The sequence below is a fragment of the Carya illinoinensis genome, chromosome 3 (genome assembly GCF_018687715.1).
Source record: "Carya illinoinensis cultivar Pawnee chromosome 3, C.illinoinensisPawnee_v1, whole genome shotgun sequence".
In the NCBI taxonomy this organism is placed as follows: domain Eukaryota; kingdom Viridiplantae; phylum Streptophyta; class Magnoliopsida; order Fagales; family Juglandaceae; genus Carya; species Carya illinoinensis.
In genome coordinates this window covers 55,143,988-55,216,076 of record NC_056754.1, presented here as the reverse complement: position 1 = coordinate 55,216,076, position 72,089 = coordinate 55,143,988, and the positions used below count along the sequence as shown (strand labels likewise).

At 35.6% G+C, this 72,089-nt stretch overlaps 5 protein-coding genes across 5 annotated transcripts in view; 2 read left to right on the top strand and 3 right to left on the bottom strand.

Moving 5' to 3' along the window:
* Positions 1-1,563, bottom strand: part of LOC122305443 (growth hormone-regulated TBC protein 1-like) — a 4,953-nt gene extending 3,390 nt beyond the window's left edge. The window contains exon 1 of the mRNA XM_043117993.1: positions 431-1,563. Coding sequence (XP_042973927.1) covers positions 431-913 — 483 coding nt within the window. The 5' untranslated portion in view covers positions 914-1,563. The remainder of the gene's footprint in view (positions 1-430) is intronic.
* Positions 1,564-37,231: 35,668 nt separating this feature from the next.
* Positions 37,232-38,231, bottom strand: LOC122305442 (glycine-rich protein-like). The gene is made up of 2 exons (XM_043117991.1): positions 37,973-38,231; positions 37,232-37,827 (listed from the first exon to the last, which is right to left on the bottom strand). Exons 1-2 carry the CDS (start codon positions 38,085-38,087, stop codon positions 37,601-37,603), a joined length of 342 nt encoding a protein of 113 aa, XP_042973925.1. The 5' UTR covers positions 38,088-38,231; the 3' UTR covers positions 37,232-37,600.
* An 11,104-nt stretch (positions 38,232-49,335) lies between these two features.
* On the top strand, positions 49,336-56,916 carry LOC122304982 (dihydropyrimidinase-like). Its single transcript, XM_043117244.1, has 8 exons — positions 49,336-49,474; positions 54,368-54,429; positions 54,626-54,697; positions 55,400-55,468; positions 56,086-56,173; positions 56,296-56,336; positions 56,440-56,492; positions 56,664-56,916. Exons 1-8 carry the CDS (start codon positions 49,336-49,338, stop codon positions 56,842-56,844), a joined length of 705 nt encoding a protein of 234 aa, XP_042973178.1. The 3' UTR covers positions 56,845-56,916.
* Positions 56,917-58,713: 1,797 nt separating this feature from the next.
* Positions 58,714-59,409, top strand: LOC122305441. Its single transcript, XM_043117990.1, has one exon. It carries the CDS (start codon positions 58,874-58,876, stop codon positions 59,285-59,287), a length of 414 nt encoding a protein of 137 aa, XP_042973924.1. The 5' UTR covers positions 58,714-58,873; the 3' UTR covers positions 59,288-59,409.
* Positions 59,410-62,299: 2,890 nt separating this feature from the next.
* On the bottom strand, positions 62,300-65,359 carry LOC122305439. Its single transcript, XM_043117988.1, has 2 exons — positions 63,172-65,359; positions 62,300-63,105 (listed from the first exon to the last, which is right to left on the bottom strand). The coding sequence occupies exons 1-2, from the start codon at positions 63,932-63,934 to the stop codon at positions 62,999-63,001; spliced, it is 870 nt and encodes a 289-aa protein (XP_042973922.1). The 5' UTR covers positions 63,935-65,359; the 3' UTR covers positions 62,300-62,998.
* Between the last annotated feature and the right edge of the window lie 6,730 nt (positions 65,360-72,089).

The window sequence follows — 72,089 nt, the reverse complement described above, 5'->3', positions numbered from 1 at the left end:
AACTGTCCCCCACACAATTCAACCTTGAAAAATTGATGTGTTTTCTAGAGATGAGGCCACTTAATCTTGCAAATCCAGAATTGAATTTTCGAATCATCAAAATCTGTTATGAATTGACAATGTATGCAACTACCAACATTAGCAGAAGATAATTGAGAATTTTGCAATACATTCGTTTCAACAACGTGTTGCAAACTAACACTTCCCAACCATTCTCTACGATCGCCAAATCAGCCTCAAACTAAAATTTATAAACTTGCGAATAAGCAAATAGTACTAGATCAACGCAAATTACTTATCTTAAAAAAGAACCTATAACAATATATGCATTGAATCTACAACGTCAATAATCAATTAGAGAATCCAATCAACCATTTCTTCCACTTGTCATAATCACCAATTGCAAAGCACAAAAACTTAATGCACTCACATGATCAATCTGCCTCGTGGCAGGAGTGACCTTCCCCTCGACCGCCTTGGTCAAGTCGTTGTAATAGCTCTCCGGCACCGTGGATTTCTTCTTCGCCGCCCCGGAAAGTGAAAACCACACTTTGGGCCTGAGAACCGGCGGAATTCCCTTCCTAATGAGCCTCTTTAAAGTTACGGCGTTTGCCAAAGCTGATAACTTAAGCGAAGCCTTGAGGGATTGGCTCTCGGAGATAGAAGGCTGCAAGTACCAATTGGCTCCTTTGCTGGCCTCCAATGCCCACCAAACCCTGCCCTGGTGTCTCACCTTCTCCCTCACCTCATTCAACACATTGACATCGTCCACATTCCCTTCCACTGTGAAACCATAAAGATCTTGAAACTTTACAGTGAGATGCGCCCTCCTGGCATGGATGCTGGGCCTCAAGATTGGTATTTGGGATCGAAGTTCTAAGGCCAGGTCTCTCTTACTTTGAGTTCCATACATTTCTAGGGGTTAATGGTGATAGATCCAGAAAAAAACACACACAGAGACAGAGAGAGGTTCAATAGGACCTTGTCAAATGAGGAAACCCCACGAGATTGAAACCATGGAATGATCTAATTTGGGAGCCTGAGAGGTTGAAAATGCAAATTTTGGGTTGTCTTCATATGGGTGTTTCAGATTTTGGTGTGAGAAGAGTCAGGTTCAAGAAATTGTCACCAAAACCTTTACATTGGTCATAGATCATCCATGAAAGTCCCTTTTGTGCCGCTGAAAAAAATCTATTTTAATCTGTTTTTCAAATCGGCTTTAGAATATGCAAAAACAACAATATAGACCCAGAGAAGGGAAGTGAATAAAATGGCGAGAAAACAAGAACGAAAACAATACCCAATAACTAATCCTACAAAACCACACAGAAAAGTTATGGGTTTTGTCTCAGGAACGCACAAAACAGAAAATACTAAAAAGAGAAATGGGATTATTTGCAGCACATTATAAAAAGAGAGAGGGTTACAAGCTTCAAGGAACCCGAAACTGAAGGAAGATGTAATTAAGATTTGAAATATTAGAGATAATTAGCAGAAAATAGGTAGGTCTGAGCCTGAGGTTGGCTTTTATTGGGGTCTAGAAGAAATGGTGTAGAGGATCGTTAGATATGTTTTGAACTTTTGGGATCGTTACAATTTTTTTTTCTTTTTTAAATTTCTTTTTTTCTTTATTTTATTTTTGGAATGTTACGGAGGACCAGGAGAGAATTCCAGTGCAGACAGATAATCATAATTTTAGAGAGAGACAGAGAGAGAGAGAGTTGGGCATTCAAAATCACAAAACTATCCTTTTTATATGGAGTTGTATATTTTCGTGGCAATTAAATAGTATTTCGTAAGCTCGTGTATCAAATATACTCTTTAATTTAAGATTGTAATCAAATCGAGTCGAGTTAGTTTTTAATTTATCGAGTTCAGCTTGATTCAAAATATTCGAGTTTGAATTCAAGATTTTTTTTAATTATTTGTTCAAATTTGACTCGATAAGCTAAACTCTCAATTCGAGTTTGAAATCATCCCACAAACGAGTTCGAGTCTAGCTGAACTCAAGCTTGAATTTTTTTTTAATAAGATTTAATAATTAAGTAATAAATAAATAAATAACTAATATTAAATTTATACAATTAACAAGTAGAACATCTATTAAATTAAAAAATTTATAAATAATTAATATCTAACTAGTTGATATTTATCCAAAATAATAATATATTATATGCCTACATATATTATTAATACATACACTTAATATAATAGCATATATCTATTTCATATATGGTTCTCACATACTAGTATATGAAATTATTAAATTTTATCGACTAATTATTATACAAATTATAAAATATACCTATGAAGTATATTCACTATATAGACATAAGTAATTAGAATATATATTATATATTTAATTATAAAAGTGGTATGGTTATATTATTAACTAATACATATATAGGTGTATTTATATATTTATCAATATATGAATGAGTTTTAATTGAGTCGAACTAATGAGTCGACTCGAGCATAAACGAGTGAGTCTAATTGAGTGGGTATCTGCTTTAACGAACGAATTTTTTTTTCATAAGTCGAGTTCGATAACCAGTAAATTTGCTATATAAAGAAAGATTTTAATCAAATTGTTCATGTATTTGCTAATGATGCTTTATTTTGTTTGTCGAAGTGTGTAAATTTGGTCATGTTCTAGAGTGTATTAGAGGGTTTGTATTGTCTGATTTGGTATTAGGGTACCCCTAATAGGTGTGAAATTCACATTGCTATATCTCAATTTTCTTTAAAAACAACATTAAAAGAGACTAATCTTGTTAAAAGAAAAAACATCACTATTAGGAGAGAGATGAATAACAACTCAGAAAGTTAACGTATTATACGTCTTTATTGTGCTAGTTTGAACAGGACTTAAGGCTCGGATGCTAAATAATTAATGCTCTTGTTGCTATTATATTTGGCATACGGAAAGTCTTCTCGTCAGCCCCTATTTTGTTGAAGTCGGAGCACACCTTACGTGTCATAAGGTGATTTTACATTTTTATCCCTTCTGCTCGTTCCACGTTTCGGTGTTCCCTCATTTCACTTCATTTCAAAATTTGAGAAAGCTGTCTTCGTCTCCCCCCATGCCGAGGCCCTTCCCCCTCCCTCTTCCCCTCGAGACCCTTCCCTGTCTTTGTCTCCCCCCATGCCGAGACCCTTTCCTGTCTTCGTCTCCCCTCACACCGAGACCCTTCCCCCTCCCTCTCCCCCCACCCCGAGACCCTTCCCTATCTTCGTCTCCCCCCACCCCGAGACCCTTCCCCCTCCCTCTCCCCCCACCCCGAGACCCTTCCCTGTCTTCGTCTCCCCCCATGTCGAGACCTTTCCTTGTCTTCGTCTCCCCCCACGCCGAGACCCTTCACCCTCCCTCTCCCCCCGACCTTTCCCCTCCCTCTCCCCCCACCCCGAGACCCTTCCCCCTCCCTCTTCCCCCCGAAGACCCATCTCCCCCCCATAACCACGTCGCGTCCCCTCCCTCTTCCCCCCCTCCCCGAGTCGCTTCCCCCCATCTCATCGCTTCCCCTCCCTGCGTAGCAGAGTACCAACCCCAACCCGCGTCACCCAGGCCTAAACCCAACCCGAGCCGACCCCCACCCCCGTGTTGCCCAACCGTAAACCCACCCCCGCATTGCCCTGTCACGGAAGTGTTTTTAAATTCCAGAACTTTAGCATCCGTCGGCCCTCACTCTGCACATCCTCTGGTTGTGGTGATTGGAAAGTTTATAATCTGGTGGGAGATCCGCGGCCACGGGAGAAGGTATTGATTTAAATTAATTCAGCCTTCATGAAATTTTAATGTTGTTATGTGGATATGTGGATTTTTTATGTTATGGAGTTAGCTGGTGTGTGCTAGTTCAATTAGAGAAACATTTGATGAAAGCTTCCATCAGGTAGTCATACTCGTAAATGTCAATGCATACTTAAGTTATGGTGTCATGTAGGCTAAGCTGAATACTGAAAATTCAAAGTAAAAAAAATCATGAAAAAAAAATTATTTGCTATGGCTCCGAGTTTATGAAAGTCATGCATGTAAAATGACCTCTAATAAGTCCAAGGTAATTTAGTTGAAACTTGTATAAATTTCTAGTTAGAATTTTCCATAGTTGACTCACTGTTGGATTGCAACAGTTGAAATTTGTTCATGGTATGGGTAGGGGTATGGTGATAAGTTCATAACTTGTGCTTGATTATATCAAATGATTATAATCATTGAGGCGTCATTAGGGATTACAATGTATTCAGCTACTGTCCAAGGAAAAGAGGCAAGTTTGTCATTGGTTTGTCATTGTTCTAACATTTTCGTTGAAAATGATTATTTATTAGTTGGAAAGAAAGAATGCTATGGCTCATCATAGGCTCTCGGCTAGTTTAAATCTTTGAAGAATATTATGTTTGTTTTAATTTACATGCAATCCGTCTAACATGTGCACAAGTGATAATGACAGGCATTGATGTGTGAGTGGCTTTTACTATGTATTTAAATTCGGGGTTCTATTTTTAGTAAGAGATCAGTAGGCTCTATTCATATGTATTCAATGCTGTAAAATGACATATCTATCGTTGAATTTGTTGGGACATTATTCAGAATCACGCATGGCATCATCCCAATCATCATGTTTATCTAATGATGAAGTCATGGAATCACCAACTTGTTGGTGTGGCTTGAAAACATCACTTAAGACATCCCACACTAAGTCTAATCCTGGAAGGAGATTTTATGTCTGCCCAAAGTATGATATGGTAAAGCAATTATGTAATTTTTCATATTGCCATTATCGAATTCTGCTTGCGGGTTGTCTTTTTTTCTGTTAATTGGGAGTTTGGACTGCGTGTAGGGAGATGTGAGGTGCGAATTCTTCGTCTGGACGGATATATTTTATTTGCTAGATCAAAATATTCGTAACAGAGAAAATAAAGTTTGGAAGATGTGGGATGACATGCTGCTTCGAGAGTGCGAAGTTCGTTTAAGGAGAGAGAGAGAGAGAGAGAGAGAGAGAGAGAGAGAGAGAGAGAGAGAGAGAGAAATCTTGAAAAAAAAAAGAGGAAATTATTGTGTTTGTATTGGGTTCTCACAATTATAATACTATTCTGTTGGTTTGGATAATGCCTTGTATGTATTGAAAGGCACGTTGTATGGAGCACATAATTTTGATCAAGTTTTAATGTACTCGTACGTCCCTATGTTTTGGTTATGATGTACAAAAGGGGAATATGTAAGTTGTGAAATATTACAAATGTGCTTCAATGAAGTATTTTAGTGAAGTTCCAAGTGTGACAATTTATGTAATTTTCTAGCTTTCATTCATGCATTTAGGTGAGTATCAATCCGAGTATAAAACTAGAACTGAACATCCTCATACGCTTGGAGATGTTCAAGTGCAGGTTTAGTATATAAATCATGACAATCTTTTGATGCAATTTTGAAACTAAAATTTTATTATTTTTAATTATTACAAATAACCTTAAATATCCGTTTAAGGTATGCCATATAACAGATTTGAAAGCAACGACCATTATCTATTTTTTGGAGTATCTTTACTCGCATAACCAAGCTGAGGAATTTTCATTAAATGTTAGAATGCATCATGCAATTTATAGCTAGTTTGATCCAGTATATATATAGAAGGTTACACGACCCAGTGGCCTCCCATTCGTCTCTTAGTAGAAAAACAAATAAAATATCACAGATTGAAAGATCTGATCTTTCAATCATACATCAAGGAGGTAGTCGGAGAAATGCTTCAACCTTGGGTTGTGCACATACACTTTGACTACTTTTATTTGGGTCCACCTCTTCATCTGAAAGAAGACAGAAATTCAATCAGAATTTAGTTGCCCTTAACAAAGTCAAAGACTTTTATTTATGTTGCTCAGTAACATAAATACCATATCGGATCACTAACTCAATTAAACACCCAATATTTGAATCTGTCACGTCGTATTTTATAACCAACCATTACCTTGGCCGTAAGCTTCCGTCTAACACGGGCCTTTTTGTTGAGAAAAAATTGAAGCTGGTTAGCTGCTTCAAGAACCAACAACCTGGCTTGCTCCATCTCTATCCGACACTGAACGACAAAGCCAATTTGAGACAAAATTCCTATATATACATAATGGCCAGGATGAAAACCTAATAGCATCTGGTAATAGAAAAGGTGTACCACTAGAAGTTCAACGTAAAATCTATTTCTACATTTTGGATCATTAATCCATTGGAATAAATGGTCCTCTAAATTGAGAAAGCTTTGAACTATCACTTCCATTTTGTGATGTATAACAACATAAAATATCTCCATTAAATTATGGCAGGGACTTGAATCATTATACCTTAGCAATCCATCTTCTACTGAGAACCCTTTGAGCCATCATCTGCATGCCACGCTCAGCAGCACCAATCATGCAATGCCAAAGTGCAGCCAAGTCAGGCCGAGCAATGACTAATAAATACCACTAACAACCTTGCCATACCCTGTAACATATATATACTTTGGAAGTTCAAAAAATACAACATTGACTGGTATCAACCTTGGCCTCGAAACTCCCATCTCTTACAATCCGTAAATCACAAAGACACCCAGAAAAAAATCATCCAACATGACTATATCACCGATACTAACATCAGAATGAGCAAAATCTGAACTTCAAATGCACTTAATGCTACCTGTGGACAGAATCAATACAACTCAATTAAACATCCAATTTCTTGCCTAAATTCATGCAGTTAACGACACTTTAAATACCCTTTTTCACTCTTACATGAGTATCAATAAATTATGGAATGAGAATGGAAAGAAACCAAACCTTTAAATACCAAAAACTAGTTGCAGCAGGACGACTACCTCCCCAAATGGAACGAAAGCACCACACCTCTTCTGGAGGATCAAAAAATAAGTCATTGCCCGGTCTTGGTCAGTTATAATAGCTTTTGGCGCTCGACCATTCATGCAATCCAACCACGTGCGGAACAACCAAATAAAAGAATGTGTGTCCTCGCTTGACAACAACCCTGCCCCTAGTAGTATAGATTGCCTATGATGGTTAACACCAACAAACGGAGCGAAAGGCATTCCGTACCGGTTTGTTAGGTATGTTGTATCAAAGGTTACAACGTCTCCAAAATACTCATACGCCGATCAACTTCGTGCATCAGCCCAAAATACATTCCGCAACCTCCCATCATCATCCACATCCATGGCAGAAACAAACCCATCATTCTGGTTTCTCATTCTTTGGAAGTACGCGTAAAGGGCATCACCACCTCCTTTACCCAATCTTAAATGCCTCGCCTTATCAATAAAATTCTAACAATCTCTCTCTTGAAAATCTAAATTCTCAAAACCCCCAGCATCAACGGCAAGAGAGAAATAATTCTTGTTCATTCGAATACCTGCTCTATCATTCAGGTCGAGAATCCTTTGACTGTATTCATCAAGACGTTTGTGAGATCGCAAGAGTCTTGATTTCTTGGGGCTGATAGTAATGTGGTTGTGCACATTTTCAACTGTGGTGATAACCCATTTTCCATTCTTGTTCAATGAGGAATTTATCTTTGCTTTGCAATCCGTCTTAGTTGTTGCACGTGGCTTCGAGGGATTAATGTTCTTAGGTTGGTATTTTCCCCCACGAGCATATCCAATAGTAACATAAACAGGCCTCCCATCATCATCTTTTTTAGTCCTTTGTGTCCTTACACCAAATCCCTCATGCTTGGCATATTGTTTATAGTAGGCCGTAAGCTCATTCTCACTAGGAAATTCCATACCAGATCTTGGTGCATCAACCCGGGCATTGCCATCTGGGCTAACAATGTTACCCTCTAAATCTTCATCTATATCAAATAGCATTTCTAAACATGGAAACATAGGGATGGATTAGTATCAATTCAATATTAGCGTCATTAAAGGGAAAGCAAAAATCTGTGTAATACCATCAACCGAGTCAGAAAATGTACTTCCAACATTTTCTTGAAATTCTGGAAATGCAGAAAATTCTTGACTAAAGTAATCCGGATTACTCGGAGGCGGAGGGTTGGACATATTTACATCTAGATTTTACTGCAAAAAGGCAAATATTTAGAATAATGAGCACGTCAAACACATTTTTTTTAAAACAATAAAATGCATCAAGTTGCATACTCACATGGTAATCATTTGGATCTCCTAATGTATTTTGAGGCGTCATTAAAGACTGCGAAGTTGAAGTCGAAGGCCTGGGTGCCATTTCATCTTCTTCCCCCATCACAATAATTTATGAATGGTTTTTCGAGACTTTAAAGGAGAAGTACATGATGGCAAAAGAAGAAAAACGAACATTTAACAAATCATAATTAATAACCATTAATAAAAAATATCTAAAAGTTTAAAATAAAAACTTCCTCCCACAAAATCGGTGCGTTTCAAAGTATTATAAAAATTATTTAAATATAAACGATTGCCACGTAGGAATTTTGCACACCGCTATAATGCTTGGTCCCTATCAAAACTCATTTACCCCATGCAGCTCATGATCCGACTCGGTACTCAAATTTGAAATTGCCTTAATTTTCTTAAGTTCCTACTAAAAGTTGAAACTGGAAGTACAATCTTTTTCTCAATTATGTAATAAAAACTCACCACTAAATGGGAATACTTACTCCTTGAAAAAGAAGTATTCAAACATAAAACCCACTACAGAAAACACTAAATACCCCTTTTCATTCAAAGAGAAGATTTCTACAACTGTAAAAGCCATCTCTCACGCGAACTAGATAACAGATCGATCATCAACAATAAAACCATATAAGGCAAAACAACATTGCCTGAAGGGAACTTCAAAACCGAAAAAATAGATTTTTTTACCCTTCTTCACTCAAATATTAATGCTGACCTACAATAAATTCACCTTCTGCAACAAAACCTTTTTTTTTTCTTTCTTTCTTTCATTTAAGTGCCAGATACAACCCTAAAATGCATTCTAAACATTTCAAATGAAACCGAGTAATATAATACGAACAGAGCCCAAGTAAAATACACTCGGGAGTTACCTCTTGTTGTTTCGCAGCTGGCCAGCGAAACAGAGCAACACGGGGAGGCCGAAGAGTAGCGATGACTCGCCGGTGCTGCGCGACGACTACTACGGCCAACGATGATCGTGGGTGTTCGACGACGACATAGACGACGTTGCGTTTCTGTTGGCCGACCCAGTTTCTGTTCGGATGACGACGATCGGGATGCTTTCAAACTACAGAATATTCCGTAACGGATTCAAACAAACGGCGAGTATTCGCCGGTGGGGGTGGGGAGATGAGGTTCGGCGCGAGTGGGGAGTAGATTTCAAGCAGGCTCGATTTCAACGCGCTGGGGGGGGGGTTCAATTCGAAATGGGAATTGAACATCTCATACGATACCGAAACGCACCGTTTGCATATTAAAAAAAAAAAAAAAACTTTTGCCACGTACGATGTGCAAAATTGCACACCGCTACAGTGGCTGATGCCAATCAAAACTCATTTGGCATATGCAAGTGTAACTTTAACCAGTTAGCACCAGAAGTCGGCACCAACTTCTATGCTTTGTCCCGTCCATTGCTTGCCGCCTGGCCAAGCGGTTCTACTCTGCCGTTTGAGTAGCAACGTTTAATCTTTTTTTTTTTTTTTTTTTTTTTCAATGCAAGATACTTCATAATATAAATATAAGAATAGTAGTTCAAAACATATTACAGAGCCTTAAGGTGGGTCTTTCCCACTATGAAATTGTAATAAACAAGGAGGAATTGTTGAAAGGGGAATGGCTCCATATAAACTATTTGAAGCCGCCCATTGCACAATAGAATGCACACATCAATTAAGATCACGATGTAATTTCCAAACACTCCAACTTTCAAAAGATTGAAGATATGAGATGGTGTCTCTGATAATAGGCTCAATGTTCTAGTCCATGCAATGGTCTGGGTTCTATGGCACTAATAACCACTTGTGAGTCTCCACCTATTGTCACTTTTTTTATCCTTTGAGCTTCAGCTTCTTTGATGCCTGTGTATAAGGCCAAAGCCTCTCCTTGATTTGGGTTTTGGCTTGTGGTGAAGTTTGTAATGACAAAGGCCACTAAGCCTTCAGTTGTTCTGCAAAGGGCAGCAGTAGTGCTTCCATTTTTTCTCACAGCCACATCAAAAGTTAGCAAATAATGATCCTTTGGCAATGCCTTCCCATTTCTCAGATTGTTTAATAATTTGTTGCCCCAAGCATTGCAATGTTCCTTGAAATTCTTTAAAATCCCATTCACAAAGATGTCCAAATTAGGGCTAAAGGAATCATGCACAATCTTGTTTCTAAGGAACCATAAGCAGTCCATGGATAGAAGAGTAAAAAGTTGAAATTTTTGAATTCGCTGGGATGGAATTTTTAAAATTTTTTCTAGATTAAGAATGCATTCTACTCATTTTGCGATCCCAATAGAAGCAAATTTTGATATGTCAAGAGGCCAAGGAGAAAGACGCCAAAGTACTTTTGAGAAAGTACAATTAAGGAAAAGGTGATTTAGGTTTTCTTCTTCTGACTCACAAATAGGACAGTTCACTTGGCTTTCACTCAAAGATAGGCAATTTTTCAACAAGGATCTCATGGGTAAGATATTGTTTAAGACTTTCCAAAGGAGTAGTTTCAATCTGTCTTGAGTGTTTAAATTCCAAACTTTATTCCATAAAGAAGAATCTATCTCAGATTGATGGTGGTTAAAAGATTGGCTGATAGCTTTGTGGGCAGATTTAATAGAAAAATTTTCTGAAGCATTCAAAGTCTAGATCACCTTATCTCTTCTGGAATGGAAGTTTTGTTGAGCCAAGGGTATTTTCTCAATTTCAGAAATTGTGCATGGATGAAAAAGGGCCTAAAGCAAAAGAGTATTCCATCTTCTAGGGTCCTCTAGAGTGAGTTCAGCAACAAGTAGACTAGGGTCTCTTGTGATCTCTTCTAATTGAAGCATGGGAAGAAAGGAGTTTTGAGTTGGAATCCACGGGTCTAACCAGACTCTAGTGTGAAGGCCTTTGTTGATCTGATGACAAATATTTGCCTTGATGATATCTTTTTTGTTCATAATCCCTTTCCATATCCAAGAGTTAGATTATTTTGGGGATGTTTGCAGAAAGGTAGAGTTACGAAGATATTTTTGCTCAAGAATGGCCTTCAAATTGGAAACACTGCCATTAATCATCTACCAACTCAGTTTTCTAAGAAGAGTTTTGTTGAAATTTGAGGTTAATCTAATTCCCAGACCACCCCCAGCTTTCGGTTGACATATTGATTTCCAAGACTTTGGAGTAAAGTTATGGATTTTTTCCTAATTATGCTCCCACCAGAATTTCATAAGGGATTTATCAATGCTTTTTGAGACATTTTTAGGAACAAGCAAGGTTGACATCATGTAAGAGGGCATAGAGCTAGCAACAACCCTAATCAAAGTAGTTCTTCCAGCTTGTGAGAGAAGTTTTGCTTTCCAACCTGCTAGTTTTTTAGTTATTCTTTGTTGGATTGCTCAAAGTGAACCTTTTTTTAGGAGAAGGAAAGAGGGAGCCCTAGATATTTAATCCTTGAGGAGGCGAGTTTGAAGCCTAAAAGATCTTTTATGCTCATTTTTATCTGAGGATGAGTGTTTGGACTGAATTGAATAGAGGACTTTACATTATGAACTTTCTGTCCAGACCAGTTGGAGTAAGTTTGGAGACAATTTTGGAAGATTTGGACATTTTGGATGTTTGCCTTTGCAAATAGAATAAGGTCATCAGCAAAAAGTAAATGGGTGATCATGGGACCAGTTCTACTAATGCTGATGCCTTTTAGAGTTCCTTTATTTTCTTCTCTAGCAATTAGCCTTGAGAGTACCTCAGTTCCCAGAATAAACAGGAAAGGTGATAGAAGATTGTCTTAGACCTCTTGTGGGGTGGAAAAAACCTTTGGGTGTACCATTTATAACTTCAGAGAAAGAAACAGTGGAAATACACTCTTTTATCCAATTGATCCAAGAGGAATGAAACCCTAAGCAGTTAAGGATTTTGATCAAAAAATCCCATTCCATGAAGTCGAAAGCTTTCTCCATATCTATCTTTATGGCAACAAGACCTTGATTTCTTTTTTTTCTTTTGAGATGATGGAAGATCTCTTGGGTTATGATGGTATTTTCTTGAAAAACTCTTCCTGGCACAAAAGTTGTTTGGTGTGGTGAGATGATCTTTGGTAGGATAGATTTCAATCTGTCTACTAAGATTTTTGAGATAATCTTGTAGCAAACATTGGTAAGACTTATGGGCCTAAATTGGTGAACTGTATTTGGATTTTCAGTTTTTGGGATAAGGGCAATATGGGTGTGGTTGAGCTCTTTTAAGAGTTTTCCATGGATAAAAAAGTTCCTCACAGCAGCCATCATGTCATGTTTGACAATATCCCAGAAATGTTTTATAGAATAGTCCAGTGAAACCATTTGGATCAGGGGCTTTGGAGGAGGGAGTTTGCCTTAAAGTATTGCTGATTTCTTATTCATCTGGGATCTCACACAGGAGACAGTTGTCAACATCAGAAATTTTTTTAGGAAAAAGAGTTTCAAAATCAGATGAGAAAGAAGGATTAGTGGAAGTATAAATATTCTTGAAGTGATCTAGAAATCTGTTTTGAATCTCATTTGTGTCTGAGATCCACTGATTAGCATTTATTTTCAAGCTCTCAATATTGTTTCTTCTCTGCCTCATGGTGGTTGACATATGGAAGTATTTAGTGTTTAGATCACTAGTAGTCAACCACTGTAATCTGGATTTTTGGCGCCACAGAATCTCTTCTCTCCTCAACTGTTCATTGAGATTATGCTTTAGTTCCTCCTCCCACAAACTATAATGACTGGTAGGGTTGTCTGATTGAATAGAGGAGAGGTGTTGGGTCAAATTTCTGATTGAATTCTGGATATGCCCAAAAGAATTCCTATTTCAGAATTTTAAGGCTTTTTTAACCTCTTTGAGCTTTTTGGAAAGAATGAAAGCAGGGGTACCATGAAAGACGGTGTTCCAAGCTTTATTGATGATCAGTTGGCAAGTAGGATCTCTAAGATAGAATTCTTCAAACTTGAAACACGATTTGTATCCCCTATGACCCATAGAATCCAACAAAATAGGAGAGTGATCAGAAGCATAGAGTGGTAGGTGGTGAATATTAGCATTAGGGAACAAAACTGTCCATTGATGATTTGCAATGCCCCTATCTAATCTCTCTCTTATGTTTCCCATACCATGTATATTATTAAACCAAGTGAATTTTGGACCAGAATAACCCATGTCTACCATCCCATTTTCATCCATGAATTTTTGAAGCCCATTACCAGAAGAGGTACTAGCATAAGGCTTGCCCCCATATTTTTCAAATTGGCTTAGGATAGCATTGAAATCTCCTAAGGTAAGAATAAGACCATGGAAGTTGTTAACAATCTTGTGCATGTTTTCCCAGAATGTCCATTTCATATTACTTTGAGCAGGTCAGTAAACTAAAATAACTAACCAAGGATTATGAGAAGGACAAGAGTACACCAAAAGAGCAATTATATTTGCATCCATATAAACAGGTTCTACATCAAGTTAAGAATGCCACATACACAAAAGACCCCCCTCTCCATTTGCCTTAAGGGGGAATATTTACATGCTTAGAAAAGTCAAACCTACTAACTACACCATTAGTATTCACATCTGCCAAAAGAGTCTCCGAGAGGAAGACTGCATCAGGATGGTGGGACCTGATGCTTGCCCTTAAGCTTCTGATTGCACGGGGCTGGGCAATGCCCTTGCAATTCCAAGAGATGAATCTCATTTCTTCTTTTGTGGCAGTTTTGGCCCTACCACGATGGCCTCATCATCATTAAAGAAAAGTTGAAAAGGCTGAGGATTAGTTGAAGTACCAGATTTGATCAGCTCTCCTCGTTGGTGTGGTGAAAATCTTTGTTTCTTTAAGCGCCTGATTAGAGCGTCTGCCTTTTTGTTCTTTGCTCTTTGCATCAGATTTGCTATGGGCTGCTCCTCTTCTATTATGCAGTCTGAAGGTTCATTCTCTTTTGATTTTGTTTTCCATTTTTCCAAGTCTTGCTCAATGGAGTTCTCTATCTGATCAGAATCTCCTTGTCCTTCACTCTCTTCTGGGTTTTCCTTTTTTTCTTCTTTGTCAGGATCAGCAAGGGCTTTGATGGTATGATGCAGATTATCCATGGTGTTTTTAGTTGTTTTATTCGGTTTAGAGGATTTTGGGTCAAGGCATTGAGGCCTTATAGCCAAACAAGTTTTACCCGATGGGCTTACTAGCAAAGAAAAAGAAGGTTTTTCATTTGGTTTCTCAGGGCCCAAGATGTTGTCAAATTGAGCAATGATATTTTTGTAAATATTTGAATCCTAAGGGCTTTTTGACTTTGATGTAAAATAGTATCTGTCTCTAAGCTCTCATCAGAAATGGGCATTCTGTCTCTAAGCTCTCATCAGAAATGGGCATTAAAGGCTTTGTTTTTGTTTTCTCAAATGACGGCAGTCCTTTTATGGGATAAGGGTGCTGGTTAACCATTAGATCTGGTTTATGCCTTGGGATGGTCTGGATCTCCTCAAATAAAGATAAAGTGGGGCCAGATGTTTCCTTCATGTTGGAGAAATTCTCCCAAATTATCTGCTGACATTGACTAGCATGAAATTCATTAAATAGCTCTTTTCCTCTTGTCTATATTCCCTGTTGCCCTCCACGTGTCCCACTTGGAAAATTAGGGTAATTCATGCTCATGCAGATTTGGTTTCCATGCAAGATCTGGGTTTTTTCACTGGGGTTACTAAGAAGGCTATCTTCATGCCATTGATATTGTGGTTCCGTGACTTCTAAAAAGATTTTCCCTTTGTTTGGTTTGCAAGAAAAAGGACCTCTATTTTTCTGGAAAATATGGCTTTGAAGAACAGGGTTATTGGACAGATTATTTGGGATGGTCACAATTTCAGAATAGTGTTCTGTATCTTTAGAGGGAATGAGTTTTCTCATGGACATGTGTTCAGCTCTCATCCAAGGACCAAATGGGGATTTTTCATTTGAATCATGAAGGTTAAGACAGACCTGTTGAATATGGCCTAGGCATCCACAACTATAACAAAATTCAGATAATCTTTCATATTTGAAAGATATCCATGTTGCAGGCCTTCTAGGACGAATTAAAGGAAAGCCTTCAGGCAGAGGTTCTTCAACATTAATCTCAACCTGAATACGCATGAACCTTCTAAGGGCTACTCCTAAGCTTGAAGTTTGTTTTATATGAATAAAATTACCCAACACTTGTCCTATTTTTTTTTTTTTTTTTGCATTACAAATGGTCATTAATTCAAGGGAGAGACCATGTATTTGCACCCAAAACACAGACATATTAAGCTTAAGTTCTTCGATACTCAAACCTGAGGGCCAATTGCATATTAACATATGAAAACCCTTGATGCTCCAAGGTCTTTGAGCCAAGACTCGATACTTGTCCTGTTGTGATTTGAAAGTAAACAGGAAGGTGTTGATGTGTAGGTCTTCAATCATCATTCCCCTTGCAAAACTCCATATGGCCTTGATGGTTGCATGTAGCGTGTGTTCATTCAGAGGCTTTGATGAGATTATTTTCCCCACTAGAGCATGTTCTGAAAGAAGCACAACTGTTCTATTTCGGGCTCAAGATTGAGGTTTCCCCAAGCTATGGTTTTGTCATTTGGGTTAGAAGAGCTCGAATCAGGGGGTAAAGCCATTTCTAGGTTTTTTTCTTTTTCGGAGAGAAAGTTAGGCCTTTCTAGAGATTGGGTTACCAGGGAGAATAAACTAGAAATGTACATGGAAGGAAGGGTTTAATTGGATCTCTAATTTTCTTTCAAATCATGAGGGGAGATGGGTTTGATGGTAGCTGAGATCGAACTGAATATTTCCACTAGGGTGGGTTAATCTCAATGGGGAGAGTAATAGGGCTCATCTTGAAGAGAGAAAAGTTCCAGCGAGGGAAAGGAGCTAGTAATATTCACAACTTTCGAAGCTTAACAACGTTTAATCTTATTATTAGTTAGTTTTTAATTCTTTGTTTTTAAATTCTTTTCACATTTTTTTAATATATATAAATATTTTTAAAAAATAAAAAATATAATAATTTACTTAAAATTTACTTTCTTAATCTTTAAGTTAAAAAAAAATTATAAAACGGTCAATATTGGAGGGCATAGTAGCTTTTTTGTTTACAAAGTGCATAAAATGCTCCATCCATGCCTTGAGAATTTAGATATTTTATAAACCTCTACCTTATCATTAATTTTGCATACATTTCATTGAAGGAAAAATTTAGTTGTAAGAATAATTATATATTAATCTGTGTACTAATTTAATATGATTGGTCAAAAAATAAATTTTATTAAAAATAATATTAATTTAAATTTTAAATATGAAGAAATCAATATTTATATATAGATTAATATACAACTTTATTTATATATAACAAAACTCTTAATTGAATTAGTGTTTTACTCATTAAAAGACTTATAAATACATAAAAATAAATTCATAATATATACATGAACGATTTTCTCTGACGATAATATTGGAAGGATATTTTAGTAATTAAGAAATTAATGATGTGTACTGGGCACACAAAATGATTACCTAAATTGTGGTGAGCTGGCTTTAGTTGTGGGCCATCCCAGGAATGCGGGCCCATGAGATGCAGAAATAGGTAGTCACGTGCGAGTTTACAACAAAGAGAACAAGACAAATCGCACTGACTGGGATTTCTTTATTAAATTCTTTAATTATTTTTTTAGATTTTTTGGGGATTTATTAAATCCTTTAATTATTTCTTGGAATTACTAATTGTTTCGATTTATTTGTTTATATTAATATGTTGGGACATTCGGTGTTGGGCCGGCAATTCTCGACTGTAGATTGAATAGAACCAAATTTAGACGGCCTTGATCAGCTTCAATAATTCACGTGTCGTTGTCTACTAGATTGACATTGACATGGACAATCGCATATCTTGATGGTCATCTAAACTCGCAAGATTTCTCAAAATGGCGTGGGGGGTCACACATCCACTTGTCCACCAAATGGAGGTTCTCCCTCGTGTGGCCACCAACTTCTCGTTCAAGGAACACCAATTTTTCAAAAAGGGGATGGTTGTGTACGTGGCATCATAATCATAATCTCATTTTTATTATAATTTTTTTAAATTTTTTTCCTTAATTATTGTTTTTTTAATATAATTGAATATAATCTCACATCAATATTAAATACATAAAGTGTCACATTAATTTATAGACAAATATTTATTAACAAGAATTTTATATCCTTCAAACACAATACGCTAAGGTTAAGATCGTGTCACGCCACACTCATTTTTATTTACTTTAATAATTAAAGTTAGATGAATATATTTAATTAAACGTTAGTATTGATAGTTTTGAAAACAAATTCATTAATTTGACAATTTAGGCATTTGAATTAATACTTTTTCATATATTTAAAATCACAGCGAGCAGAGAAAACAGAGATTGATAAAGTACTGCACCTTCCTCATCATCTCATGGTACCACGTTAGAGTAGTACTGCACCTGCACTCATCAACTTGTTTCCTTTGGTACAAAGACAAAGAACAGTACTCTCATGAGAACAAGTGTGCATGTTAAGCAAAGTTACCTAGATTTCTCAGACAGAACAAGTGTATTTACATCGGTTTTTGTTTGTCTGATAATTTCTAAACGTGGCCGGGTGTATGAGTGCGACAGCTATTTATTTACAACATGGCCATCGGTTTCCAACCAGTAATAAAAGAAACAAGAATTCGGGCTTATGGGCCTCAGGCCCAAAGAAAGAGACAACTCATTACAATTTGGGCTAGCTAACATGTGAAATTGTCCGGCGAGTGCTACTACGAAAATAATTAGTAGTACTACTACTGTATACGTCTCGTAGTCTTGTTGGAAGTTGGGAGGCAGCTAGCCCATCAACTGCCAAATTAACTAGAGCTTGAATCAACGAGTAACCTAGCTGGCTACCTCGTAAATGCAGACACCATCATGTGTTGATCTTGTGCAGCCACATGCCACCGGTGCTACTAATACGAACTCTATGCTTTCTTTTGCAAAAAAAAATATGCATTTCCTTTTCTTTTTGGTCCAATATATAGTTGGATTATGCAATATGGCATTCTTGTCTTCAACGATTCAATTTCGAACTCAACACACATGATATAAATAATACACACACATATATACATAATACATACACATATAAATATAAATTTATATATATTATATTATGCGCAAATATTGGAAATTAAAAGATATGAAAAACATTACTAATAAATAGATATACGTTTTTCCTAGGTAGCTAGGGGAAGAAAATTAAGGAACAACGAGTGACGTCATTGGTTTTGAACTTTCTCTTACAATAATAAATAAAGATTAAAGCATAAATTTCATGATTTTGTCGTTAATCATCTCCATGCAGCACTCTCAAGACATCATGCATGCACATAGAATAGAATATTTATAGGGTAGACTAGATCAGTAATTATTAATAGTTCTTCACCCACTTATAAAATAAATTAAAGTATTTGGACCCACGTTTCCAAAATACGTATTCGTTTTGTTATTAATTAATAATTAAACAATATTAAAATTAATGTACATTTATTGCATTTGAAATAAAAGTAACTTGATGAGCAAGCTGGTAAATTAACTCAAAGTTGGTATTAAACATGTACATTTTTTGGAAGTTGTCACGCATGTGCTTATTAATTATATTATATTATATCTACAAATTAAGCTAAGGTACCTTTTTCGAGTCTTTATTGTCCTACAATTTCACGTACTGCATTAATATTCAACCCTCGCGTACTCATAACCATATAATTTATATTAATATATATCATGTATTTATTCATATAATAATTAGTTTTTTAGCATCCATCTTCAATCTCTCTTATAATATTATTGTGAAAGCATTGAGTGGTAGCCGGCATATACATGCATGTACGAGATTAATACATTATATATGGCGTCACGTGTTGATCATTTTGATCTTCATTACCGTGACTACTTTCATCTTTGAACTTTGATCCTAAAAGTCTAAGACTCGGTTTGGAAATAAAACTGCCATATGAGTTGTACTTCATCTTTCATCTATCTATCCAAGCGGTTGGATACAAAATCATATTTCATCTCTGATTTTTCAACTAAAACTACAATAATAATACAATAATGCTATAGTAATGATACAGTAACATTACCTACCACATTTTTAATATATATAATTATTTATTAGAATTTTTTATTTTATTGTAATATATAATTAGAAAAATATATTTCGAAGTGTATAAAATATATTATAATAAATATGATATAATATAATAATATAAAAAATATATTTTAGGAAAGTCAAAATATTTATGACTTCTTAAATTAATAATAGATATTACTTATTTTTTATATATTCATAATATTTTTCACTTAATAATTAAAAACACTTTTCAACAATTGGTGAAACTTATCATTTTATCAAATCCTAAAAAAGTTAAAATCATATCATCCCGTCTTATTATCTAAATTCATACTTTTTTACAAATTATCTCATTTGAAATGTATAATTAAAGGAAGTCTAAATAAAATAAAATAAAAACTAAAATAAATAAATAATACACATGTTTTTTTATAAAATTAATATATAAAATGAAATGGAAAAAAAAAAAAAGAAAAGGGAAGAAGAAGAAAGACAAAAAATTTAAGGGATAATATTGATTGAAAGTCAACAACGTATGTAGTCTTCCTCGGGCGCAATGCAAGCCGTGTAATTTTGAAAGATCAAGCTTCCCTTCAACACGGATTACAAAACAAATCAATCGTGTATATTCCTGAACCTAATCTAAGCTTATAATATCCATATAAATTACTAAAGGTAGAATATTTTTTAATATTGGAGGTGCGTATACAACACGTACGTACGTAGAATGCAAAGCACGTACGTACACACCCTGAAACCTAAATTATAATTTGAGAGTCAAATGCTAATTATAATCTTCAAGGCAGGCAGGCAGGCACCAAATTTCAATTTTTTTTACCCTTTTTTGTGTCAAAATCAACCAGCTACTCCTATATACAATTTGTCAGCTTGTTTGGCTTAGATACCGATCGATTCCTAGGCCTGTTCACATGCGATTCAACATCAATATCGGATCGAAAATTTCTCAAAACACATATTATATATAAATATATATACATATTCAGCATGGTTGCAATATCTATATACCTCTAAAAAGGTGAAGTGTGTGTGTGTGTATATATATATATATATATTTTTTTTTTTTTATCATTGAAAGAAAGAAAATCGATCATGGCCATGGTTTGTTGGGAAGGAGATGTAGTTTGAATATGGGATTTTTTAAGTTTTATTTAACTTTGGGATACTATGATTATTCCTCTCTCAAATTCACGGGCAACCTCTTACGTACCTAACACATGACACACATGCACACACATATATATATGAATATATATATATAATTGCATGGTAATATATATTATTAGAATATATAAAATATTTAATATTTAATATTTATTTACCTGATCTTAACATTTTTAAGGATGCATATTATATACAAAAATTCTATGCATAGTCATTTTTGTGGATTCTTTTGTGCACTCCAATGATATGATTGGTTGTGTATTAAAAAAAAATTAATCCAGCCAATCATATCAGTGGAGTGCGCAGGGAGTACGCAAAAGTGACTGTATGTCTATTATATATTAACTATAGCGGTGGGTTAGAGGTCCTTATAACAATGATAGTGACGCAGCTGATGATAGAATGTTAATATGTATATATATGTATATATATATCATATATGTTTGAATTTCTCAGTACATGATAAACCACTTTACCTACAAATAATTATTGTAGGACAGATCATCGGGACAAATATTATATATATATATATATATATATATATATATATGATTAAATATGAACACTTCATCGAAGTAAATTTATATGAACGTTCCACCCTCCGGAAAGACTGTACGTTTCACTTGATCATATGTGCAGCTAGCATTAAACATTGTGTAATTAACATGATCGCGTTGTATCTATATCTCTAAATATTCATGTAAAAACTACTGCTTGGAGGCAAAACGTAAGGGAATTCTATAATTTAGGTTTATACCATGATAATTTGGTAGCTAGTGACCCTTCTAAATATATAATATCCTAGCTACCTAGAGCAATGCTAGCTGACGTTGAACATGCTTCTCATACATACACGTACATACATATATGTATATCATATCCTTATGTTATTGTAGTATATACCTGAAGGGAGAATAAAAAGTAAATTAATACTGCCACTATGTATGTTTGTTTGTCCCCTCCCCTTCTCCCTCTCCCTCTTCCCCCGGGTGTTGGGTTGGTTGGGGGGGGGGGGGGGGGGGGGGGGTTCTGCTTGGGCTACAAAAGAACCACGACATGTTTATCTGTAAATGGCCGGTAAGCTTTCTAGCGCCCCTTGTAGTTGTAAGTAGTGTTTAATCATAGCAGTAGTGAAGATCTTAGATAGATCTCAGGTAATTAGAGACTACGTCAACACCTTTTGCACCAAAGATTCATAAAATTAGATATACTAAAAGGGTAAAAAAAGATCAGAGAGAGAGAGAGAGAGAGAGAGTTAAGAAACATGCTATCATAGACCTGGAAAATTCAGTCAAATCTTGTTTCATTTCTATGAATTATAATGTCCACCAAGTTCTGAGAACATTTTACATCTGTTTCTTCTTTTAATAACTATTTTCTCTCTACCCCCCATTTCCATATTCAAAACCAAAAAAGATACATGTAGAATAAAACAACAAGAGAACAAGAACAAAATGCCTGGCTTTCCCATGTACGCCGCCGAATTTTCTCCAATGAATTATCCAGTACTGGATACAAGATCTTATTAAGCAAATCCCAAAAGGGTGTTGACGAGAGAGAACAATAAGTGAGTTCCAGAAAAACCTTTAGGAAACTCCATAGATGAAACTTGGACATGGGTACTAAGGAAGACATGATGTTTCTTCTTCTTCTTCTTCATAACTTGTGCTCGATCCCTTGTTGCTTGAAAAACCGAAGAAGAAGAGACTAGAAGCGATAGAATAGTACTGTGTGTGGGATTCAATTGAAAGGAATAATATAAAGAGGTGAGAGATACCGAAGAAATGGAGAGAGAGAGAGAGAGAGAGAGAGAGAGAGAGAGAGAGTAGGCAGATGAAAAGTTGTTCCCAAGAAGATGACGAGCATTTCCCGTTAAATGTTGTTTTAAAAGAAGGGTTTAATTTCTCAAGGGGTGGGCCACGAGGGCTAGCTTTTTGTTTCACACGTTGTGGTGTTCTCTTTGTCTTCCCCTCCCCAACAACAGTCAATGATTTTAGGGCCCAATAAATTGACCAAAATGACTTTTATGTGCAACTGTGTTTTTGTAATTGTTTGCCTATCTAGCTCAACAAATTAACAATCTACCCTAGCAGCCTTAATTTAGGGAACAATGTAAGGCCAAGTACTACTTTTGAGACATGACAAAATGCTTATATATATAGCTAATTCATTATGAGAAGACCTTTATCAATATAAGTTTCACCATTTATTTATATATAAGATATATAGTGTATATTTATATTAATATATTTATATCAATTAACAGACTTATACATAAATTTCTTTACATTAATATATACTATATACTATATAATTTTTCAAAGGTTAGATCGATGTTGGAGTATGGTGTATATTGAACATGATGATATATATAATATATTGACCCGGTCTAATCTCATATACAATATAATTGAAATAAAAATAAAATCATGAAAATAATTGATATATAATTAATGGGAGAACAGTAAATTGGTGTCGTCAATGATAGCCGGGGGCCTATCATTTAGGTCGTTTATTGATGAGCAACAAGTGTGGTTAACTGTGCCATGTGATTTCACTATTAAGCATTGTACGTGTGCAGACATAATTAGTAAGACCAAACTATATGCTATTGCAGTCAGATCAGATGAAGATCAGACCAGCAGTACTGCTACTGCTTCTCTGATCTTTTCTGCATCATATGACTGATATTATTTTTTCTTTCCCAGAAACGAAAAGTTGGAAATTGAAAACATGGGCCGGGGGGAACAAAGAATGTTGGTATTTTCCGGTGATGATTAAGATTGTTTTGTTTTTCGAACAATTTCTGACCATGTCGTCAAACTCACAAATATGTCATATGTACCATTCATTGAGAAGATATATATTAGATCATTCAAGTGAATAGAGTAGTACTGAAAGAGAAAAAGTGGATGGGAAATTAATTTTGGCCCTTAATATATGCATGCATAATGCAGGCGATCATCAATCTATCATGATGACACATTAATAGTACACTCTGTTCCTATCATGATCACATCAATCTTTTATTTCTTTATTCTAGAATATATATTGTATACGTTCAAATCTCGTCATTTGAAAAAAATACGGCTTTACTTAAAAGATTAATTTTATATTTTTATTTTATGATGGGATGATTTTTTTTGTTTTTTTGTTTTTTACAATTAAAATACTACACGAGACATGCAATATGTAATTATTGATCAATTCATAAAAGTCTATCGAGCTACATTTATATAAATACTCGGGCCTAGGCCGCCTAGATCACTAAATTTGATAGAATAATCAATTATATATCATCTTATTGAAGTTCACGGGGACTAATAATTAATTAATTATCACTCCTTGATGTGCAGCATGGATCTCTAATTAATTTGCATAGATCATGGGACATATATCATATATATATATATATATAAGATATTGTTTATTGAAATTTGACAAATTAAGGATAATAATGATCCGGCCTCCAATTCCCTGAAAGCCACGCCATTTGGGTTCTTGCACCGTTGAAAAACTATACTGGCTGCATGATGCGAGGATAAGTCAAAGCTGAGGTTTTCATGGATTAATTGTTCAAGAAAATTATGAATATACGATTTAACACAATCGCCATGTGTACGTGGTAGCTAGTCTTGAATATTATCTCGACAAAATTTGTGAACAAGAATATATATACGTACGTAACAATATGCATACATACATATTATATTATATATATAGATATAGATCGTCGGAGCACGCAATTCATATAGGACTGAGAGTTAATCTCAAGTCACAAGTACGTATAACTTGCAGGCGAGCTTAACCGAGCATGCATTTGATCATCACCGCCGGATTTCCTACTTGATCACCATAGTATATTGTATTTATTAGGGTCGGTCACGTACTGTCACCTGATTAATTCTCACTATATATGTAATCACATATATAATGATGACATTAACGTTGACTACCCACACAAAGCTGCACAATACATCTGATGTAGGTTCAGCAAACAAATTGCATATATATGGGACGGTCAGCCAGCTGGACAATGAAAAAAAAAAAAACAGCATAGGAAATTGCGATGCAGTGTTGTTCTCCACTCCAGATCAATGTTGTGTACGTACGTGTCTGTCGTCTGTGTTTGCATGTGTGACATATGAATTCTGAAATGATACCAATAAAAATCGATAAATATTTAAAGGTTTTGAGCGGAGAAGTCCCGACAAGACTTGGCCGGAGGGATAAGATGATGTTTTTTTTACTCCGGCATAGGGCGGCGGCCGGCTGGCTGTGTAGGAGAGAGAGTACTTGGGACTTCACTTTGGGACCCACTGCTGTTTTATATATTTACTCGGCCTACATATATATGTGTATATATATATATAGTTAGCTAGCTAGCTACTTGTATAAAATAGTCGCCCCCGGCCCATCTCCTTTCTGCAGTATGCTTTGAATTTATATATATACACATTTATTGGGGTAGATAATTAACTTGAAAACAGAGAGACATATCTAACGTCACAAAAAGGAGAGAGTGGTTAGAGGGAATCTTCATGTCGTCGTCTACAGGCAAGCACACCTACCCAAATGGTACGATACACGAAGTCCAAAATTAACTTCTGGGTCCAAGGGAAAATAGTAAATAAATAAAAGACGTGAAATTCAGGAATGCATCGAAGGCGCCCAACCACAAATAAGACGGCATTTCCGAGCTACTTGTATAAGCTCCTAGCTAGGCCAGGTACTCTTGTTTTTTCCTTTTATGTTTTTTTTTTTCAAATTATATATCTCATTCTTTGTGCGCTTGTGTATGCAGTAGTATTCTGGAAAATTTTAATATTTAAATATCTACAAATCCTAACTTTATGCTCTTCGTACGTACTCTTACCATTGTAAACAGAAATCTCAGAGCTAGCTAGATTTGTCGTACTCCTTACACACACACACATATATATATATATACACACACAGTTCTTCTAGGTACAATCTGCATGCGTAATCCCTGTGAAATCGGTTGGCCGTGTCAACCGATATAAAAAATTAATTATTTTGGATTTTAACTTTGACTGTTACCAGCGTATTATAGCACACACCACATAAAAAAAAAACAATTCATTCGTCTCTCTCTGACAACACCAATCCAGAAGAGGAAAACCAGCTCATACACATCGAAACCAATGGATCTAGGCCTCTGATTCTCCTACACATCGTTATTCAAAAGGGTCTCATTAAGCTCAAGCGTTGTCGTCTTCCTGTGAGTTTGGAAGAACTGCAATACCTCATAGGGGTTTATCTCCGATTCGTGTGGATCTTCGTGTGAATCTCTCATATGGATCTTCGTGTGGGTCTCTTGTCCATCTTCGGTGTTGGATCTTCGTGTTAGGACTGTTCATATAGGCCGGATAAAATTCGGCCTGACCCAGAATCCGGAAAAATCATATTTTGGTTCCAGGTTTCGGCCCGGATCAATTCCAGACTGAAACCTGGATTACATAATCCGGATCTATACGGTCTGGATTTGGTATTAAAATCCGGGTTCCGGATTTAAAATCCGGTACCCGGATTTATATATATTACGTTTTACAGGTGATTCACAATTTCACTAGGTTTCCGTCGTCGTTCCCTCTCTCTCTCTCTCTCTCTCTCTCTCTCTCTCACGCAAAACTAGTCCTCTCTGCACAGACCTCTCTCACATGAAACCAGTCCTCTCTCACGCGAAACCGATCTCCATTTTCTTTTTTGGTTCGTTCTCTTGTAGGCTATAAGTTTCTCTTCACTTTTCTCTATTTTTGGCCGGCCTTTATCATTTTTCTTTCACCAATACGTTCCAAATCTTGCTGATAAAATGCACACTCTATCTCTGTGTCTGGGTCTGGACTCTGGTATTTAGGTTTGCAGCAGTGAAGTGGGGGGCGAGTTTGCTTGGAGAAGAGAAAAGAGAGGCAGAGGGAGAACCTAAAGAGGAGGAATAGAAGGGCTGGAGGAATTGAAGTGCTGAAGACCAGGAGATTGGAGCCAGTGGCCATTGGAGGAAGTCTCCAGAAAGTTGTCCGAGTACTGACGTTGGTGATGCACCCCAGCCGCACCAGATCTCTGCCCCTGCCTCCCCACCTCGTTCATCTCTCTAAAACTCGATACAACCTCCGATTGAAATGCCGGGTCAGAGCCCCTCTATTACTCTCTCGGAATAACTTTCCAGCGGCAAAATTCGATTGAATAACCGAATCGGACTTACACTTTCTCTATCTAAAGGTCTCTCTCTATCTTAATAATCAACCTTCAGCAGAGATTAATGTCCGAGACTAAGGACCACGAAAATGCAAGGATAAGTTTTTATATAATAAAAAAATTTGCATTTCAACATTATTTCTTAAGAAAATCGTAATAAAATATTGATTAATAATAGAATGACTTGAAAAAAAAACCGGGTTGTATACGGAACCTATATTTCCGGTTTATAAAAATCCAGATTAATCCGAGTTTCAGACCGGGTTATCATTCGGATATATCCGGTCCGAAACTCAGTCTGGATTTGAAACCCAGGTTATGGACTGGGCATACCCGGATACCCAGTTGAACACCCCTACTTCGTGTGGGTCTATCGTCCCACAGTATTCATAACCCTGACTAACGGAACATGGATAACAATTCTCAAGAGATTCCTTGCCCTTAATTCAATGCTTCGTTTGTAGAAATTACATTGTGTTGCATCTTTGCTTGGCTGGGCAACACCACCACTTCAAACCCTTGCATGCGGATTAAAGTTTCTCATCTCAATTGTTATATATATTATTTTATGTGATGAATAATTGTTAGTTTTTTTATACAATTATTATTTATGAGAAACAATGGAAGACAAATGAGAAAGGATGAAAAATGAGCCCCAAATTTCATTATCTTGCAAAATCAAAGAAGTTCTACAAGAAATAAGAGAAATGATATATGTTTGATGAAACAATGGTGCTATTTTGTAAGTAGCTGAGCTGATCCTAACTTTTTTATGTCCAAAACTAAGTCCCACATGGATGAGAAGCAAGAAATCAAGGGGGGGGGGGGGGGGGGTTCAATCCACAGAAATCTTTGAGGGAGGCTTCGGTGGGAAGATGAAACTAAGGGGTAGAGAAAGAAATACTAAACGAATCATTTTGGTCATTTGTATGAAAGCCGGGCTTCATTTTCCATGTTGGACGCGGTTCCCGTGCATTTACGTTGGGCGACTGCAATAAGCATTATATATATATATATATATTAAAAGAAGGTATGCAAATTTAAGCATAGTCGATTGGAATCACTTGGGAGCATGCAGATTCGTATTACAGACACATATGTTAATATTAATATTACTAATCATATTTGCGCCATTTTCTTTGCTAGATATACTTGATAAAAGTGGAACTTCCTCGTCAATACCCCAGAAATCAAGAAAAGAGGGAAGTTTTAGAGAAGTGAGACAGAGAATGAGAAAAGAAGAGAATGAACAAATCTATATTATATATATTTCTATCTATGAACAAGTACATGTATTTATATTGAATCAGGTTGCCCACTAAAGGTGACATGTATTTTTACAATTACTAGTGTATAAATCAATAACACCCATTTATTTATACACTCCATCTTGAAAAGTAAAGAATTAAACGATACTCACCCAAGAGGTTTAGTTAGAAGATCATTAAGTTGATGAGAACCTAAAACATGTAGAGTTTTAATAGTGCTAGCTTGAGTTTTCTTATGAACCAGGTGGCAATCTATCTCTATATACTTAGTTCTTTCATGAAAAATCAGATTTGAAGCAATGTGAAAGGGCTGTTTGTTTGTCACGAAATAAAATATCAAGCTAAGAGTGAGTAATACAGAGAGCAGTAAATAAAGAAAGAAGCCAAGTTAGTTCACATGTAACTGAGGCCATGGCCATGTAGTTAACTTCTGTAGAGGAGCGGGAGACAGTTGGCTGCTTCTTAAATTTCCAAGAGATAAAGGGCATAGCCCAAAAACACATAATATCTAATTACAGATCTATGAGAATCAAGACATCTTGCCTAATCCGAATCAATGAAAGCCTTAAGGTGAAGAGAAGGATGTGCTCGAAAAAAGAAACTCTAATAAGGAGATGATTTAAGATATTTGAGAACTCGGTATACAACATCTAAATGAGGTTAGCTGGGTTTTTCCACAAACTAACTAAGCACCTGCATAGAGTAGGCTAAATAAGGTCGAGTGATGGTCAAATAAATCAATCAACCAATAAGAAAAAATTGCAAATCACCAAGATCTTTAATTTTGAACTTTTGATCAAAAAGTGTTTTTAAGTCCAAAATGGATTGCAAATGATCTCCAACAACTATAATATCATCTACATAATAGAGCTATTTAAGGCCATACAAGGATTTATGGCCATACAAGAATTTAAGGCCATAAGAAGGTAGAGGTGAAGATAGCTTGGCAAACCATTGTCGAGATGCATGTTTAAGGCCATACAAGGGTTTGCTCAATCTACAAACATTATGCTCACCCTGCCAAGAAAAACAAGGAGGTGTTTCTATGTAAACTTTTTCATCTAAGTCTCTATAGAAAAAGACATTATTAACATCTAGCTAATGAAGAAACCAATTCTTTCAAGTTGCAACTATCAAGAGACATCTAACACTGATCACAAGTCTTGCCACATGAGAAAAGGTTTCTTGAAAAGTTTTTTTTTTCTTTTTTAATTTTTAATTTAATTTAATTTTAACATATTTATGCAATCTCCTTCAAGATTTTTGCCCAGAAATTCATACTTTTGATTTTATTTTTCAAGATTAGGTTTTCTTTCAAGAATCGATAGATCTCTCTATTCAATCGAATTCTTGTGATGATTCCTCTGTTCATATTTTCATCAACATAGAGAAAACCCAAGAACAGTATTGGTTACGCAGTTATAACTTACGGAATATAATTTTCATACATGGAAGAGGTCCATGTCAATGGCAATTATAAAATAACTTTTGTGAATGGAAGCTTGCCCATACCTAATGAAGATGATCCTTGTTTTGCTGCCTGGATAGGATGCAACAATATGGTAATTTCTTGGTTTGTAAATTTTCTTTCAACAAAAATAGCTTCAACAATTTTGTTCGTGGAAAATGCTCCTAATATATGGAAAGAATTACACATTCATTTTGCTCAAAGTGATCACCCTAGAATCTTTCAACTAAGGAAATTATGATCTTTCGACTTTAGCCCAAGAAAATAATTTAGTCAGTATATACTACTCTCAATTGAAAGGTTTGTGGGATTAATTGTTGACTCTTAAACCATTAGGGGTATGCAACTGTAGACCTGTGTGTGTTTGTAATCCCACAAAATTTTCAATAAAAAATCAATAAGAGTATGTTCTTCAGTTTCTCATGGGTCTTAATGATAGTTATTCGCAATTCAGAGGACAAATTTCGTTTATGGAACCTTTTCCTACCATTAGCAAAGTTTTTTCTTAGACTTTGCAAGATGAAAAGCAAAAGGGTGTATCTACAAGTAACACACAAAATCTTAATACTTCTATTGCACTTAACACCAAAGCCAACACTAATGTTCTTGTGTCCAAGAATGGTAGTAGGCCACGACAATTTTGTTTCTCAAAAAGAAAAGGTGATTTGCAGTTACCGTGGTTACAATGGTCACACTATGGATAGGTGTAACAAGATTCATGGTTATCTACCTAGATGGAATTTTACTAGAACCAAGAACTTATCTTCTGGTGTTGTGAATGAAGTTAGTTTTTCTGGACTCGAAACTGGTAGTCCTATTGAGCCTTCACAACTTTAAGCATACAAGAGTAGTCTTAACAGTTGATTGCTTTACTCCAATAATATACCTCAGATTCCAAATCTGTATGGAATCAATCAAATTTACTACAATCTGCAATTAATCAAGCGGGTTTGTTACCAACACCCATTTTGGATATTCATAACAATGCTAATTTGTGAGGTAAAGCTTGCACTGTCTCTGTTTTTAATCATTCTCATAAGCCTCTACCTTTATCTTTGAAAGAATTTATCATTGATATTAGGGCAATTGACCATATGGTCAAGTCCACCTCTTTTCTTACCTCTGTTTCCTCACTTGCCAATCATACACTGAGAATCTCTAATAGAGCTATTGCACGTGTAACTTATATAAGTACTATGCATCTCTCATATCCTTAGTTCTAAAAAATGTACCTTGTGTTCCTGCTTTTTCTTTCAATCTTATTTCAGTTAGTAGACTTTTTGCAGACTCATCTTGTTGTCTCATATTTTGATCCAATATCTACCTTATCCAGGACCAATCTTGGAAGATGGTTGGGTTGAGTGAGCAAAAACCTAATTTATTCTACTTGTTGTAGGAGTCTAAAGCCAGCTCGAAGATTGCTGCAATTTCTTCTTATTTGAAATCAAAAGTTGCCTCTATAAATTGCTTTTCTTTTGACTTGTGGCACTATAGGTTAGGCCACCTTTCCTTTCCCAAATCACTTCTTCTTAATATAACTATACCTGATGTGAAGTTGTCAAATAATTCTCCTTGTACAATGTATCCTTTAGCCAAATAGCATAGGCTTCCTTTTCCTTCAAGTCAGAGTGTATCTCATTCTCCATTTGAAATAATAGACTATGATATATGAGGTCATTTTTCCCTATTTTCTATTGATGGCTCCAAGTATTTCCTTATCATTGTGGATGATTTCTCTAAAGTGTACATGGGTATATCTCATGCATCATAAAGTCAAACCCGACATCTCTTGTAATCTTCTTTTGCTTTAACAGAGAATCAATTCAATAAGAAACTAAAGCACATTCGATCTGACAATGGGATTGAATTTCACGTGCTTGAGTTTTATGCCTCAAAGGGAGTCATCCATCAAAATACCTATGTAGAAACACTACAGAAATATAGGGTAGTAGAGAGAAAACATCAACATCTATTAAATGTAGCTTGAGCTCTAAGGTTTCAAGCCTCTTTACCTCTCAAATTCTGGGGTGGGTGTATTTTGACAGCCATATACTTAATCAATAGAACCCCTACACCTCTTCTTTTCAATAAATCTCCATATGGAGTAGTATTTTATGAAATTCCTTCATACTCTCATTTAAGAGTTTTTGGATGTCTCTGTTTTGTTTCCACCGCATCCAGCAATAGACATAAATTTGATCCTCGACCTAAGAATTGTGTTCCTTGGATACCCTTTTGGTATCAAAGGGTATAAAGAGTTTGATAGCTAGATATCAATCCTTCATTATCTCAAGAGATGTAATCTTTCATGATAACATCTTTCCTTTTCGGCTTGTTTCCTCTTCTCCTCACATTTCTTCTTCTAATTCACATAAGACGTTTGTTGTATTGCCACATCCTATTTCTAATTTTATTTTCTTATATGCTTCCATTCATTCCTCATATACTTCTAACTCTGATACTATGATAAAACTTGAACTTCCATGCTCGTCAATACGAAATAAATCAAGAAAAGGGGGTAAGCTTCAGAGAAGTAGAGAGAGAATGAGAAAAGAAGAAAATGAAGAACTCTGTATTTTTCTATGTAAATTTCTATTTGTGAACAAGTACATGTATTTATATTGAACAAATGCCAACTAAAGGTACGATAAGAAAAATGTTTATTTGTTGTCAGTTATTTTTTACGAAAATAATTATTTCTTATTAAAATGAGTTTATTCTCATCATAAATAATCATTTTTTGTGACAAATAACTCGTCATAAATGCTCATTTTTCATTTAATAGTGACGTTTATTTTTACAACTACTAAAAATTAAAATGCTTCACTGTATATATATATATATGGACCCGTGCTTTTTTGGTTTATTTTTAAGCGAGGACAAAATGTTATGATTTTTTTCATGGAGCAATTATAAATGATGTGAGGTTTACGTTTAGGTAGTATTGAGTAGTATTAAGAAGAGTTGTGAATAGTAATAAAAAAGTAATGAAAAAGTAATAATAAAATATTAAAAATAGTAAAAAATAATAAATAGTAGTAAAAATTATATAAAAAGTAATAATAAGATAATGAATAATAATTAAAAATTCTAAGAATACATGAAGTATTCTTGGTACCCAAACCTAAAAGTCCCAAGTCCCTATAGCTTTCCAACTTTGAAGAGATGATGAGTACTACTAATTAACGCACGGGCCAATATATATAAGATCTAGAGAATTATGAAAGCCGGCCCTAGCAGCATCCAGCATATATGCACCGACACCGCCTCATGTTATCTAAGAAAACAATATTGGTGAGGGGTCGAGATCATGAGCTAATTAATTTATATATCTCTATTCGAGACCGACCGAAAAATGGAAATGAGATCACAGCTTCTTCTATCACCTTTTTTCTTTTATCATCCTTGAATAGTAGTACTACTGTACGCATGTCGAACTGAAGATCATGAATCGTGGTGTGACTTCAAGATCCAGGATCTGATCGACCAACTAGTTTTGGATTAATCGCGACATTTGGGCTGTTGGTTTACAAGTTATACACACACACACACAAAAGTTAAAAAAAAAAAAAAAAGAAAAAAAAGAAAAAAAAAGGGGGTTCATGGTAAACAAACTATATTTGTGGATTATATATATAGAAAGAGCAGTACGTAAGAAAGCTACACGGATTTCATGTTGTGCCCAAAGAGAGTCAACATTTGTCCCCGGGAGCTGAACAACATTTGCTGACCCTTTAATTTGGGAATTTGCACATGGAACCACATGCTTTATTCTCATTTTTCTCAGTCGACAGACCAAGTCTTACATATATATTACATTATTCAAGTCCATATAGAGATGCTTAGTTTTTGAGCAATGGTGATGTTGATCATCTAGGGTTTGGATCCAAAACCACCACCACCACCACCGCGGTGTCCTCCATGTCCTCCTCCATGCCCACCACCATGGCCTCCTCCGTATCCTCCGCCACCATGGCCTCCTCCATAGCCGCTGCCATAATAGCCTCCTCCATAACCGCCATGCTTTTCATCACCTAGCGGATTTGATTCTTCTACAGCATCCAAAAAGCAAATGAAATTTTTCAGTAACTCTTCAGCTGACCATGTGTGTATATATATACATATATAGCTTAAGTTAAGTCTCAATTACATTAGACAAAATATTGCATTGAAATTACAGCAATATATATGGTAATGAATTTGAAAGACAGTAAATAAAATTGAGGTTCCATTCCCAGCTTAAAGAAAAAGTTTGAAAAGAAAGAGTTTCTAAATGTCTCATGGAAAAGTAAAAGAGTAGTTATAATGAACAAAAAGCAGATCCCTCAGACCAAATATGAAAACGAATACTCTTAAGAGTTTTTCCCCGAGATGAACAAAAATAGTTATTACAGAAAAGAAACCAAATGAAAATAAAAAGTGACACTAGGGGGTGTTGGAACAACTTTTTTTCTCATCTTTGGATGTCCCAGGTTCCACATGAGTCGAGGAGACTAAAACAGTAGCTGCAAGCAGAAGGCCCAGTAATATAAAAGCCTTGAGATTCATATTCTTGGTGAAAAGTGCTGCAGTACAATGCTACTCCTGATCAAATATCAGCTCACAGGATAGACGTTTTAAGAAGGATAGGAATGATTTGCCACAAAGATCGAGAACAGAAAAGAATGGGAATGGTACGTAGCTAGTAGCGTTTTCCTTAGCCATTATTTATAGTGTTGGATCAGGTAGCAGGATAGTGTCGACGATGACCAGTAAAAGACAGTATGCATTGAAGTCTGTTAATTTCATGCACTCCGATCGATCCCAAAAGCTTAGTTGTGCGACGTTGAAGATCCATTTGACAGACCGATGGAGTAAACAAGGACGTGTGTATAGTTTGAGCTCAGCAATGGGTAAGGTCTAGGGACAACTGGCAACTAAATTTGGAGAGTACTGCATGCACTACGAATCGATATTATCTGCTTTGGAAATTGGAACATGAAATAGCGTCTTCGATCTGTTTATCAAGCTGGTTGGACGTGAGGATTTAGAGCTAGCTGGCTATTATATACAATCGAGGAGTATACCTATATATAGCAATTCTTCTTTTGTTTATCATATAAAAGTAACGTTAGATACGAGATTGCTTAAGCGCTGTCCAATTCTTTAAAAAGGAGTGGAATTTATTATTAAAAAATTAATTCTTTTATATAAATCATATATTTATTTATTAATTTTTTAAAAAAGAGTACGAGGCTTTTATGCACGGCAAATATCACTTCTTATATTATATATATATATATATATATATAAATTAATCCATAAATACATGAAATATATATCTACAATAAAATTTAAAAAAGGTTTTAGAGATCCTAGACCCTAAAGCACCGTTAATCAAAGAGTTAGTAATTTTAATTTATAAGCTCTAGGATTTTTAGACACCCTCTGAAATAATAGGAGCATACCAGTTTAATTTTTTAATCCACAAATTATAGGGCAATTAATTAAGCTGTGATCTGTTGTTAATACTCTATTAACACTTTCTTCAAGTGATCAAGTATTTTCTCGATCCGTACGTATCGGGCCTATAATTTCTGGAACATCGATCAAGATTTAGGGCCAACCTAAGCCCATGACCAGGCCCATAAATTTGGACGGAAGTAGCTTGGGTTCTAATCCGGCCTGGTACGTTTTGGTGGTGGTGGAAGTATAATTACTCTTATAGCTAGATGTTTTTTTCTTTTTTTTCCTTGGCTAAAAGGGTTTGAGGGGGCATGGATTCCCTACAAAGATGTAACCATAGTAGCACCCAATACGTTAGGGAGCCAGACAAGAAGGGCCTAAATGGTGAGAACCGGAAGCACTCTCTACAAGTCGAACTTGAGGCATAGCTTGACCCCAGCTCACAAGGGCATCAATGATTCATGAGTTAATGGGTCATCAATAATCCTGAGCGCTTCCTGTTATGGGATTCGATTCCCAAAACTAGTACCTACTGTCAAACTTATGGACCATTGAGTCATCACCCTACGTGGTACTCTTCTACATGTTGTATATTGAATGTTACGGCAGAAATGAGAGCCATATATATTATATGCATGGTTTGCGATTGTGTCTATCAAAGATAATATTCAGATCGAATCAAATTTCAAAAATAGTACTATTATGATCTCTTGGTTGAATGGCTTGGGTACTACTGTATTAGTTCATTGATTCGAGAGGAGATTAGCTAGGCCCTGTTTGGATATAAGAAGCGTTTCATCTCATTTTATTTCATCATTATAACTTTTTTAAATTTTCATACAGAAATAATAAATAATTTAATTTTTTCAAATTTCAAAATAATAATAATATTAAAATATATTAATATTCTAACAATATTTTATTCAATTTTTAACTTTCATTACAATTCATTTCATCTTAACTCATTATCCAAACCGCACCTAAAACTGCGATGATGACAAACAAGTGAAAGCAAACACAATCAAATCAATCATGCGACACAAAATTAATATAGTTCGGTAAGATGCTTACTTCCATGAAGTGATGCAAATAATTTTATTATGTTGAGGAATCACATAATACAATTTGGAGCAAAATCTCACTATTTAGAACACTGATCAGGGCGTGCTAAACTGTTCATTAAGTATTATTTATAGTGTCAAGTGATAAAAATCTTAATTTTCTCTTTTCTGCATTATTCACTTGAGTAGTTTGTCATGCACACCTTGAATGAAATCTTTATCTGATTCTTGCTAATTATCGAGCGAGACTCTAGCGAACTATTTACTTGACTATAGCATTTGAATCTTCTTTTTAACTTATTTACACATTAGGTTCTGGTGAAATTCAACTTCTTGCTATTAGTAGGATCAACATTTATTCTTTAAATGCACTATACGTCACCAAGATTATCCAAAATTCGTATCACTTGTCAACAGTACTGGACTAAACATTAAAAGCAGTTACTTTAACGTTTGCTGAGAAAGCCTAATCTCCATTTGTGGTGACTCTGTTTTCTCCATTTCAGAATTGCCGGATTGTTCAAGTAGCTCTGCATCTCCACCTCTACTACCTTGAGAACCAATGGAGAATCTGGAGATCATGAACAAAAAAGAACTTACATATTCCTTAATGGGAAAACTGCCTGCAGACAATACATCTCCCTTATACTTAAAAGAGCCCATCGATGGATTAGTAGTGTTTTGTGTTCGAAGAGTTGCAGTTACCTTTTTATCCTTTTGACTGAGTTTGCTAAAATATTTCCTCTTTAAGTTATGTCATTATGATCGAAGAGGGCTTTAACATGTTATTTTTCTTTTCCAAATCTCCGTCGAAGAATTCATTCAATACTTGATTTTCCCTCTTGATGTTTGTCATCTTTTGTCTAGCGGGTACTGATTTCATAATAAACTGGGACAAGATTTTTTCTGAAAGAGCAAGATACAACTTATTTGAAATCATTGAATGAGAAATTCATAAAAATTAAAGTTTCTGTGAGATTCTTGGAATTCATCAAGTGCTAATTCTTGGTCATTATATCCAACATTTACTTTGATTCTTTTAGATCGTTTGTGTAAGTCTCATAATTTCTAGTATAATAATGGTAGGGATGAGTTCTAATTATATGTGTGTATACCACTGAAAGCGGAATTAGTGTAGGAATAATTAAAGTAGGAAAGTAGTAAAGTGAGGATTAGATGACTGAAAAATCAGATAACTGGAGTGATAATGCATGTAAATAAAATCTGAAAATGAAAGCAAGACCAGCTAATTAATTGGAATTAAATAGAAATAAAAGTAGGACCAGATAACTGGAATCAAATAGAGTTATTAATAACGAATATATGAATGTAATTAGAAATATAGTCTTTTATTCCAAATAACTTACAAAAGTACGAGGAAGGTTGGTTAAGGAACGGGTGGTATATATTAAAAAGAGAGATGGGAGGGAAAGAAGATGATTTCCAGCGGGATCGATCGACATTATATATTATAAAACGTAGTCCGCAGAAGTTAATTACCATGCTGCATGCAGAAGCAGCTAGCACAACCATATAAAAAAGATAGAGCATGAGGGGCCGGGACTAGGACGTCGACATGATCATAGACATCTATATATCCTTGCCACCTTTATTTTTACGACGTTGCAACGACGGATCATATAATAATTAGCAGCAAATTAGACTGAGATATTAATTATGCTGCTGAATTATTAGATATTTAGTTAAGGCCCGGGGTTTGGCTGCTTGGATATGTTTCTGCATCAACATGCATAGCTTCACCAGCATAAGAGCAGCACTTTCTGCATCTATTTCCATAGTAACCCCGACGACAACAACCATAGTAGCAGCCTCCTCGTTTTCCACCATATTTACCTCGACCACCACCATAGCTGCCATCAGTATCGACTATCCCATTGACTCCATCAATATCTTTGTTGAACTCCGCTGCGCGTGTATTAATTGTATAAGACTTGTGAGTGTAAGTTACAAAAAAAAAAAAAAAACCTACGTTTTAATGGAAATTATAACAAGAAATTATACAAACGTTAGCTAGGAAGGCCAGGGACAAAGTGAAGGTCTTGTAACGCACCGTTTTCCTGGTCAGAGGAAGTCTCAGCGAGGTCCCTTGCTGCTACCTCCGAAGAGATCATGAGGAGCATAATGGCCAACACAAGACCTAGCAAAACGAAAGCCTTTGAACCCATTTAATTCGCTTGTACTCTTAATTACTTTAGAGAAAATATATATTGGGGAGCTAGTATATAATAGAGTATGATCAAATCTGTATATCTTTCTTCTCTATTTATAGGGCGCGCGATAAAGGAATCGAGCTAAGAAATCATCCATTTGGGAGAGTAAACTGATCAGTATAGTAGTAAAGAATATGACCCTACATTGAAGCTAGTTGGGTGCATGGGTGGTTGATATGTTGTGGACTTGTCATGTTCGATCTTATCTCATGCGCCTTAAAGGTTCCCGTAATTTGATTAATATTGCATATAGAGCAATGCTACATACAGTCATTTTTACATATTCTTTATGCACTCTACTGATATGATTGACTGAATTAATTTTCTTTTAATATCCAACCAATCATGTCACTGGAGTGCACAAAAGAGTACACGAAAGTGACTGCACATAAAATTTTTGTTTCATATATCCACGTCCATTTCTTTCTTTTTTCCTTTTTCTAGTGACAACCAAGTTGCGATATTTGTCTCAAATGGCTGAGCATGCACTAATATAAATGTTCACCGACTGCCTCATATTCAAGAGCGCTTCAAAGGGTCAAAAATGGACGTCTGACATGATATGATCTTGACATTGGCTCAGAAAAAAAAACAAAAAAAATTAAAAAAGACTGACAGATCTTGACATATAGTACGTATTGTTATTAATGTTTATTTCAAATTGTGACGCAGTTTTAGTATATATTAATTTTAGAGCACACGAGGACGATCCTTAGCCATAAGTTCTTGATGCAGGGATTTCACGGCATTAATGAAAAATAAATAGAATGGACCAGCTTGCAGTAACATAAATAATAAGTCAGCGGAGCCGCCCTGACTTATTATACAGGATGGCGCCGCCCTGACCGGCTAAGCTGGAGGTATACAGATCAGGAAGGATTTGTTCCTGCATGCAGTAGGCTTTGAACGATCCATGCGTAGTACCAATCGCGCCGATGATCTGTCATGAAGTGCGTACATACGTAAAAGTTTCTAATTTGTATTTCATTTTTTTTTAATATATGAATAAATTCAAGCTTAAATTTGAAGGCCATTCATAAAGTAATTTTTAGTCATGATTATAGGATTGAGCTTAAATAAATTACATAAATATTAATATCATATATATATATATATATATATGTGTAGATATATATTATAATGAGTATTTAGCTTATATATATATATTTATATATATATATATATATATATATATATATTAGTGTTAGCTAAAAATCTCAACTCAACTACCACATCTAGTGGGTTGTTGATGATCGTTAATTATTATTCAATAAATTGAAATAATTTATGAAAGAGTATTGCTGATAATTATTTTAATTTTTATTATTTTTTATTATATTATAATATGATATTAGATGATTAAAATTATTTATTATATTTTATTTATAAATTTATTATTTAATATTATATTATAAAATAATAAAAAATAGATAATTAAAAAAAAGATGGTGATAGATTTTTTCTATTCTGAAATCTTTATTAGTATAGAGCAGGCCGGTTATATGCCGCCCAACTCTTACTGTTGGGCATGTCGCTGATCAGTTCAGTATTTAAAAAAAAAATTATATTTTTTAATGTATTTAACTATTTTTAAAAAATAAAAAATATATTAATATATTTAAAATCATTTTTTTAATCATTAATTTTTTTTAAAAAAAATTTTCAAATGGGGCGGCACACAATGTTTTTCCATTATTATATATCAGATCTGCTAGATACAAGCAGTTTGTGTTACAAACTGTGCACTGAAGATAATGTGGAAATATTTATTTTTTTATTAAAAAGAAAAAAGAAACAAAGAAAAAGATGAATATGAAAGAAGAAGGCTTGGATTAAAAAGGAAATGGAGAAAGAAGAAGAGGATTGATGTCTTCATCTCCACTTTGCTGCCCATTTTCAACATTTCTCTTTTGAAAAACTCTAAATGCAAGCAGCTTTGCGCACCCATTACGCACTTGTCAGCCATGGGACCCACAAAATGAAAACTCATTTCTTATTTTCTTTCCGTCCCGCCCTTGGCAGCATCTGAACCTTGACTTCTTCAACCCATGGATTTTCTTAGTCCTGGTCTTCCTCTCCTTTAGCTGTTTTCTTGACTTTTCTACCGTGGTATCAAGTTTATAACTTATCAGCCTGTACTTGGGCTCATATTTTTTTTGCATTCTCAACAAAATCATAAATCAACCCAAAATCAGTTGATTTTCCACCTCCAAAATGAGTTTGAAACTCGAAAACAAAGATCAAGTTTGGGTCTTTTACTTCGTACATCCTTGCCAGCTTCTCCTTTAGCTCAATCTTGAAAACATGGGGCCTTCCTAGATGAAGGACATCGATCGATGACAAATTGCTTTCGAGAGAGGAGCCTGTTGGTCATGAACTTCCTAGTTCTTATGGTTACTACCTTAATGGGTTTATGAGAGCCTTAATGGGTTTGCAGAGTAGATAAATCGGTACTCGCAAATTTTTCTTGCCATTGAAGCTCAAGTCCAATTGTAATATAATGAACCAAGCTGAATGCAGGAGAAAAATAGAAATCAAGTAGTTTAATAGTCTAATAGTCTCTTCTCAATTGGGTGGGTGAGGTGGCCGGGACTGTAAAATTCAGATGAAGGAGTGGCTTATGGTACAATTTCCAATATAAGGGACTGGACTTGACTGGAGGACAAAAGGATCTGAAATGTCAAAGATAAGAGTTTTACTACATATAAGCAAAATCATGTATTAATCTGGGTATCAATATTAATTCCTTTATATTCAAAATTTAAATTAGCACTGTTTTTAATAAAATCTACTTTTTGACTAATTAAATTAGATTCGTACACATATTAGTGCACAATTGTACTTGCAACTATATTTTTCCTTTCTAGAGATTGAGTTCTATCTCATTCCCAAGCATGATCATGATCGATCGGTAACTCATCATCGAGAAGTGATCCCGGCCCGACCTACAAAAAATAAGAGAAAGTGATCATCTTTAAGTTGAACATGATTTCTTCCCATGGGAGGAAATTAAGGAATCTAATAGGTTGTAAGTTTTGAGAGAGAATAAATAAATAATGATTGATCATGTTTGGTTTGGGAGAAGTTTTTACGTGGCAGTGGGTGGGTGCTGCCTTTCCTTTTGCTAAAAGTATTGGCATGTACTTTGATGCTTATCGACCTAGAGCTAGCTAGGGTTGCCACACTGAAAGGTCAGACTACCTTGCAATTGTTGAGGATGAAGATCCTCTGCCTTAACATAAGACTTTCTTATTATAGACTTCATTGACCAGTGATTAGTGTAGTCTTATTCTTTCCTTTATTTATTTGATTTCTTTCATTTATTTGTAATCAATCTCTACATGTAATTTTCATGCATACTCATGTAAATAAAACTATATAATACAATAGACTCACATACACAATGTGTGGTGGTTTCACTAAACCTTCTTATGGTATCACGAGCCAAACCAGATTAACATCCTTTATCCAACATCCTCCCTCCTCCCCATGGCTACCGAAACCTTCCCCACCATTCTCCATTTCAACACCTTAATTCACATGGTCACCATCAAACTCTCTTCCACCAACTATCTCCTATGGAAGAGTCAACTTCTTTCCCTTCTTGAGAGCCAAGAATTATTAGGCTACGTTGATGGAACCATTCTGTCGCCACCCAGATTTGAACTTGCTGATTCTCACACACTCAATGACAAACACTTGGCATGGAAAGTTGCTGATCAATGCCTACTCAGTCTCCTCCTTTCTTCCCACTGAGGAGGCCATGTCTGGGGTTGTTGGCCTCTCCACCGCACGTGAGGTCTGGCTGGCCTTGGAAAACACTTTTAATCACCGATCAAAAGCCCGTGAAATCCGCTTCAAAGACGATCTCCAACTGATGAAGCATGGCATCAGATCTGTTACCTTCTACACCCGAGCTTTCAAGGCCATCTTTGACCAACTTCATGTGATTGGTCAGCCGGTTGATGGCACTGATAAGGTGCACTAGTTCCTCCATGGTCTCGGAGTCGACTTCTCAAGTTTCTCCACCGCGCAAATGGCTCTCACTCCTCTCCCCTGTTTTGTAGATTTAGTTTCCAAAGCTAAGAGCTTTGAGCTCTTCCAGAAGTCTCTGGAGTCTACTGCACCTACAACTGCAGCTTTCATTGCTGCAAACCGTGGCCTTGATCGTTTAAACCAGCATCATTCTTCCTGAAATTCCCATGGCCGAAACAATGGCCATGGACGCAACTCTGGAACCAGCTTAGGAAATTGAGGCTGCTCCAACTCTAGACAAGGGCTCTGTCCTCCTCATTGCCAAATTTGCCGTCGAGATGGTCACTATGCTGATCGTTGTCATCAACAGTATGCACACAGTGAACCCAACGAGCCTTATGGTCACCTTGCCGAAGCCTTCAATGCTTCCTGCACTATTAATGGAACAGAAGCTTTTAATTGGTTCTTGGACACAGGGGCTTCGGTCCACATGTCCAATGACCAATCCCTTTTGGATCAGTCCACTCAGTACACAAGTAAGGACTAAGTAATTATGGGAAATGGTGCCTCATTACCTATTACACATACTGGTACTCTCTCTCCCGCCCAAAATATTCATTTATTCGATGTCTTGGTTGTTCCTCATCTCACCAAAAATCTCATTTCTATTAGTAAATTAATGTTTGATTTCCCTTTGTTCGTTACATTTACTAATAATTTTTTCACTGTTCAAAATCGTCAAATAGGAAGGGTGGTGGCAACTGGTAAGAGAGATGGAGGCTTATATGTGTTGGAGCGTGGCAACTCTGTTTTTATTTCTGTCTTTAAGAATAAATCTTCACATGCTTCCTATGATTTATGGCATGCTCGCCTAGGACATGTAAATCATTCTATTATTTATTCTTTGAATAAACGAGGACATTTTTATTTTACTTCTTTATTACCCTCTCCAACTTTGTGTAGTACATGTCAACTTGCAAAAAGTGATCTTTTGCCTTATTCCCGTAATGAACATACATCGTCTCATGTGCTCGATCTCATTCATTGTGATATATGGGGCATTTCCCTCGTCAAATCAAATTCGGGATTTACCTATTACGTTCTTTTTATTGATGATTATTCAAGTTTCACTTGACTTTACCCTTTGAAATTCAAATATGGTTTTTATGAGATTTTTCACTCAATTTCAAAAATTTGTTGAAAATCAATATTCTACTCGTATCCAAGTTTTTCAAAGTGACGGTGGGGGCGAATTTACTAGCACTTGCTTTAAAGCTCACCTTCGTACTTCTGGCATTCATCATCAAATTTTTTGCCCATTATATACCCACCCAAAATGGCCGCGCCGAACGCAAACACCCCCATGTCACTGAGACCGACCTGGCCCTATTTTCCACTCTCACCTTTCCCCTCGCTTCTGGATTGACGCCTTCAGTACTGCAGCTTACATCATCAACCATTTGTCCACACCACTTCTTGGAGGTAAGTCCCCGTTTGAGCTTTTATATGGTTCCTCTCCCAATTATGAAAATTCTCATTCTTTGGTTGTCATGTTTATCCTTGTTTGCGTGATTATATGCCTAACAAACTTTCTCCTCCAGTATCCCCTGCATTTTTTAAGGTTATAATCCCTCTCATAAAGGGTTTCGTTGCCTTGATCCCATCACTTCCAGGCTATATATCACTCGACATGCTCAATTTGATGAAAATTATTTCCTCTTCATCAATACCTCTCAAGCTCAACCCATTTCCTCTCTCCAATTTTCAAATTTTTTGGAACCTAGTCTTCTCCAAATAGACCCCTCTCCCTCTTCCCCTGATCACCATTCTCCGCACATTACTTCTTCCGGATCCACCCTGTGTGCTATCTGTATTGACCCCGTGGATGAGTCTTTGCAAATCACTAATTCTTCTGCAGGTCCTTCTTCGCCACACCCGGCTTCTCACTCGCCATCCCCTGATACATGGAATGCCCCTCTTGCTCCTGCTCCTGCATTTCCGTTGGGCTCTCATCCAATGCTCACACGAGCTAAAGCTGGTATTTTTAAAACCCACCATCCGGCAAACCTTGGTGTCTTGGGATTTAAATCTGCTCTTCTTGTTTCTGCTGAGCCTAAAGGATTTAAATCTGCTGCTAAGAATCTTGCCTAGCTTGCTGCCATGGATGAAGAAGTTTAACTCTTGCAAACTAATTGTACCTGGATTTTGGTCCCTCGTCCCGCCAACACCAACATTGTGGGCTCCAAATGGGTGTTCCAGACTACATATCTACCTGATGGATCCTTTGAGTGCCTCAAAACTCGCCTTGGGCTACCACTGTTCGTGTTGTCCTTTCCATTGCTGTGACCAACAAATGGCATCTTCGTCAACTTGACGTTAAGAATGCATTTCTTAATGGCACTATCACTGAAAATATTTATATGGAACAAGCTCTTGGGTACATTGATCCCCGTTTTCCTAATCATGCTTGTCAGTTGAAGAAAGCCCTCTATGGTCTCAAGTAAGCTCCATGTGCCTGGTTCCAGCATTTCAACTCTTTTCTCATACAGATTGGTTTCTCGTGTAGCCGTGCTGACCCTTCACTTTTTGTCGTTCATAAGCAATTTGACATTATCTATTTGCTTCTTTATGTTGATGACATTATTGTTACTGGCAACAACTCATATCTTCTTAATAGCTTTACTTGTAAACTCAATTCTGAGTTTGCCATAAAAGATTTGGGTTTTCTCAGTTACTTTCTTGGTCTTGAAGTTTCACCAACTGCAGATGGTCTTTTTATCAGTCAGCTAAAATATGCATGGAATATCCTTACTCGACCTCAATTACTTGACAGCAAACCCGTTTACACTCTCATGGTTGTTTCTCAGTATCTGTTTGCTAATGGTCCCTTGTTTTCGGACCCCATGCTTTATAGGTTTCTTGTTGGCGCTCTCCAATATTTGACCATCACGCTCCCTGATATTGCTCATGCTGTCATTTCTATTAGCCAATTTCTGCATGCTCCCACTAAAGATCATTTTCTTGCTGTTAAGCGTATCATTCGCTATATTAAAGGCACTCTTCATTTTGGCCTTACATTTCGCTCCTTTGCTGCCCCTGGTGCTCTAGTTGCCTACTCTGATGCTGACTGGGTAGGTTGTCCTGACACTCTTCGCTCTACCTCTGGCTACTCTATTTATCTTGGCGACAATCTGGTCTCTTGGAGTGCTAAGAAGTAACCCGTTATATCCCGTTCCAGGTGTGAATTTGAGTATCGTGCCCTTGCGCACACTGCTTTGAACTTCTTTGGCTTACACACCTTCTTCATGACCTTCAGGTTCCTCTTCCTCAGTGGCCTCTTCTCTTATGCGACAACAAAAGTGCCATCTTTTTGAGCTCCAACCCCATTTCACACAAGCGGGCCAAGCATGTTGAACTGGACTACCATTTCCTTCGAGAACTTGTTGTCATTGGCAAACTCCACACGCAGTATGTGCCTTCTCATCTACAGGTTGACATCTTCACCAAAAGTGTTCCTCGTCCTCTTTCTGAATTCTTCCGCTCCAAGCTTCACATTCGTTCCAATTTGACGCTCAGCTTGCAGGGGGTGTTGAGGATGAAGATCCTCTGCCTTAACATAAGGCTTTCCTATTATAGACTTCATTGACCCCTGATTAGTGTAGTCTTATTCTTTCCATTATTTACTTGATTACTTTCATTTATTTGTAATCAATCTCTACATGTAATTTCCATGCATACTCATGTAAATACAACTATATAATACAATAGACTCACCTACGCAATGTGTGGTGGTTTCACTAAACCTTCTCAGCAATAATTGAAGAAGATTGAAGGGGGATAAAATATTTCATGCTCAGATAAATTAGGTCCAGTCCATTAAAATATTCTTATTAGAAGATAAATATAGAGAGAGGAATAAGGGATAAATAGAGGATAAGAAAAAAGAAAGTGTCAGAAATAAAAAGTGGCTACGGAAAGGAAATTAAAAAAGTGAAAAAAAAAGAGGTGGTCAGACATGCAAGAAAAAAGATTGTCATTCTTCACCACACCCAAGGTAAAGGATAAAAAAGGAACATACTAGGTGAGAAATGGGACTTCTTCTTCTTCAACTTCTTCAATCCCATGATGAGAGATCCAACAAGAATATTTCCTCCAACAAATAGATCATCGACTTCCATTATACAATAAAGAATGAGAGATTATGATCAGAGACTGTAAAACACCCATGTTATAGTGGTCCATCGGGAACTGGCAAGCTACACTACCCTTCACTAGGACCTCCGGCGATCTTTGTTGCGGACGGGGCACTCCACACCTTAGCCAGCCCCTCAGTAGAGCAAGCTTCTCTCCATGCATCCTGTCAAGCCCTTCCTCAGGCTGAGATCTATGTCAGCAACCTGCTCCTCGATTAGCACCACCCCGCCAAAACTCCTCGGCCATGCATGTCCCCGCCATAACTCCTCACGTCCTAGCCAACTCCTCGGCCATGCATGTTACAGCCCCCTCCTTGGCCATGCACTCGGTCACCCATCTCAGCCACCTCAAACTTCTTGACCTGAGTTACCCAGCTATGCCTTGCTTGGCTACAAAGCGTCACGCACGGATGCATCTCGGTCAGAGTTGCTCAGCCATGCACGTGTGAGCAAACCATCTTGGCAATGCATCCCGAACACAAGCGTCACAGACAGATGCATCTCAGCCTGAGCTTGAAGTTGCTCGGCCACCACTCAACTTAGCGATAGTGAGTCCCTCAACTACATAGGTTGCTCACCACAAAGCAGGGACCTTCCCCAGCCATCTCGTGGTAGACATACCCTTATTTTGAAGCAAATCGACCTTAAAATTTATAGACAACTGAAGGGAGATAAAATATCTTAAGCCCATCCATCAAATGGCCCCTACTAGAAAACAAAGGAAGAAAGATGAAGAATGGACAAAAAGGGGACAGGGGAAAAGAAAGTGTTAGAATGAAGGGAGGGTGGCCATGAAAAAGAAAATGAGAAAGTAGATAAAAGAGAGGTGGTCAGACACATAAAAGAAAAGACTGTCATTCCTCACCACGCCCAAGGCAAAGGATTAAAAGGGATCAGCCAAGCGAGAAATGAGACTTCTTCTTCAGCTTCTTCGACCCCATAACAAAAGCTCTAGCTAGAATATCTCCTCTAGCAAATAGATCACTGACTTCCATTATACAATGAAGAATGAGAGACTATGAGAGATTATAAAATACTCATGTTATAGTAGACTTTTCCTCCCTAAATGCCCATGGATGTAGGAATTATGCTGAATCACGTAAATCTGTGTGTCTCAATTCTTTATTTTTCCTGCATTTACTTCTTTATTCACTATTGTTGAAGTATATGGCTCATACACTGAAAGTAAGTAGATGGCGGAGTGTAGCGACACACAATGAGTATTTTTGTACGGGAGGGATTTTTATAATTTTCTTAAATATGTCCGAACGGCTCGGGTTAGTATAAATACACATTATGTAACCCTAATTGATTCATAGTGAATTTCTCGCCGCTCGCTCCCTGTGGATGTAGGAACATTGCCAAACCACATTAAATCTCGATGTCAATTTCTATTTTTCTTCTTTTGATCATTACATACAATTCATCAGCAATTGCCGCATGTTTCACAACAACTATCATGAGTGTACGTACGGATGTCGCACAGCCACACCAGATAACTGCCGAAGACTCCAGACCACACCAATCGAGACCCAAATCGTTATTGAGGGAAGGGAATGATGCTTTATTCCCTTTTTCCTTCCAGTCTGTTGTACGATTTCTTCAACAATAACAAAGATATACAAGTCCTAGATAAACGTGAATATATGTATGCGCGCGTGTGCCAAAATATATAGAAAGTGATATTAAAGGGCGTCAAGGAGAGATCAGGGCGGCCGGGAAAGATCAGAAGCATCATGCATGACGCAGATCAGCATGGCAGTACTGTAGTTTATGGCTTCCCACGATCATTCAAAACTCTATACATGCAGTACTGAAGTTATATGAGTGCGCGGCAATCCGAAGAGTTTGACAACTTGCATGCGATATATAATTGAATGCATGGGCGGGGTATATAGATCCCGATCTTATCGCCATACACTAATCATCCACACATGCATCCCTACATCTTCATTTCTCTAACAAATTAATATATATATATATATATATATATATATATAGATATAGATATGCATGCATGCATGCGCATCCGTGTCGTTCCTATAAATGGGGTCGAGCTAGCTGCATGCGGCACCCGTATCTTCTCACAGCTAGCTTCATATAGAACTTCCAGTGATAAATCAATATATATATTTTCTTCTACGATCTGGCAATAATGGCTTCTTCAAAATCTAATTTGCTGTTACTTCTTTATGCTCTCTTTGTTATTTTTCTCATAGTCTCATCTGAATTTATAGTCTCAGATGATCATACAGGTAAGTTTTGAAAACACACACCCGCACATGTGCGCGCACACGCACACACTCTCTTTCATACATTAATGCTTTTGATCATGTTTTCCATATGGAAACATAAAAGAGAACTGAAGTGAAATATTAAACCCATGACTATACTTGGTAATTATATATATGTCATTAATCTCCTTAGTAGGCATTAAGGGTTAATTAGTAGGCATTAAGGGTACTGGAAATATTGGGTAATTATACAAAAATTTTATTTACAGTCACTTTTACATATTCTATTGATACAATTGATTGCATATAAAAAATAAATCAATACAACTAATCATATTAATAAAGTATACAAGAAATGCACAAAATTGATTGTATGTAACATTACTCATAATTAAATCCTTTAAGAATAAGTTTACAAGTTAAGGGGGTTTAATATGATACATCACATCATGCAGTATTTTACAACAAAAAAGTGTTTTACAATATAACATAATATTAAGCCATAAGTTTTTTATTTGATAATATATTTTTATTGACTGTGAGATTTTCATCAAGTATTGATGACAAAATCACGTTTAATCTTTACCCATGTTTGTCGCTTAATTAGAAAGTATACCTGTAGATACATATATAGTCATAAAATATTAAATAGATTATTAACAAAGACAAAAAAAAAAAAAAGTGTAAATGCAAAAGGAAAAAAAAAATGTTACTATAATATGTAATCTATCGTCATGAGCAACAATCTCGTTTTGAATGCAGAAAATCACAAAGGAATCACTAGGTTGGAAGAAGCCAAGTATGGAGATCCTGGCTTCGGCTATCCAGGAGGTGCATATGGGAGTCGTGGCGGGTACTCAAGCCATAGAAGTTACCCAAGAAGGCGATGCCACTATCGTTGTGATTGCCACGGATACCGTTATGCACCAGGCTGCCAAAGGTGTTGTATTGCTAATTAAGGAGACCACGTATACATGCCCAGTTCCATTGGAGACAACCATCCAAATCAAACCAATTACGTCTACATGATTATATATATCTTAAGAAAAATAATGGAATATATCAGTGTGTATTAGTAATCTGTAAATAAGCTCCTTGATCAGCAAGCAAGGATGCATGCTAGGGTTATTGCAGTGCTCATAATGGCGAATATAGCTAGCCATGTTTTTTTTTTTTCCCTTTCAAGTGGTGTGGTCAGCTGGTTTCATGAAAACTAAGCACCTTTCGAAGCTTAATTATGTTTTGTCTTTGATAAAAAGACGTGCATGCGTGTTTCATGCTAATTAAGCCAATAAATGTTTTACTTGATTTGGCCATTAATTTGATTCAGCTAGCTAGCTAATCAATTATTAATTTAAGGATGATATTGATGATGATGATGATATTGCATATATATATATATATATAAAGTAGTTGGTCGCTACAATAGAAATGTTTTTATATATTCACTACAAAGAATATGGTCATTTGCATCGATTTTTTATACGTGGCAAAAGAATTGGATGCAAATAAGCAGTAATTGCTTCCAAATCCCAATCGACGCACATTAGCAGCGTGAGATTTCTGAAAATGCGGAGTTTATAGTGTTTATATATGTTGCGGCGAAATATACCCTTATTATGGCGATTTTATCATTGCAAATTGTCAACCCTATATTGCGACACTTGTTTACTTCGTAAAAGACTATTTTTATAACAATCTTGTTGAAAGAGCTGCAAAAGGCCACCTCTTAATTTCTTGAAGCCTCTGCACTCGTAATCTATTTTGTAAAGGAAAAGTATAGTTGTAAATATAATTGTACATTAATTTATATATTAATGTGATGTAATTAGTTAAAAAGTAGATTTTATTAAAAATAGTGTTAATTTAAATTTTAAAAAAAGTTTTCTTGCAGGCATAAAGCGGACCGACTTGTGCACCATTGCTGACATGGATAAAATGAAACGCAGCATTTCATCTCAAGCGAAAATTCTTTTCCTCTTCCTTGTTTTTTCATGCGTTTTCCTTTTGTGGATCTTTGTGTTTTCCTTTCGTTTGAAACACAGTGATGAGAGAGAAAGAGAGATTGGAGAGAGGTGACAGAGCAGAGCATGACGGAGCTGTAGATCGGCGACGACGAGCTTGAGATAGAGTCGAAAAGCTTTTAAAGCCTTCAACTTTTGCTTCCAAAGTTCTGGTACGCCAGGAGAAGAATAGCTCCTGTCGTTTACTCAAGTCATCCCAGTCTCGCCCAAGGATGAACCTAATTTTCATACTATTTATTCTTATTTCTTTGTTCAAATTGAAAGCGTTTTGAACTTTTGAAGCTCTTGGTGTTTGCAAAAGCATATTCTAAATATTTTTTCTTTTTATAAAGGCAGCCAGGCAGCCTAGCAAGCATGTGAAAAACTCAACTTGTTTATTTGCTAAGGAGGCGATAATTATGCTTAATATTTATGGGGCTTCGTTTGGCTGCTGAGTAATGGGTTGAGAATTACAGAAATCATAAATTTTCACTGCAAAAATTTTCATAGGTTTTAAGGAGTTTAGTTAGAGAAAATGTTGAAGATAGAAACTATTCAAATTTTTTTGGTATTTCCACGAAAAATTTGTATGCTAGCTGAGAAAAAAGAATTTGAAAAGCTAAGAAAATACATTTCTTCATCGTTCTTCTCAATCATTCTATAATTTCTTTTTATGCGTTATGAATTGGATATATATAACAACAGAAAATGGAGTAGAACATGGACTAATAAGAAATGAAAAAAGAGAAATTGAGAAAGGAGTTGGCGAGAAGAGATGAAAATGGTGGAAGAGATGATTTCACGATATGATGATGAAACTGATGTTCATATGATGATTTCATTTTCTGTTGTGTGCCTTCACGTGCACGCCTATATGCTTTTACATCCATGTATATATAATATATATATATATATTTATATATATGCCTCAATATCGTAACGATGAATGAGTAATAGTGGGCTGAGTATTGGGAAATGAACATGCAAAAACCAATGTTATAGAATCCAGACATTGAGCTTGATGTCTGTCCAGAAGGTAATGAGAAAGTAGAATAGATATCATTAGGGTTGAGAATCGGACGGTTCGGATCGGATAAACCGACTGGACCGGTCCTGTTTGGACGGGACCGAATTGAGACTGGTCAGGTTCGGTCCAATTTTTAAGGGACCAAAAGGGTTCGGTCAGGTCCCGGTCCGGGGATTTTTCACCCCGAACTGGATTAAATAGAAAATTAAAAAAAAATTATTTATATATATTATTTATATAATAGTTGTATATAATTAATTATATAATTATATATGGTATAAAAAAAATATTAATAGTCTAATATAGACTATAGTTATACTTATACTAATATAGTTATACTAAATCACTATAATTAATACTTCAACAATAGCAATAGTGATCTATACTAATAGTCTACTATTAATACTAATATACTATAATATAATTTATATAGTTATACTAATCACTATAATTAATACTATGTATAGCTATATATTATATTTATCACTTTAATTAATATAATTTAATTATCACTATACTTATATTTAATTAATATATATAAATCATTATAGTTAATACTTATATAGTTATACTAAAGCACTGATTCACCATAACTAATATTACCAATATATAGCTATATTAATGGTCTAATACTATTATAATTTATATAGTTATACTAATCATAATAAGTTGATAACTAAATCACTAGAAATATAACTATATATATATATTTAGTATGAATGTGTTATTATATTATTTAATATATAACTATAATATATAATACTAGTATATATTAATATATTATAAGAGTTATAGTATAAATATAATATATAAATTATAATATACTAAATCACCATAATAGTATAACTAATACTAATATATAGTTATACTAATAGTCTACTATTATATAGTTATACAAATCACTATAATTAAAACTAATATATAGCTATACAATATACTTATATAGTTGTACTAATACTATTAGTCTATTATATAGTCTAAGACTCAATTCTAATATAGGCTATATAGTTATAACTAATACTAATATTTATATTAATACTAATAATGTAGAATATAGTTATACTAACTGATTCAACATAACGAATATTACTAATATAATATAGCCAAATTGAATTACTAATAGTCTAATACTAATACAATTATATAGTTATACTAATCATAAATTCATAATAACTAAATCATTATAATTCTATAACTTTATATATTTAGTATCAATATATTACTATAGTATTTAATGTATAACTATTAACTATAATATATAATACTAGTATAACCGATCAAAAAAATATATATAGTACTAGTATATATATTAATGTATTAACATATTATAAAAGTTATAGTATAAATTATAATATATGATATATTTGTAAATTTATAATAGTATTAGTATAGTTAGCTTAATATATAATATGTTAGTATTAAATCACTATAACTACATAGAGGATTAGTAATAAGAGTATTACTATTATTTAATATAGTATTACATATAGTATTACTATCATTACATATAGTTATTAGTTATAGTATTAGTACTAGTATAGTTATTAGACTAATAGTATTAGTTATTAGTATTACATATAGTTACATATATAGTTATCACTGTTACTATTATTACATATAGTTATTAGTTATAATATAGTTATTATTACATATAGTTATTAGTTATAGTATTATTACTAATAGACTAATAGTATTAGCGTATTAATAATATATATATATATATATAATAGTATACTATTTGTATATATATTAAATATATTACAATATAATTACATAAGTATTAAACAAAATGTCATTAGATAAAAAAAAAAAAAGAGTCAACTGTGGACCGAATGGACCGACCAGACCGAACCGGTCCTGAGCAAGTTCGGTTTGGTCCAGTCCAGGGTGGGAAAACCTTGGACCAAATAGGTCCGGTCCGGTCCAAAAAACCTTCCCGGACCGGACTGAACTCACCCCTAGATATGACATGGAAGGGGGAAGTGGGTTTAGAGTTTTGTGTGATGGGGATTATGATCAGTTCAATTCTTTTTTTAGAATCTTATGCTTTTAGTGCTCTATCGATGAATTATATGCACATTTTTTAAACTAATGATTTTAAAGTTATAGAATTATTACCACTATCTTTAATAAATTTTGAAAGCTAGAGCACTTGGATTTCTTCATCCAATATGATCATTACACTTGTAAAAGCTTAGATATCTGTTCAAGTTCCACATTTGTTTACACAAACCATCTGGATTTTTAGAATTTTGATTCCTTCAATCAATCAGCATTCAGCCATACTGGGGTTTAGGTTTCGGGCTCTTTTAGATATTTAGATGATCATCGAAATCCAACAGATATTATCTACCTAACTACATCAAAATGCAACTAAAAGTAGCTCACTGTTTCTAACTTGTTGGTTTGCACTTTTTCACCTTTTTTCTTATCATCCAACACCTGTACTTCCATTGCTTTTCAATATTTTTCCCCCTTTTATCAAACTTCCCAGCAATAAGATTTTATTTTTTTCCTTGGCAATATACAAATATTGTGGGAGCAAAAAGAGCAGCAATACAGAGTATGCATTTGATGGGGATCGAATCTTGCTATGTTTTTTTTGCCCATCAGTTGGAGCTTTCTTGTTGTATTTCAAGTGTATGACTAGTTGCAACATGCAAGCAGCATACATGTGTATAGTGCAGTGGCTTCGGAATTAGCATCTAAGTATGATAAGTTGGTTGAGTGTAAATTTCACTAATACACATGATAAATTGCTTTTGGTTCATTGATCTGTGATAAATTTATATTCTTCTCACAGGATTAGTCAGTAGTTCTAACATCAGTACTAAGAGCAGGGTAGCTGCTTGTACCTGCTTTCTGGTTTGGGTGCAAGTGCTAACATTATTCTAAGACTTCTACCCTTTCAGTAAATGATATATTTCTGTGCTATACGGTCAGATTAAGGATCGAAGAAGTAGATCTGTGTGTTTTATTGTGGTTGTTTCCTTAAACGTAGTTTTCTTGAATATCTTCAAAGAAATGCCCCATCTTTGATTTGACTTGAATGCTCATACAGCTGGAAGGAGAGGCAACTGCTCAAGCAATTCGTTTGGCAGGTTTTGTTAATACTCCTCTCTATGTAGTTCATGTAATGAGCATTGATGCTGTGGAAGAAATAGCTAGAGCTCGTACAAATGGTCTTGAACTCTCTAATCTTTTAAATCTGTTTAATTTGTGCTTTGATTGAGTGTCATGTTATCTATTACCTGTGTAATCTTAAGCATCTTTTTTGTATTCTATTAAGCCACCTTATCATTTTATTTTATTTTTCAGTTTACCTTATTGACCGACATTTCATTGTATTGTCTTTATTGCCGCAATAAAACCACTCAATTTGTTGACATCAAGATTAAAAAAAAGTTTAGTTTCCTACCATTTATGATTACAATTCAATAGAGAGGAAAAAAGAGAACTTTTCATCTTATAGCGGTTATTGATTTCTCATCACTTGTCTCTTTGACTTTCCTACACTCAACTCTTCTATCATTTTATTATTACTTTTTCACTGAAGAAAAAAGATCATTCATCTTCTGTAGCCTTTGACTTATCGTTATTTCCTCCTTTGACTTTATTGTTTTTTCCTCCTTTGACTTCCTCACCTCTTAACTATTCTATTTTAATTATTCTGGGGGCATTCATGGGTCGACAACTAGTTGAACAGTAAAAATGCTTTGCTACCTTTTGAGTTTTGCCTTTTTATTTTATTTTTTTAATTGTGGCTTCCAATTTTTCTCTATTGTAAGGAACCACATAATCCTTACATATATGAAGTACCACGAGTGAAATATAGGAATCCAAACTGCCGAATCATGGACATAACAAGGCCCTTCAAGCTGCCCTTTCGACTGGAGTTTTGCAAGTTTCTACGCCATCATTAGTGAACATAGTGTACTTGTAACAGCTGAAACATAAAAAGGCATGAGAACTTTTTAATCTTCAGGAGCTTATGATTGAGTACGATGTTCTAGAAAGGTTGCCAGGAAGACAAGGATGTTATCATTATCCATTACATGGGTTTAATAAACAATTTTCTATACATGCTTTCTCCAACATGTTATCTTGTAGCTATGTGCTACAAGGCAATTATAAACCCTCAGATTCATACACAATTTCTTTCGACAGTCTTTCCTGAGAGCTGAATCATTAGAAAGTGCTGCATAATCATAATAATTTGAACCTTGAGAGATATGAGAACGTTTTGATCTCCAGTAGCATATGATATAGTATGATGTTCTAGACAGGTTGCCAGGAAGACATGGATGTTCTTATTATCCATAACATGGGTTTAATTAACAATTTTATATGCATGCGTTCTCCAACATCTTTTCCTGTAGCTATGTGCTACAGGTCAACTTTATTCCATCGGATTTGTATGAATTTCTTTCGGCAGTCAGATTTCCTGAGACTTGACCTTTAATATATTGATCTCATGGAGATCTTTGAATTTGTTTCTCAGGATACTTTCACATTGTGCAGCTTGTAGGAACCGATCATTGTTCCTTTAATTCTACACAGAAAGCACTAGGGATTGATGATTGCCAAAAAATTCTTAATGGTGTCAATGGTAATTACCAAAATTTGTCACTGATATTTCTTGGGAAAATATAGCTTGAGTAAATTATCTGTGGCCAATTAATGCTATTATACTCTCTAATAATTCTATATGGGGCAACTGAGAATCTATAGGTATTGAGGAGAGAATGCATCTTGTATGGGATACAATGGTGGTAAGCTGCAATACATGTCTTACTCGTTCCCTCAAAAGAGAGAGCTTGATGTGGAATGTGCCCTAGAAATTACTCTGTTTCTCAGATTGATAAATTCATGCAGGAATCTGGCCAAATTTCTGTTACTGATTATGTTCGGGGGATGAGCACAATATGGTATGCTATTACTCTAGGAGAAAATTTTAAGATCTCAAAGAGAATTTTTCCCTAGTTTTGTGCGATTAAAAAAACCTGATAGAGAATATAATGTGTTTTACGATCTAATCCTCATTAGGCTGTCTGAGTATGTCAAAATGATCTCACAGTCGGACCCTGCAATTTTTTTAGTGCTAGAATCTTCAATATATATCCTACAAAAGTAGCAATTCTTCCTGGATCTGATGCAGACATAATTATACTCAACCCAAACTCAAGCTTGGAAATATCTGCATTGTCCCACCACTCTAGGTCAGATACAAACGTTTATGAGGGAAGGAAAGGAAAGGTAATCTCTTTAGCTCTATTGTAGTTGATCTGTGGATGATAAATGAATTATGGAGTAGGTTGGTATGTATATGTATGTATGTATTTGCACCTATGATTTGTAGAGTGTCCTACAAATTAACTTGTTTGCAGTCTATCAATTTTATATGATCCATATGATGACACCCTACCATTTAAGATGTTTATTGTTCATTCCATGCTTTCTTTCACAATCAAACTTTGTGTTTGCATCGAATTATTATGGATGCGAATGGACAAACAGGATAAACTATTTGCACCAATTGCATCCAAATGAAGTTATTTTGCATCGACTTGTTATGGATGTAAATGTTCATTCGCATGCATAATTTTGTATTTGCATCGAGTTATTATGGATGCGAATGGACAAACATGATAGACGGTTTGCACCAATTGCATCTAAATGAAATTTTTTTGCATCGAGTTATTATGGATGCAAATGTCCATTTGCATGCAAAAAAATTTTTTTTGCATGAGTTATTATGGATATAAATATCCATTCGCATCCAAACACAAAGGCGGTAGGGATGATTAATTCCAACCAATTTTGGATTTTTTTCAACAGATAAAAATCAATGCAAAAGGTAAGGTATTAGCAACTATTTAATCAAACAGATGCTGAAACTTAAAAATAACCAAATAATTGCATCCAACTGTCGAAGATAAAAATTAATGCAAAAAAATATTTGCATCGATTTTTCCTTATTTTTGCAACCAAAACTTGCGATGCAAATGACCATATTTCTTGTAGTGATATTGAACACAATGTGCTACATGATTTAACAAATTAGTCAGCATATATAGCTTGGAAGTATATACAATTAAAACTTTGGTTGAGCAACTACTTAATCTTCCATCTATTTTCATTATATCTATTTTATCTCAATTTCTCGATCTATATTAATTAATAACGAGAAATCTCACAAATTAACTAATTAATTTGCTTTAAGTACTGAAAGCAGCACTAATCGAAAGTTATTCAATTTATATAATCATGTCAGAGTACTAAAAGCTTGTATATATATATATAAGTTGATTAAAATTAAAAAAAAAAAAACACGTTAGAAAAACTAAAAATGTAAATATTTAAGATTTTTTTAATTAAACTTATTATAATTTTTCATCTAATAGATTCAATTTCTAATCAAATCAAGTAATGTAATTTGACATATATTGTTTTTTTTTTTATATAAGTTTTAACTTATATGATACATCATGTATAATTAGTTAATTTTCATTTAATATATATATAATAAGACAAATGGGAAGTACCGGCCGACCCGATAAAGTCATGATCATTTTATATATATTGTATAAGTTTAATTATTATTATTATTGTATTTTGGTTATTTAGTCAGCATGAGTACCTATAAATTGTATTGTACGTATTTATTATTATTTCATACCTTGATGATCTCTAGAAAACCAGCTTTGAATCATGCACCACTCTAGTTAACGTTTTGACTAGATTTAGGCCGAAAATCATGCCTTTGGGGCCCGAAAGTAGGAATCAAAAAGGTCTGTGGGTCTCTTTGTTTTTGAAGTCAACATTCTGGCCTCAACCTCTCCGTACTCCAAGACTCCGGCCTAGTGAAGGGGTTTTCGCCTCAGTTCGGCTAAAACAACGTTCTCTTTTTCTGGCTTTTGACTTTCTTAGGTAATTAGTGGGCCCCACCCTTTCTTTCTTTGGTAGGTGACCTTACATTTTCAAGGTTTTTGACTTTTCTAAACATCCTTAGCCATTTGATATCTAGTTCCACCAGATTCACCTTCACATGGGACAACGCAGCAGATTTTGTCGGTCCACATAAAGAATTCTAAAACCTTTGGCAAAGAGAAACCACAGGTTAAAAGGTGGGGATCAGTGGATACGTACAGCATAGTTTTGCAGGCATGCATTAGTTCAAGAATCTATAGCCTCTCAACATTGCTCTATAAATGCATATGAGAAGGTCCCCTTTCTCATTCAAAGAGTCAACATCAAAATCCTAAAGTTCAAAGCTTCAATTTATACATCTTCAAGCCTTGTAGAAAAAATGAGCGTAGAAGTTTTGGATGCTGCCACCATCTTCAACTTCGTTGATGATGAAGAAGCATTCGAAATCTCGGTATCTGACCGTTTTGCTCACCTTGACACTAACCATGATGGTCTTCTCTCCTATGTAGAGATGTTGAAGGAGCTTCAGTGTCTGAGGGTCATTGAGACCCATTTCGGCATCGACGTGAAGCCAGACCCAGATGAGCTAGCTCGTGTATATGATTCCCTATTCATGCAGTTCGATCATGACTCTAATGGGACGGTCGATCTGGTGGAGTTCAAGGAGGAAACCAAGAGAATGATGCTTGCTGTGGCCAACGGCATGGGGTTCTTGCCGGTTCAGATGATCCTGGAAGAGGATAGCTTCCTGAAGAAAGCCGTTGATCGAGAATCCACAAGGGTGGCGGTTTAAGTTCGTTAACGAGTGTGAACTTGTTAATGAAACGAGTGTGAACTTATTTTTGTCTCTGTCCTCCTATTTCCAAGATATTGGAGCTGCAATCATGATAATAAAGGAATTTTGTTCTGTTAAAATGCAAAGTTCTATAGCTTAATAGTTCCAAGTTCCAACTACAAGCTAATCTTAGTGCGACGGTTATATATCGATCAGCTACTAATACGGAAAAACTCATTAATTGATAATATTGGATCTAACTACTAACAATGTTGTCAAACAGAGGGTCAATCGAATGGGCCAAAAGTTCTACATTTATGTATTACATAAACTTGCCGATAAGTGCCGGTATCTGTACGAATGGTCATAAGAACAAAGACATCTCAGGAGCTGGAATGAAGGATAATATGCCTTCACCAAACTGATCAAACAAGAAGTCCAGGAGACGCCCAGAATCCAAGTCGTTCTTCCATATCTGAGTGAGCATGGCTGATGCATTCAGAGCTTGATTATCACCCTTGTCTCTCCTCCCTCTGCCATCCAACATTATCTCATCAAGCATCTGTCTAGAGGATGAGGATGGGCCCACATTGGAATCAACCGTAGAATCTGGAAGCACAGCTTTCCCTTCCATTTGAGGCGGGGAAGAATTGCTTAAATCCGCAAGAATTGGACCATCAGTAGCTATTTTCTTGTGGGGTGACTGCTCTTCCACTTGCTCCATGCTCCTCTTGCGTTTATCTGGGAAATTTCAGACGGCTTAAAAAGCAGCTAATTAAGCGTCTTTACATCAATTGATATGACACCAAACTAATTATATCTTAAGAAAGGAAAATACCACTTCTTGTATATATATCTGCAGGGAGGAAATAAAGCTCATTTATACGATCGAGAGGACAATTTTTTTTGTTAATGATCTTCCTTACTAATTAAAGATTTCTAAGAGCAAATTATACTTTGAGGCCGGGTTTAATTTGTTTTTTCCATTTTATTCCAATAATGCGTAGCCCATGCATGCATTTATGGTTCACGGTGATCTATTACTGAAGAATACATAATAAGAGTAATTCTAGCTATAAATTATAAATGTACAAATTTTGCATAAACATTTTGTAAAAATGTGGGCTCCATAAGAAAAGTGAGGTTTTTACACTTTTTCATGATGTAATCCACTTTTCTTTTTTTCTTTTTTCTTATTTTTAAATCGAAGCTCGTGCATTTGCAATTTATGTGTGTGTGTATATATATATATATATCATTTCTAGTATAATAATGGTCGGGATGAGTTCTAATTATATGTGTGTATACCACTGAAAGCGAAATTAGTACTGTAGGAATAATTAAAGTAGGAAAATAGTAAAGTGAGGATTAGATAACTGGAAAATCAGATGACTGGAGTGATAATCCAGGTAAATAAAATCTGAAAATGATAGCAAGACCAGTTAATTAACTGGAATCAAATAGAAATAAAAGTAGGACCAAATAGCTGGAATCAAAATAGAGCTATTAATAAAGAAAATATGAATGTAAGTAGAAATATATAGTCGTTTATTCAAAATAAATAACTTACAAAAGTACGAGGAAGGTTGGATAAGGGACGGGTGGTATATATCAAAAAGAGAGATGGGAGGGAAAGAAGATGATTTACAGCAGGATCGATCGACATTATATATTATAAAACGTAGTACGCACAAGTTAATTACCATGCTGCATGCAGAAGCAGCTAGCACAACCATATAAAAAAGATAGAGCATGAGGCGCCGGGACTAGGACGTCGACACGATCATAGACATCTATATATCCTTGCCACCTTTATTTTTACGACGTTGCAACGACGGATCATATAATAATTAGCAGCAAATTAGACTGAGATATTAATTATGCTGCTGAATTATTATATATTTAGTTAAGGCCCGGGCGGGTTTGGCTGCTTGGATCTGTTTCTGAATCAACATGCATAGCTTCACCAGCATAAGAGCGGCACTTTCTGCATCTATTTCCATAGTAACCCCGAAGACAACAACCATAGTAGCAGCCTCCTCGTTTTCCACCATATTTACCTCGACCACCACCATAGCTGCCATCAGTATCGACTATCCCATTGACTCCATCGATATCTTTGGTTAACTCCACTGCACGTGTATTAATTATATAAGACTTGTAAGTGTAAGTTAGACTAAAAAAAAAAACTACGTTTTAATGAAAATCCTAACAAGAAATTAAACAAACGTTAGCGGGGAATTGAAGGCCAGGGGCAAAGTGAAGGTCTTGAAACGCACTGTTTTCCCGGTCAGAGGAAGTCTCAGCCAAGTCTATTAACAATGATACAGTCGTAAGGTAGAAGATGAACTAACAGAGTTGAGCATGTACTGAGTGATGAGCAACCGAAAGCAGAGAGAATGGGAAATGAATTTGTGATTCTGTTATTGTATTGATTTTCCATGCACTGTCACTATTTATAATACAAGGAATCAAATAACTGAATGAAGGAAAAATAATTACAATATGTATTTATAGCTCAATATTTACGAGTCACTATCTTGATGCCACGTTTAGTCTGGTGGCCTTCCAGGTAGCTGGTGATTTGCTTCCCTTATGTTCAATACCCCCGCAAGATGGAGAGTAAGTATTGATGACTCCCATCTTGAGTAATAAACGATTAAAGGCCGGTGAGTGCAATGGTTTGATGAGAAGGTTTGCTTACCGAGCAGAAGAGAACACCTGAACAGTCCTGACTTCTCCGGTTGAAATTTTGTCATGAATGAGATGGTAAACAAGTTCAATATATTTTGTGTGCTCGTGGAATATTGGATTTGCAACAATGTGTATGGCGGGAAGATTATCACAGTGCAGGGCAGCAGGTGTTTGGATGGAAACATGCAAGTTTTTGAGCAAATAGTGAAGCCAAGTGAGCTCGCAAACGAAGACAGCCATGGCTCAGTGCTCGGACTCAGCAGGGGACCTGGATATGGTAGTTTGTTTCTTCGACTTCCAAGAAACAAGAGAATTTCCAAGGAAAACACAAAAACCTGTTGTTGAACGACGAGTGTCCGGGCAATTGGCCCAATTCGCATTAGCATAAGCAACAAGTTCCATGATCGAATTGTTAGGAAGAAAAATGCCCTGCCCTGGAGTACCCTTGTTGTGCCTAAGGACTTTAACAACAGCATCATAATGTGGCACTCTTGGGGTGTCCAAAAATTGACTTAACAAATTAACACTATAGCTCAAGTTTGATCTCGTGTGAGTTAAGTAAAGCAATTTTCCAACTAATTTCCAGTAGAGCGCTGTATCATGAAATATGGCACCTTCATCCTTTTTAAGCTTGAGGTTGGGTTCCATTGGCAAGGGAGATGGCTTTGCAGCTAAGAGCCCAGTTTCAGCAAGAATATCGAGCGCATATTTGAGCCGGCAGAGCTGAATTCCAGCTTGTGTTCGACCCACTTCTATTCCGAGAAAATAGCGCAATGCTCCAAGAGCCTTTATGCGGAATTTAGTCTCTAGAAATTGCTTAATAGCCTGATTGGAATTGAGGTCGGAACTCATGAGAATAATGTCGTCGACATACACGAGTAAGGCGACGAAAGAAGTATCGGTGCACTTCGCGAATATGCTATAATCAGCCTTTGACTGGGCGAAGCCAAACTCAGCAAGAGATGAAACCAATTTTGCATTCCACTGATGGGAAGCCTATCGCAGGCCGTACAAGCTCTTTTGGAGTCGACAAACTTACTTAGTTTTTGCAGCAAGGGAACCAGGAGGTGGCTTCATGTAAATGTCTTCAGCGAGCTCAGCATACAAAAAAGCGTTATTTACGTCGCCTTTGATGGCAGCAACTGCTAAGAGACAGTGAATTGAGACCATTTTAGCAATTGGGGAGAATGTATCATGAAAATCAATACCTTCACGCTGGGTAAAACCCTTTGCGACTAAGCGAGCTTTAGCTCGTTCTACTATGTCGTCAGCCTTGAATTTGAGATTATAAACCCATTTGCAATCAATCGGTCGCTTGCCTAGAGGCAGATCGACGATGTTCCAAGTCTCATTGAGCTCAAGGGTAGCAAGTTCCTGGTCCATTGCCTCACACCAAAGTGGGTGTTTAATTGCTTGTGCATATGTGGTAGGTTTGGTATTGATGGAAACAGAGGTGGTGAATGCTTGAAATTGAGGTGACAAAGATGTATAAGATAAAACAGAGGAAATGAAATATTTGTACCTGATGTTGAGGAGTGTCCAGAGGTAGTCATCGTGGATGGCGATTGGGAGAAGAGGTTGTTGAAGCTTGCTGGCAATGGTAGTCATGAAGGTAGGCAGGAGCGTGGCGTGTTTGATTTGATCGACGAGGTACTTGAGAAGAATCATCATGGGTAGAGGAGGGATCAATTTCGTGGAGAGTATGAGATAAAGCATGAGGTGGGGAGTCCAAGGAATTATTGGTGTGTTTAGGGGAGGGAGAAATGGTTTTAGGCGTAGGTGTGATGGGAGGTGATGTATTTGTATCGGTATGGATTTCATAATCCGAAGCATGTAGAGGTGGTAAAATGTTGGATGTGTCGCTGGAATCATTCGAGGGATAGGTGTCAAAAGGTGAATATGTGGGTTGGCCAGGATTGATTGGTGAATACGTGAGTGGGTTTTGTTGTTTGAGAGGAAATATCTCTTCATGGAAGATGACGTCGTGGGAGATGAATATTTGCTAGGTTGTGTGGTCAAGCACTTTATAGCCTTTTACACCATAGGGGTACCCGAGAAACAAACATTTCTGAGCCCTTGGTTTGAATTTGCTTCTTGCATGAGACAAGGTTGATGCGAAGCATAAGCATCTGAAGACTTTGAAATGGGTGTAGGATGGCTTTGCGTGGTAGAGTGCTTCAAATGGAGTTTTGTAGTTGAGTGTTGGGGTGGGTGTTCGGTTGATTAAATAAACTGCAGTGGTGACAAAATCAGACCAATATTTAAGGGGTAAACCGGACTGAAATTTGAGGGCTCGTGCTACGTTAAGGATGTGTTGGTGTTTTCGTTTGGCAGAGGTGTGGCTATGCAAGTTGTTTGATGTAAAATGCCTTTGGAGTTATAATAATCTGGTATTTGGAATTCAGCACTGTTATCGGATCGAATGATTTTTATTTGAGTGTTGAATTGAGTCTCAATAAGAGCAAAGAAATTTAAAAGGGAATGTCGAGCTTTTGACTTAGTTTTAAGAAGGTAGAGCCAGGTGCATCTTGTAAACTCGTCCACAATTGTGAGAAAATATTTTGCATCATTATAAGATTGTGTTTGGTTAGGACCCCAAATATCAACAGAAATAATGTCAAAGGCCTTTGTTAGCTGGTGATTGGCTTCTGGAAATGGCAATCGGTGTTGTTTTGCAAGGGGGCAAATATCACAAGAAACATTGGACTGAGTCAGATTTTTGGAGCTAGGAATAGAGGTAAAGGCACAGTATGCAGCTGGCGACGTCGTTCCTCTTGTTCAGAACATGATTGAGAGCAGGAAGTGGATCATGCAATAAAATCTGCGCACGAACAGAATCTTAAGAATTATCAAGCCCCAAAAGAAATTGCATCACTTTGTGTCGATGAGAATAATCCAGCATGGTTTTGATTGCTCCACAAGTGCAGGTGGGTAGCGGTTCGTAGATCTCCAACTCGTCTCAAAATACTTTAAGTTTGTTGTAATAGTGGCTAATTGAATCTGTGTCCTGCGTCGTTGATGAAATTGATTTGATGATTTGAAAAATCCGAGGAGCATTTTGAATGGAGAAACGGTCGCGAAGATCATTCCAAACGCATTCGGCAGTGTCTACGTGGGCAATACTTGAGCGGAGGTCAGTGCTCACCGAATGTTGTATCCATGCAATGAGCATGTTAGTGCAGCATTCCCATGGTGCAAAGAGGGGGTCGGAAGTTTGGGTGGACTTGGCGATGGAACCATCAATGAATCCAAGCTTATTTTTTATGTTTAGAGCACAGCGCATCGTTCTCGCCCAGGTCACATAATTTTCTGAGGTAAGTATATCAGGAACCAGAGGGGAGGAAGCTCCGTCTCCAGGTTGAATGTAAAAGGGATTGGCTGGATGGTGTGGATTTTCGGCAATGTTGGGTTGTTCGGGTGAATCGATTTTTTTTATCATTGCTCTGATACTATATTAACAATGATACAGTCGTAAGACAGAAGATGAAGTTACAGAGTTGAGCATGTACTGAGTGATGGGCAACTGAAAGTAGAGAGAATTGGAAATGAATTTGTGATTCTATTATTGTATTGATTTGCCGTGCATTGTCACTATTTATAATACAAAGAATAAAATAACTGAATGAAAGAAAAATAATTACAATATATATTTACAGTTCAATATTTACGAGTCACTATTTTGATGCCACGTTTAGTCTGGTAGCCTTCCAAGTAGCTGGTGATTTGCTTCCCTCGTGTTCAATAAAGTCCCTTGCTGCTACCTCCGAAGAGATCATGAGGAGCATAATGGCCAACACAAGACCTAGCAAAACGAAAGCCTTTGAACCCATTTAATTCGCTTGTACTCTTAATTACTTTAAGAAAATATATATTGGGGAGTATGATCAAATCTGTATTTCTTTCTTCTCTATTTACAGGGCGCGCGATAAAGGAATCGAGCTAAGAAATCATCCATATGGGAGAGTAAACGGATCAGTAGTAAAGAATATGACCCCACATTGAAGCTAGTTGAGTGCATGGGTGCTTGATATGTTGTCGACTTGTCATGTTCGATCTTATCTCATGCGCCTTAAAGTTCCCGTACTTTGATTAATATTGCATATATCCACGTCCATTTCTTTCCTTTTTTCCTTTTTCTAGTAACAACCAAGTTGCGATCTTTGTCTCAAATGGCTGAGCATGCACTAATATAAATGTTCACCGACTGCCTCATTATTCAAGAGCGCTTCAAAGGGTCAAAAATGGACGTCTGACATGATATGATCTTGACATTGGCTCAGAAAAAAGACAAAAAAAAATTAAAAAAGACTGACAGATCTTGACATATAGTACGTATTGTTATTAATGTTTACTTCAAATTGTGACGCAGTTTTAGTATATATTAATTTTAGAGAACACGAGGACGATCCTTAGCCATAAGTTCTTGATGCAGGGATTTCACGGCATTAATGAAAAATAAATAGAATGCACCAGCTTGCAGTAACATAAATAATAAGTCACTGGCGCCGCCTGACTTATTATACAGGGTGGCGCCGCCATGACCGGCTAAGCTGGAGATATACAGATCGGGAAGGATTTGTTCCTGCATGCAGTAGGCTGTTGAACGATCATTGCATAGTACCAGTCGCGCTGATGATCCGTCATGAAGTGTGTACAAACGTAAAAGTTTCTAATTTGTACTTTATTATTTTTTTAATATATGAATAAATTCAAGCTTAATTTTGAAGGCCATTCATTAAGTAATTTTTAGTTATGATTATAGGATTGAGCTTAAATAAATAACATAAATATTAATATCATATATATATATATATTATAATGAGTATTCGGCTTATATATAATCAGTTTTTTTTATAGATTTTTTCATCTTAAAATAACTGTGTTATTAGAGAGTTTTTAAAATTTTTAGATAATGTTAACATAATGAAAATTGTGTATAGAAAAACTTATAACCGTTGAGTAGTTAATTTATAATCAAAATTTGTATCTAGACTTATAAGTAACAACTATAATTTTTTTTATTTATGAATTGAATTGAAATCTATTTTAAATATATATATATATATATATATATTAGTGTTAGCTAAAAATCTCAACTCAACTACCACGTCTAGTTGGTTGTTGATCATTAGTTATTGCTCAATAAATTCAAATCATTTATGAAAAGCTATTGCCGTTGATCGTTTTAATATTTAATCTTTTTTAATCATCTTAATTATAATATGACATTAGATAATTAAAAATTATTTATTATATTTTATTTATTATTAAATATTATATTATAAAATAATTAAAAAAAGACAGTAAATAGATTTTTTCTATTCTAAAATCTTTATTATTATAAAGCGATTGTTGTCAATTGGTGTGCGCGGAAAGCTTACTCCAGATGTTCGTACAGCTATCACAGAATTAGGGCGATTTTTCAGAAATATTTACAGTAGAACGTTAAAAGTTGATGCCTTATTAAAAATGGAAGCTGACATTGTATTGATATTGTGTAAATTGGAGAGTTTGTACCCGCCTTCATTCTTTGATGTAATGGTTCATTTGGCTGTGCATCTCCCTCGTGAGGCTTTAGTTGCTGGCTCCGTTCAGTATAGATGGATGTATTCTATTGAACGGTTTTTGGAAAAACTTAAGCGATCTGTGGGGAATAAGGCTCGTCCGGAAGGATCGATCGCAAAGTCATATATTCATAATGAGTGGCATACATTTTGTTCAATGTATTTTCGTGGGGTTGATACTAGATTTACGAGACCGGATCGAAATTATGAAGGTGGACAAATGGGAGTTTCGTCAACATTTACTGTGTTTTCCCAGAAAGTACGTCCTATAGGTGCACAAGGGGTCTATGACCTATGTGGGCGAGAGTTTGAACTTTGAAAGAGCTCGATGGTATGTCTTAAATAATTGTGAAGAGATTGAACAGTATTTGAGGTTCGTGATGATCATCTAATTTGGTAGTAGTATTAAGTGCATTTCTAATAATATAATATATATTGATACAAATTAATAACTCACATTAACATATGCAGCGAACATATACAACTACTTCGCACGAATGGTGTGACTGACGTAGAAAAGACGCATGAAGAAGAATTTGCCTCATGGTTTGAATATACGGTATTATTCGGGAAAAAATTATGCTTGAAAGTATTTTAAACTTTATTTAATTTGTAGGTGTCATCATATTTATATATGATATTGATATAAGTAGAATAAAATTTATTTATGTAGGTTGCATCGAAATATAATGAACATTCAGGTGAAATCTCACCAGAAGTATATGCTTTGGCATGTGGTCCGTCTAAGCGGGCTATCCAATATTCAGGATGTTTGGTGCGTGGATATAGATTTCACACAGCAGACAGAGAACGATATAGAAAAACTCAAAATTGTGGGGTTGTTGTCGAAGGAAGCCATGAGGATGAAAATATTGATTTTTACGGAATTGTGGAGGATATCATAGCATTAAAGTATGTGGGGGGATATATGGTCTGGTTATTTAAATGTAATTGATGGGATGTCTCGAATCCTAGGTTGGGAGTGCGTAAGGATGTATATTTTGTAAGTATTAATACATCTCGCAAATGGTATGAGAACGACCCATTTGTTCTCGCATGCTAAGCAAATCAAGTTTTTTATTTAGATAATCCGGAGTTCGGAAATCCATGGAGAGTAGTCGAGAAATTTGCGCCAAGAAATGTGTATGATTATATTCCAGAGGCAGACAAACCACATAAAGAAGTTGATAGTCCAGACCATGAAGAAGTATATCAAGAAAATGAATCAGGCATGAATCTGTTTGTTGATCTAAGCCATTATGACATGGTCTCATTGCGTAGAGAAGATGTTCAACCCGAAGTAATTGAAGGTGACATGTCGGAAGAACATGAATCAACTGAAGTGTCTACTGAGGATGAGAGCGATTGGTCCAACAATACTGATACCGAATGATTTTCAAACAGATATTTGTGTAGGTAAAATTCTTATAAAAATATTTCATGTATTTTGTTCGAATAATAATTTATTATAATTTCAAACAGATATGCCTCCTAAACGCAAAAGAACACGTGAGCCATCCCCACCACTTAGCGAATCCCCGTGTGCTTCACCTGCCAACAATGGTGGGCCACCGTCACCAGAACCAGAACAAGGTATTTTTTCAATGTATATCTTTCAAATAAGATTAATTTAATTAAAATATATTCTAAACCATTTGTATATATAGCTATTGTAAACCAGCACTGAGTTAGAGGCATTACGAAGGGTGTTTGCATAGAAAAAGTAAGGAAAGTGGGTAAAATTAAAGTTGATATATCTGATGATCACACCGGTAGCTTTGGGGATTCGGCAGCTTGGCTTGCTTCTTATGTTGGTACACTTACTCGCATGTATGCACCGATGGCTACATCATCCTGGGCTAAAGTTTCCCAAGATGTGAAAAACCACATCAAAAATCGTTGTCTGGTAATAAGTTACTTTGTATAACATTTTTATTTAAATGCGAATGTTTGAAATTATACTAATTGTTTATAATTCTTTGAAGGACGAGTTTGAACTAAATTTTGGTCGGTGGGAGGATCGACTAACGATTGAAGAACTCATGTCGAATGCATTCCGGAGGTACAAAGGTCGATGCCATGCACACTACCAGAAGTTCAGTACTACGATAGAGGCGCGTCAAAATCCATTCCAAGCAATGCCACCAAACGAATGAGAGAAAGTTTGTGATCTGTTTGAAGATCCTGCTTATCAGGTAATTTCGCTACTATCTTTTTTTTTAATAATATATAATAGATGTATTAAATAAAAATTATAATACTTTTTTTTAGAAACGAAGTGCAGTGAACAAAACAAATAGATCAAATTTAACGATACACCATCACGCGGGTTCTCGATCTTTTCATCGCTTGTAAAAAAGAAATGGTTAGTTCTTATTGTCTCCATTAAATCTTAATATATACACTTTTTCGTATAAATTATGATATTAATTTTCATTTTACAGCAAGAAGAAAATCCTACTGATTATGATCTGACCCAATTGTATGCTAAAGCACATAAAAATCGTGATGGTGTTTGGAGCAATACTGAGGCAGAGGCAAATTATGTAAGTTTAAGTTTATTTAATTTCACTTTCTAAATATATTTTTGTTACATATACTAATTTTAATGTTTTTCTTTTTCCAGGACAAGATGATATCGCTTAAAGACACTGTTGCGGATCCATCTGATGAATCATCTGTCAACGATGCTCAAATCTTTTCTCAAGTTCTTGGATCACGTTCTGGATATTTGAGGGGCTTAGGACGTTGCGTGAAGCCATCCTCAGCATCTTCATCATCTTCTAAAGTCAGATCGAATGACAACAAGACTAAAAAATTAGAAGAATCTGCACTTGAGATAGAACGATTGAGATCGAAGGAAAAAGAGTTGTTGACCCGATTAGATCAAGCAGCAGATTTAGAAGCAAGATTAGAAGAGAGGCTACAATTAAATAACCAAAAAATGTTTGAACAATTTCAATTAATGATGTCTCAAAACCCTATACCACCACCACCACCACAATCATAATTCATTTGTTTTTTTTTTAATTGCCTTTAATATTTATGATGTTTGTAAACATTTGAACAATTGATGTATATAGATTACAATTTGTATTAGTATCAATTTCATTTTATTTGATCAATGCCGTTTGAATGGTAAATTACCATTTATGCATACATTCGAACAAAAACATATCCATTCGAACCAATAAATTCTCATTCGAACAAAAATATACCCATTCGAACTTACCGGAAAATACAATCCATGCATTCGTTCGAACAACTAAATACTCATTTGAATAAATTCATTTCTAAAAGTCCATTCGAACAGAAGATTTCTGTAAATAGATTATTTGTTCGAACAGTTAATATTTTTCTTCGAACTAAAGTCGCTTACGAACTTTTTTGTTCGAACGGACTTGGTCAGATATGGTTATTGGTTTGAATTAACATTTCATGTTATTCGAACAAAACTATTTCCGTTCGAACTTGATTCTGAGACGACATTTTTTTGTTTCAGAAAAAAATTTTCGTTCGAACTGTTTCAACCGGTTTCGCCCAATTTCGTCCCTAAAAATACTTTTCGAAGACGAAAATCGTCTATGAAAACTTTCTGAGACAGCCTTTTTGAGAAAAAATAGAGACAAAATTTTTTCATCTCCCAAAATTTTTAGGGACAAAATTTTCATTTTTTGAGACAAAATTTTTTGTCTCAAAAAATCATATGTCTTGTAGTGTGGGCTACTATGTTGCCCATCTCTTACTGCTAGATTATGTCGCTCAGTTTAATATTTTTTTAAATAAATATATATTTTAATATTTTTAAAAAATAAAAATATGTATTAATATATTTAGAATTAATTTTTTAATCATTAAATAAAAAATAAAAATAAAAAATTTGGCACACAAGTTTTTACCATTATTATATATTTATAAGCTATATGTTTAGAGAAGTTAGGTGGTTGTATGTGGTTGAAAATTAAAGGAAGAATACAACAAGGAAAATGCTTAGGCCACCGCTAGTGGTTCTCATTGGGGCTCCATTGGTTCTTTTTTATATTTTTTAATGATTAAGAAAAAATTATTTAATATTATTATAAATTTTTTATATTTTTTTAAGTATTTAAAAGTATTAAAAATAATTTAAAAAAACATAAAAAAAAATTCTTAAGCTTAGCGGTAACTCCTGGTGGTGGCTCTAGCATTATCTATAAAACAAACTTGTACGCACGTACAGATTATTGTCAGCTTACAGCTACATGCATGACATGCAATGTCAACTAGTTGATTGTACATTCAACTTAATGTCCCTGATCATCATTTCAAGAGATCAAGTTCTATCTCATTCCCAAGCATGATTATGATCTATCAGCACCTAATGATCTCGGCCTAACCTTCAAAAAATAAGAGAAAGTGACCATCATCTTTAATTTGAACATAATTTCTTCCCAGATGGGAGGAAACATATTGAAGTATTGGCATGTACTTTGATGTTGATCGACCCTAGAGCTAGCTAGGGTTACCGTATTGAAAGGCCAAACGACCTTGCAATAACTGAAGGAGATTGAAGGGGGGATAAA

Bases quoted from the DNA above. Each gene is read 5' to 3' on its own strand.
- LOC122305441 (XM_043117990.1), top strand. From the start codon at position 58,874: ATGAGCGTAGAAGTTTTGGATGCTGCCACCATCTTCAACTTCGTTGAT.
- LOC122304982 (XM_043117244.1), top strand. From the start codon at position 49,336: ATGGAGATCCTGGCTTCGGCTATCCAGGAGGTGCATATGGGAGTCGTG. The intron at 49,475-54,367 runs GTGTTGTATTGC...TTCTTCTCACAG, and splicing joins TATGCACCAGGCTGCCAAAG to GATTAGTCAGTAGTTCTAAC. The intron at 54,430-54,625 runs GTTTGGGTGCAA...ATGCTCATACAG, and splicing joins CTGCTTGTACCTGCTTTCTG to CTGGAAGGAGAGGCAACTGC.
- LOC122305442 (XM_043117991.1), bottom strand. From the start codon at position 38,087: ATGGGTTCAAAGGCTTTCGTTTTGCTAGGTCTTGTGTTGGCCATTATG. The intron at 37,828-37,972 runs GTGCGTTACAAG...ATACACGCGCAG, and splicing joins TTCCTCTGACCAGGAAAACG to CGGAGTTCAACAAAGATATT.
- LOC122305439 (XM_043117988.1), bottom strand. From the start codon at position 63,934: ATGAAGAGATATTTCCTCTCAAACAACAAAACCCACTCACGTATTCAC. The intron at 63,106-63,171 runs GTATTGATTTTC...GTCTCTTAGCAG, and splicing joins GGGTTTTACCCAGCGTGAAG to TTGCTGCCATCAAAGGCGAC.